The sequence below is a fragment of the Primulina tabacum genome, chromosome 5 (genome assembly GCF_025594145.1).
Source record: "Primulina tabacum isolate GXHZ01 chromosome 5, ASM2559414v2, whole genome shotgun sequence".
NCBI classification, from domain to species: Eukaryota; Viridiplantae; Streptophyta; class Magnoliopsida; order Lamiales; family Gesneriaceae; genus Primulina; species Primulina tabacum.
This window is the reverse complement of record NC_134554.1, coordinates 21,248,140-21,309,087: the sequence shown is the minus strand read 5'-3', so window position 1 is coordinate 21,309,087 and position 60,948 is coordinate 21,248,140. Positions and strand designations below refer to the sequence as shown.

General features: G+C 36.7%; 1 protein-coding gene and 1 non-coding gene across 2 annotated transcripts; both read left to right on the top strand.

Annotated features, from left to right (window-relative positions):
* Positions 1 to 20,789: 20,789 nt before the first annotated feature.
* On the top strand, positions 20,790 to 23,132 carry LOC142544926 (putative protein phosphatase 2C 35). Its single transcript, XM_075651941.1, is given in 3 exon segments — positions 20,790 to 21,908; positions 21,910 to 22,110; positions 22,885 to 23,132. Coding segments are annotated over 3 exon segments (1,044 nt in total). The 5' UTR covers positions 20,790 to 21,197; the 3' UTR covers positions 23,017 to 23,132.
* Positions 23,133 to 57,026: 33,894 nt separating this feature from the next.
* Positions 57,027 to 57,135, top strand: LOC142547899 (small nucleolar RNA R71). The gene has a single exon (XR_012820794.1). It is a non-coding gene; the product is annotated as a small nucleolar RNA R71 (small nucleolar RNA).
* The last annotated feature ends 3,813 nt before the right edge of the window (positions 57,136 to 60,948 follow it).

Genomic DNA, 60,948 nt, shown 5'->3' with positions numbered 1-60,948 from the left:
GTCTTAATAACAACAGGATAATAGGAGCCAATAAACGGCATGATAACAAGAATGATGCTCGAGCAACAACACACATGGGATGTACATCGTCATGCAACTAAACCGTCCTGCCAAGTATGCGAGGTGTGCCATGTTGTGCCTAATAAACACCCACGACTCGACCTCCGTACAACTGATATGATCACTGTACAACAGGAAGATACAATAATGAACAACGTATGATGTCAATATTTCAAGTGCATTTCACAAAAAATGGATCAAGAAATAGACAATCATAATTTCAGTCTCAAGGAGAAATAGGTTCGAAAGCCACTCGTTGATTCCGAAATAACGTGTTCCAGAAATACAATATAACATAACAATGATTAACAAGAATGATGGGCTTACAATATAAAATAATAATGATTAACAAGAATGATAGGGCTCAATGTATATGTCATAATATCATGCCCTAAATTAAATGTCATAAAAAATGTCAATTAATTGAACATATAATTAAACTAGGCATTTAATTCACATAATTCACATACACAACTTAAATACGAGTAAAAAATAATTTATAATTTAGCGTCTTATGTTACCAGACTGTAACATATCTAAACCGACTTGGAACCACAACAAGCTTAGCTTTGATCTCCTAGGCCTAACAAATAAGATAATATAACAAGTCGAGTAAATTTCCAGTTCATCAACAATAATTCAAAAAATCCAAACACGACGTATTATTATCCCAAATCATCAACTTTCTACTTACGATTATTTTTATAACTCAATAATCATATTTAAAGCCTAAGAAATTCCAAATAATCAACTTTTCTTCAAAAGTTTATATTTTACCTATGCTCGATTTTACGGTCATAATGCATCACATACTTATCCAAAATATACTTACAATACATGGTTGGAATCCTGACTTAATTTCTCACATTTTATCTAGAGACATCGAAATGAGATTCTATAATTAGTTAGGCCAATACCGACTGCAACAGAAACCATGAGCAGCAAGTTCTGATATAGATTTTGGGTTTGACACTTGATAGAATAAAATTCATATCTCATTAATTGCTTACTCAAAAAGGTTCCGTTAATTGGAAATGAAAGCTAACTCAATTATCTAAGTTCTTTAGTTGAAACCAAATTCAAAATCGCATCCGTTTACTCCCAGAATGCAATTGAATATAATGGATTCATTCTGTTCGCGAAGAGATTTCCAGCAACAGAGCAACTTTAGGAAATTATGCATAACTATCTCGATTATTGATGGATTTAAACAATTATGGTCTCGTTTCGAATATAACGCATAGTTCTACAACTTCCATGTGAACTACTTTAACGTCCCAAAAATTTGAAGGTCCACGTATACCACATGCATGCAAGTTATTAAATTTCTTTAAAACATTAAATTCATGTTTATTTCATTAATTTGTGTTTTAGTTCATGATTTATTTAAAATTTCATGCATTAGGATTTTTAGTTACATTTCGTACTCGAACGAGGAACAGTGACTGCGGATATTCAGGAAAAATATTTCTACTGGATAATTATTTTTAATTATTTAATATTAGGTGTTTTTAAGTATGCTTTTTGAAAATAGGCCTTGGTTGGGTATTTTTACCCACCGGGTTATATTTTTAACCGGTACACAAATTTTATCGAATCGAGGGATTTTTTGAGGGCTCGGGCAATAATTTTAAAAACGTACTAAAACGAAATATTTTTCGGGAGTACTTTTGGGCTTAATGGACTTGTTTTAACGTTAATTGGCTAAAAAAAACCCTTTTAAACCATTTAATTACAATATAGGGCCTATTTAAACTTAATCTTTCTATTTAATTACAACTCTAATTAACCCCAAACCCATTTTGAAAAGCAACAGCCGCCCCCACCCTCACACTAGAAGATTTCACGTGAAAAACCAGCAGCTCCATTGCTGCAAAAGTCGGTCCTCCTTAGTTCTTTCAGCAAGCCTCATTCCCCGCTCTTCTGGCGCCTCCCCGACGCCCATTCCTTCAAGTTTTCTGGCATAAAATCGCAAAGGCGCACACGTATCACCCTTCTCTCTTCACACACGCTGAAAGTATGCTGAATTTTATACAAATGCATGAAAGTATTTCAATCTAACTCGGTGTCACGTTATTATGAAAGAATTTGCCATGTAATGCATCCTTTTGTTAGCTACTCACGTTTCTTCATGTTGATGTGCAAGGGGTTGTTGGCTGCTGTTTCTAGGGGGCCGAGATATGTCATGGGTTAAGGGAAATAGTGCTGGAGTCGAAGGTTGCGGAGTTGTAGGAATATCCGATCGAGTTTTTTGTCATTGCGGTTGTTACGGCGCAGTGGGTAGAGTTCCGGCTGTAGGAGAGCCTAACCAAACCATGGTGCAGCCCTTGAGGGGATTGAGGCGTGGCCAAGAAGGTCTCAACAGCAGCTGGTCACATCCTACGGGTGGTCTAAGCGTTTGCGTCGAGTGAGGGCTAGTGGCCGAGGGGTGCTTCCTTGTGCGTCTTGGAGTGTACGAGTGTTGAGGCTTGCATGGGGCTGTAGGCTTATTTCAAGTGAGTCCATTAGGGTCCTAGGGAGGCCTAGGTGAGGTCGAGTCATGGCTGGTCCTTGATGGTTCGGTCTAGGAAGGTTAAAACGTGAATTCGGTGCACTAGGGTTACGATTGGTAACTTGCTGGATTTTTCCAGCAGCTGTTCAGGGATCTGTTCGAAAGTTTTAAGGTCTAATTTTGATGCTTTTAGGGCCTTTTATATGTGTATTAAGTATGGTAAAAAGTTGGGAAATATTTAGTTAAGTTTCGAGTCGATTCGGGTTAAAACCGGGACCCCGATCCAAATTTTAAAACGAATCGATTAAATTTTGAAACGGGCTCGAGTTTACATCTAAGAAATACTTATTATGGTGTTTTGGGGTGTTTTAAGAAGTTTGGTAAGCTTCAGGTCGAAATAAAGAGGCTCAGGGGTAAAATGGTCATTTTGGGTTTCCAGGGGCAAAATGGTCATTTTGAACCCGAGTCGAGATTTTTGTCCTGGCAGCGCCCTGAGAACAATTTATCATGCTTTTAAATGTTTATGCATCATGATCATGATTTTTAGGAATTTATGAAATGTACCTTGCATGCTTGATTTTAAGGAAAAATGTGCATATATGCATAATTTTGATAAGTGATGAAAATGATGATGTTTTGAATGATGAGAATTAGTTGTGGCTATATAAGTATATGTAAATGCTTAAGACATATATGTAAATGTTAATGATGAGGCCCAGGCACAGTGGATGAGTAATAATGTCACTGATGTCCGATAGACGCCAGGTATCGCGGTTCTATGTATGATGGATCCATCGTAAATTATGAATGATGTACGATAATCACTATTAATGAACTGAATTCCCTAAAGGAAATGATGTACAATGATGAATGATGATAATGATGAATAATTTTGACATATAAGGATTTCATATGACACGTCTGTATTTATCCATTTAAAGTGCATGAAAGGTATGTTGATTATAGTATATTTTCATTGTTGTGTGCTATGTATATGTACTTGTTATTTTTGGTACAGGTGTGTTGAGTCTTTAGACTCACTAGGCGTGTGTGATGCAGGTGAACACGATGCTATGGAGACTGGAGGTGCTAAAAACTGAGTAGGTGGAGCTGGGTGGTGCACTGGATAACCCGAGGACCTTGCATTTCTTCCGCATAATATGTTTACGAGACATGGGTTTAAGCAATATGGTTAAATGTTTTTGAATCTTGTTATGCATTGTCGATCCATCAGACTTTTGTTATCTATTCGAGTTTCCCTTTTAAATCAATAGACTAAGAGATTTATTTCTTTTTAAGACTTAAATAACTACAGTTATTTTATTCAGGGGATGGATGCCTTTTTTTTAAAAAAACACATGTTTAAGTTATTTAAATACTTTTTTATCGTGTGTATATTGCACCATAGTTTTAAAAAAATATATGTTTTAGTAGAATTTTAAAATGAGCGAGACGTTTCAGACAACTCCAAAATCTTAGTGCACACAGCTCATAACGTCGAAATAGAGTAGGTTTGCTTCTCATAAAAATCACATAATATAGATTTGACACATTTAGACAGCCTTCCGGACGCGATACAGGCACTATGAGTTTTTGATGATGCGCTTCGGTCTGACGAACGCGCCAGCGATCTTCATGGATCTCATGAATCGCGCGTTTCAGCCATACTTTGATCAGTTCATCATAGTTTTCATTGACGATATCTTGATCTATTCGAATAGCATAGAGGAGCACAGTCAGCACCGGAGGACAGTTCTATTGACTCTACAGGACAGGCGGCTGTATGCCAAGTTCAGTAAGTGTGAGTTCTTGCTGGACAGAGTGGCATTCTTGGGCAACATTGAATCTCAGGATGGTTTAGTGGTCGACCCCAGTAAGGTCGAGGCAGTCAGAGATTGGTCAGTGCCCAAGAGCGTGACAGAGATCCGTAGTTTATTGGGATTAGCAGGTTACTATCGAAAATTCATCCAGGGCTTCTCTTCTATTGCGGTGCCTATGACCGCCTTGACGGAGAAGAATGCCAAGTTTATATGGGGACTTGAGTGTCAGGAGAGTTTTGACAGACTGAAGCTAGCGTTGACCATTACACCAGTTCTAGCTATTCCATCAGGGCAGGGAGAGTTTGTGGTTTACACAGATGCATCGAAGCTTGGTTTGGGCGCAGTTCTAATGTAGCAAGACAGAGTGATAGCCTAAGCGTCCAGACAGCTGAAGGTCCATGAGATGAATTATCCAACTAATGACCTCGAGCTAGGAGCAGTGGTATTTGCTCTGAAGATCTGGAGACACTATCTGTATGGGGAGAAGTGCAGGATTTTTACTGACCATAAGAGCCTGAAATAATTCTTCACACAGAAAGAGCTAAATATGCGACAGAGGAGGTGGCTTGAGCTGGTTAAAGATTATGATTGTGACATTAGCTACCATCCGGGTAAGGGTAATGTGGTTGCAGACGCTTTGAGCAGGAAGCACGCAGTGATTACTCATTTGTCAGTCCAGAGACCGCTACAGGCTGAGATTCAGATATTTGAGCTTGCAGTAGGGGCGAGGCCTCAAATCTTGCTACTCTGACAGTACAGCCGACTCTGAGAGACAAAATTCGACCAGGGCATACTTCTGACTAGCAGTTACAGAAATGGAGACAGAGGGACGAGGCTAAGGGCTAGAGACTGTATACAGTTTTGGACGGCATAATCATATATAAGGACCGCCTATGGGTTCTTGACAGTGATTCCCTTAGAGCAGATATCCTGAGCGAGGCCCACAACACCCCGTACTCCATCCATCCAGGGAGTACGAAGATGTATAAGGATCTACAGACTCTGTGTTTGTGGCTGGGCATGAAGCGGGATATTCTGCGATTCATCTCCGAGGACCTTGCATATATGTGAATGTTGATGATGAGGCCCAGGCACAGTGGATGAGTAATAATGTCACTAATGTCCGATAGGCGCCAGGTACCGCGGTTCTATGTATGATGGATCCATCGTAAATTATGAATGATGTACGATAATCACAATTAATGAACTGAATTCCCTAAAGGAAATGATGTACAATGATGAACAATTTTGACATATAAAGATTTCATATGACACGTCTGTATTTATGCATTTAAAGTGCATGAAAGGTATGTTGATTATAGTATATTTATATTGTTGTGTGCTATGTATATGTACTTGTTATTTCTGGTACATGTGTGTTGAGTCTTTAGACTCACTAGGCGTGTGTGATGCAGGTGAATACGATGCTATGGAGACTGGAGGTGCTAAAAACTGAGTAGGTGGAGCTGGGTGGTGCACTGGATAACCCGAGGACCTTGCATTTCTTCCGCATAATATGTTTACGAGACAAGGGTTTAAGCAATATGGTTAAATGTTTTTGAATCTTGTTATGCATTGTCGATCCATGAGACTTTTGTTATCTATTCGAGTTTCCCTTTTAAATCAATAGACTAAGAGATTTATTTCTTTTTAAGACTTAAATAACTACAGTTATTTTATTCAGGGGATGGATGCCTTTTTTTTAAAAAAAAACACATGTTTAAGTTATTTAAATACTTTTTATCGTGTGTATATTGCACCATAGTTTTAAAAAAATATATGTTTTAATAGAATTTTAAAATGAGCGAGAAGTTTCAGACAACTCCAAAATCTTAGTGCACACAGCTCATAACGTCGAAATAGAGTAGGTTTGCTTCTCATAAAAATCACATAATACAGCTTTGACACATTTAGACAGCCTTCCGGACGCGATACAGGAACTATGAGTTTTTGATGATGCGCTTCGGTCTGACGAACGCGCCAACGATCTTCATGGATCTCATGAATCGCGTGTTTCAGCCATACTTGGATCAGTTCATCATAGTTTTCATTGACGATATCTTGATCTATTCGAATAGCATAGAGGAGCACAGTCAGCACCGGAGGACAGTACTATTGACTCTACAGGACAGGCGGCTGTATGCCAAGTTCAGTAAGTGTGAGTTCTTGCTGGACAGAGTGGCATTCTTGGCCCACATTGAATCTTAGGATGGTTTAGTGGTCGACCCCAGTAAGGTCGAGGCAGTCAGAGATTGGTCAGTGCCCAAGAGCGTGACAGAGATCCGTAGTTTCTTGGGATTAGCAGGTTACAACCGAAAATTCATCCAGGGCTTCTCTTCTATTGCGGTGCCTATGACCGCCTTGACGGAGAAGAATGCCAAGTTTATATGGGGACTTGAGTGTCAGGAGAGCTTTGACAGATTGAAGCTAGCGTTGACCATTACACCAGTTCTAGCTATGCCATCACGGCAGGGAGAGTTTGTGGTTTACACAGATGCATCGAAGCTTGGTTTGGGTGCGGTTCTAATGTAGCAAGATAGAGTGATAGCCTAAGCGTCCAGACAGCTGAAGGTCCATGAGATGAATTATCCAACTAATGACCTCGAGCTAGGAGCAGTGGTATTTGCTCTGAAGATCTGGAGACACTATCTGTATGGGGAGTAGTGCAGGATTTTTACTGACCATAAGAGCCTGAAATACTTCTTCACACAGAAAGAGCTAAATATGCGACAGAGGAGGTGGCTTGAGCTGGTAAAAGATTATGATTGTGACATTAGCTACCATCCGGGTAAGGGTAATGTGGTTGCAGACGCTTTGAGCAGGAAGCACGCAGTGATTACTCATTTGTCAGTCCAGAGACCGCTACAGGCTGAGATTCAGATATTTGAGCTTGCAGTTTATGCTAGGGGTGAGGCCTCAAATCTTGCTACTCTGACAGTACAGCCGACTCTAAGAGACAAAATTCGAGCAGGGCATATTTCTGACTAGCAGTTACAGAAATGGAGACAGAGGGATAAGGGCTAGAGACTGTATACAGTTTTGGACGGCATAATCATATATCGGGACCGCCTATGGGTTCTTGACAGTGATTCCCTTAGAGCTGACATCCCTGAGCGAGGCCCACAATACCCCGTACTCCATCCATCCAGGGAGTAAGAAGATGTATAAGGATCTACAGACTCTGTATTTGTGGCTAGGCATGAAGCGGGATATTCTGCGATTCATCTCCTTGTGTGTGACTTGTCAGCAGGTCAAGGCAGAGTATCAGAGACCTGCAAGGAAGCTGAGACCGCTCCATATTCCCGAGTGAAAATGGGAGAACATCACCATGAATTTTGTGACCGGGCTTCCGAGGACTATTGGAGGATTCAATGTCATTAGGGTGATTGTCAACCGGCTCACTAAATCAGCTCATTTCTTATCGATCATGAAGACTTTCACCATGACTCAGTACGTAGAGCTGTACATCAGAGATATCGTCAGACTGGACGGGATTCCAGTGTCCATCGTATCAGCCAAGGATCCGAGGTTAAAATCTGCATTCTGGAAGAATCTCCATCAGGTGTTGGGTACGAAGTTATTGTTCAGCACTGCTTTCCATCCTCAGATAGACGGACAGTCAGAGAGTGTGATTCAGATTCTGGATGACCTACTCCGAGCTTGCATGATCAACTTCCAGGGCAGGTGGGAGCCAAAGTTACCTCTTGTGGAGTTCGCATACAACAACAGCTATCAGGCATCGATCGGTATGGCTCCATATGAGGCACTGTATGGGAGGAAGTGTAGGTCTCTAGTTTATTGGGATGAGGTGGGAGAGCGAGCAGAGTTGGGTCCGGACATTGTAAGGCAGACAACAGAGTTAGTGGGCAGGATTCGAGACAGGATGAAGACCGATAAGAGCCGTCAGAAGAGTTATGCAGATCAGAGGCAGCGAGACCTTGAGTTTACAGTAGGGGATCATGTCTTCGTGAAGGTCGCACCGATGAAGGGTGTGATGAGGCTCGGGAAGAAGGGCAAGCTTATCCCTAGATTCATCGGGCCATTCGATATCCTAGAGAGAGTTGGGACACTTGCATACAGAGTTGCATTATCGTCGAATCTGGTGGGAGTTCATAACGTGTTCAACGTCTCTATGCTGCGGAAGTACATGTCAAATACTTCACATGTGATGAACTATGAGCAACTTCAGATGACGCCGCACCTGTCATTCGAGGAGAAACCCACTCAGATACTGGACAGGCAGGAGAAGAGGCTTCGGAACAAGGTGATCCAGATGGTCAAGGTCAAGTTGCTGGATCATTCCGAGGAAGAGGCTACTTGGGAGACCGCGACCGAGATGAGGAGTCGCTACCCGGAATTATTCGGTACGTTCTAAATTTTGAGGACACAATTTTATTTAAGGGGGAGTGTAAGGTCCAAAATTAAGACGACGTAATTCAACTGCATGCAAATCTAGTCAATATGAAAAATGAGTAGTTAATTGAATTTAATTGCTTAATTGATTATGTGACATGCATGAATATATGTTAAATAGGATTTTATTGTCATTATGCATAAAACTGTATTTTAAGGATTATTCGAGTTGTGATCGAGGAACGGAGACCGAGGTATGAAAAACGTAAAAAAATTTATTAAATAATTGTTTTTAATTATTTAAAATATGAGTGAAGCTTTTTCATATTTTTGAAAATAAGGAGTTATGAGGTGATTTTATACGTCGGAACGTAATTTTTATTGGTGTTGGTTTTTCAATAAAAATACAAACTTGTGGGTAACACGGCTAATAAATTCACAAACTTACTTAAACAAAACCAATAAGCAGACGTTTCAGTTGGTATTAGAGCAAATGTCCTACAAAGGGTTGTGCCACCATCAGCGCCAAAAAAATTAGTCATCAAGCCTCATTTTGTAAGTTTACATGTTTTATATGATTTAATATGATGTTACCTGCATGACGACATGAATAATATGTTTACGTTACATTTTTACTAGCTTTTTGAGTATATATGCTTTGCATGCTTAAATTGCTAAATGAATTTGGATATGTCACATGATTAGAAAACTTAGATTTAAATGTATGTTGGTTACGTTAGAATTTGGAAAACATTCAGATAAAATGCCTCCTAGATGTGCCTCTGTTATTGAGAATCAAGCTGAGAACAGTGTGAACCGCCAAGAGAATCAGAATGGTAATGCACCCCAACCTCCTAATGGGGATGCTGCTACTCGTGAATTGGAGGGGATGGCTCGATTTTTCAAGCAGCAATTACAGCAACAACTGTTACAGCAGTAGCAGTTGCAGCAGCAGTTACAGCAAGCACCTAGGCCATAGCATGACGTCTATGATCAGTTCCGGAGGCTAGGGCCGAAGGAATTTTCTGGCACCACCGATCCCTTTGCTGCTGAGAGTTGGATTCGTTTGCTCGAGGTACACTTTCGTTATCTGAATATGGGGGATGCTGACCGTGTGAGGTGTACCACTTATCTGTTTAGGGATGATGCTTCTTTATGGTGGGAAAGAGCCGAGCATGGTGTTAATCTTGATACACTTACTTGGGTGCGATTCAAAGAGATATTCTACGAGAAATATTTTACTACTGATGTTAGAGGGCGATTGAAGAGGGAATTTATGACTCTCCATCAGGGAGACGCTTCTATTGATGAGTTTGTGAAAAAATTTGATAGGGGTTGTCACTTCGTAGCCCTTATTGTGAGGGATGCTGCAGAGAAGCTTCGACACTTCATGGATGGTCTACGACCTACCATTTGAAATAATGTTATGATGTTGCGTCCTTTGGACTATGCTACTGCTACTACCAATGCATTCCAGTCTGAGCAATCCTTGAAGGATATTGAGTTTGAGTTACAGTGGAAGAGACAGCAGCATTAGAATAATAATCAGCCAAACAAAAAATCATATACGGGTCCTCCTAGACCTCAAGGGCCTCAAAAGCCCCAAGGCCAAGTCAAGAAGCAAGGACAGCAAAAGCCGCCGCCACATGCAGCACCAAAACCTGCAGATGGACAGCCATGCAAGAAGTGCAATCGACTACACTATGGACCATGTGTGTGGGGTACTACTAAGTGCTTCATATGCAAATAAGAAGGGTACAAAGCTGTTGATTGCCCGAAGAAGAATGCACCTACTATGGGACGAGCTTATGTTATGAATGCTGAAGAAGCTGAGGAGGAGGCAGACGCTACACTCATCACGGGTAACCTAGTTATTTAACATTTTTATTGCTCTTATTGCATGAGATGTTAAATTGGTTATTAGAATTGAATTGGGATCAAGATTAAACCTAGTGGAAATTAGGTTGCATGTTCTACCTTAGTTGGATTTAAGATATGATTTTAGAAACCATAGAAATGGTATTTATTTTGTGCCTTAATTTATGTGAAGGAAACATTTCCAAATAAAAGTTTTTGGACCAAAATTAAAGAAAAATCATAATCAAGGGTGGTTAAGGGTTTCGAAATTTTTAGGGGCTTAAGTACAATTTTCGAAAATTTTGAGGACCAAAATGTAAATACCAAAATTTCAAAGAGATGCTTAATTTCAACGTGCAATCTTCACATAAAAATTTAGGAGAATAATGATAGAAATTCCTTAAGCTTCAACACGAAAAGAATTAAAAGATATTTTCGCCGCAGGAAGGATTATCATTCAAGGGGTAGCTACCTATGCACTGCTAGATTCAGGAGCTACACATTCCTTCATATCTGAAACCTTCATCAAGCGACTAAATATTACTCATGAGGATATGGGTTTGGGTTTCAAAGTTTCTATTCCTTCCGGTGATCAAATGCTTACGTCAAAAATCGTCAAAAATCTGGAGCTTTGTTTATTCAAAGATGTGGTTCGGGCAGATCTTATTGTGCTTTTTATGCCTGAATTTGATATTATACTTGGTATAGATTGGTTATCAGCGAATGGAGCTTCGATTGATTTTCGTCAGCGATCATTGTCTATTCGACCACCTAGTGGTAAATCTTTTATCTTTGAGGCGGTGAGAAACAAACAAATGCCGCACATTATCTCTTGTCTATGTGCGAGGAAGCTTATTAAACGTGGATGTCAAGCTTTTCTAGCATGTGTCACTATCGCACATGCTCCTACCAGTCAAAAATTAGAAGATGTTTTATAGTCAAAGATTTTTCTATCGTCTTTTCCGAGGACGTTTCTGGCATTCTACCTGATCGTGAAGTGGAATTCTCTATTGACATAATGCCGGGCACATTACCTATATCTAAAGCACCTGCTGAAATGAAAGAATTAAAAGATCAAATCCAGGAATTGCTAGACAAGGGTTTTATTCGCCCTAGTTATTCTCCTTGGGGCGCACCGGTATTATTTGTGAAGAAAAAAGATGGTAATATGCGTCTCAGCATTGATTATCGAGAGCTTAATAGGGTCACTATCAAGAATAAATATCAACTGCCAAGAATTGAAGACTTATTTGATCAGTTGCAAGGAGAATCGATATTTTCTAATATTGATCTTCGTTCTAGGTACCATCAGTTGAATGTGAAAGAGTCAGATATCCACAAGACAGTGTTTCGTACTAGATATGGGCAGTATGAGTTTATGGCCATGCCATTTGGGTTGACCAATGCGCCAACGATCTTCATGGATCTCATGAATCGCCTATTTCAGCCATATCTCGATAAATTCATTATAGTCTTGATTGATGATATTTTTATCTATTCAAAGACCAAAGAGGAACATAGTCGTCATTTGAGGACATCACTACAAGTTCTGCAAGATAGGAAGCTTTATGCAAAATTCAGCAAGTGTGAGTTTTGGCTTGATAGAGTGGCATTCTTAGGCCACATCATTTCTAGTGATGACGTTGAAGTTGATCCAGTAAAGATGAGGCAGTGAAAGAGTGGCCAGTACCGAAGAGTGTTAACGAGATTCGCAGTTTCTTGGGACTAGCTGGCTATTATCGCAAATTTATTCAAGGATTCTCATCCATTGCAGTACCTTTGACATATTGACTAAGAAAATGCAAAGTTTATTTGGGGATCCGAGTGTCAAGCCTTGATGAGTGATAACTGCTGCTTTTCTACTTAATGCGTCTGCCACAACATTAGCTTTTCTCGGATGATAGCTAATCTCACAGTCGTAGTCCTTTACTAATTCAAGCCATCTTTGATGTCTCGAGGCCAGGGGAATTCCTATGTAACGGAAGAGAAGTTCACCCTGACAACAGCCTGTAATATGAAAAATATCTTGTCGCACATCCAAGTTCACATTCTTTAAATATATACTAGATTTCAACAAATTCATTCTCAATCCTGCTATATCCCCAAAGTCATTCAAACATTTCATAGCCATATACACACACTTTGTACATCCCATCGAGATAATAACAACTAGTCATCCGCATATACCAGGTGTGTGATGTGCAAGTTTCGGCACTTAGGGTTAAAGCCAAACAAAGTAGATCTAGACCTTCGTTCAAGAGATTGAGACAACACCTCAAGACAGAGAGTAAATAAGAATGGAGAAAGGGGGTCATCTTGTCTTAGTCCTCTCTTACCATCAAATTTTTCATGGTGTTGGCCATTGAGATCAATCGAGTAAGATTTCATGGAGACACATTCCATGATCCAAGCCGTGAACTTAGCCGGAAATCTCATCAATGTAAGAACCTCAAAGAAGAAGTCCCAATCCACCGTGTCATAGGCCTTTTGGATATCTACCTTCAACGTGCATCATGGGGAACCATGCATACGAGAATATTTCAAGAGAAATTCCTGGGCTAAATGGATGTTATCAACAATAGATCGTCGCTTAATGAAAGTTGTTTGTGCGCCGTCCACTAGCCCTCCAACAACCTTCCTCGACCACTCGATCAAAACTTTAGAGATTATTTTGTATAAGACTGTACAACATGAGATTGGTCTGAAATCACTAACCGAGGATGCATCCACTATTTTGGGCACCAGCACAATAATGGAATGGTTCCATTGCTTGAGTAGTCGCCAACTATCAAAGAATTCATGTAATCCTGCAAAAAAATCACAACCAATCATATTCCAAGTAGATTTAAAGAAAATGGATCCAAAACCATCCGAACTTGGAGGTTTATTGTTAACAATGTCAAACAATGCTCCATGGACTTCATCAATAGTAACAGAGGCTGTGAGGTGGTGCCATTAACTTTCATGAATGCAATTGCCTTCTTTGATAATGTCACTGTTTACCCGGACCCTGTCTACTTTGCATCCCAACAAACACCGATATTATTCAATGAATTGTGCAGTACAGACTTTGAAGGACTGACAGTTATATGCCAAGTTCAGCAAGTGTGAGTTCTGGCTAGATAGAGTGACATTCTTGGGATACAATATTTCCAGGGATAGAGTCGAGATGGATCCCAGCAAGGTTGAGGCGGTCAGAAATTGATCAGTTCCTAAGAGTGTGACTGAATCCGCATTTTCTTGGGATTAGTTGGGTACTACAGGAATTTTATTCAGGGTTTTTCTTCTATTTCGGTACCCATGACCATGTTGACGAATAAGAATTCCAAATTCATTTGGAGATAAGAGTGCTAGGAAAGTTTTGAAAGATATTAATAAGAATTGATTTCAGCGCCAGTTCTAGCTATGCCATCAGGGAATGGGGAGTATGTGCTATACATGGATGCTTCAAAGCTTGGTTTGGGCGCAGTTCTGATGCGTCATTACATAGTGATAGTCTATGCGTCTAAATAGCTGAAGGTTCATGAGAAGAATTATCCGACTCGTGACCTCGAGCTAGCAGTAGTATTATTCGCCCTGAAGATTTGAAGACACTATCTGTATGGGTAGAAGTGTAAGATTTTCACATATCAAAAGAGTTTATAGCACTTCATCACACAAAAGAGCTGAATATGAGAAAGCAGAGATAGTTAGAGCTATTGAAGGACTATGACTGTGACATTAGCTACCATCCGGGTAAGGCTAATGTGATAGCTGATGCACTGAGTTGGAAGACTGCAACGATTGCACAGTTGTCTATACAAAGACCATTACATGAAGAGATTCAGATATTTGAGCCTGCAGTTTATGCTAAGGGCGATGCTCCTAACCTTTCTACCCTGACAATGCAGTCAACGCTGAGAGATAGGATTCGAGCAGAGCAGCATCTGACAAGCAGTTACAGAAGTGGAGGCCGAGGGATGACTCCAAGGGGCTGAAATATTACTCTGTTAAGGATGGCTTAGTCCAATATCTCGACCAACTGTGGGTTCCTAGCGCTGATTCGGTGAGAAAAGATATTATGAGGGAATTCCACAGCACCCTGTACTCTATTCACCTAGGGAGTACAAAGATTTATAAGGATCTGCAATCTTTGTATTGATGGCTAGGCATGAAGCGAGATACTTTGTGTTTCAAGTCTGAGTGTTTGACGTGTCAGCAGGTTAAAACAGAGCATCAGAAACCTGCAAGAAAGCTGAGACCGCTCCCTATTCCCTAGTAGAAATGGGAGACATCACTATGGATTTTGTGATAGGGCTACCGAGGACCGTTGGAGGGTATAATGTCATTTGGGTAATAATTGATCGGCTTACCAAATCAGCACATTTTCTACCGATCTTGAAGACTCTCACCATGATTCAGTACGTAGAGCTGTACATCAGGGAGATAGTCAGATTGCATGGGATTCCAGTGTCCATTGTGTCAGACAGGGACCTGAGATTTGCATTCACTTTCTGGAAGAGTCTGCATCAGGCATTGGGTAGAAAGTTAATATTCATTACTGCCTTCCATCCTCAGATAGACGGTCAGTCTGAGAGAGTGATTCAGATGTTTACTCAGAGCTTCCGTGATCGACTTCCAGGGCAGCTGGGAGCTGAAGTTACCTCTCGTGGATTTCACATACAACAAAATTTATCAAGCATCTATCGGTAAGGCTCCATACGAGGCTCTTTATGAGAGAAAGTGTAGGTCACCGATCTATTGGGATGAGGTAAGGGAAAGAGCAGAGTTGAGTCCAGACATTTTCAGACAGACTGCAGAGCTAGTGGTCAAGATCTGGGATAGGATGAAGACTGCACAAAGCCGACAGAAGAGTTATGCAGATAAGCGAAGAGTTTGCAATGGGTGACCACGTGTTTGTTAAAGTATCAACTATGAAGGTTGTGATGAGATTTGGTAAGAAATACAAACTAAGTCCTAGATCCATAGGACCATTCAAGATCCTCGAGAGAGTTGGGACAGTAGCATACAGAGTTGCGTTACCACCAAATCTGGCAGGCGTTCATAATGTGTTCCACGTCTCTATCCTGCAAAAGTACATGTCGAATACTTCGCTTGTGCTGAACTACGAGCCTCTGCTATTAACGCCGAACTTGTCTTTCGAGGAAAGACCTACCCAAATTTTGGACAGACGGGAAAGGAGGGTCTGGAACAAGGTGATCCGGATGGTCAAAGTCAAGTGGCTGAATCACTATGAAGAAGAGGCTATTTGGGAGTAGGGGTGATATACCATACCATACCGTACCGAAAATTTTGGTGTAACGATTTTCAGTATACCGAAAATTTTGGTACATATAACTAGCATATCGATTATACCGAAATTGTACGGTACACCGAGATTTCGATACGGTATCGGTATATACTGTTTTATACCGAAAAATACCTTAAATTTTAAATTTTTTATAAATTTATTGTTTTAAAATATTATATATTTTAAATTTTTTATATTTTTTTGGTATTTCGGTATTTCGGAATATACCGAAATTTTCAAATTGAATACTGTTACCGTACCGAAAATTTTTGTATTGTTACCGTACCGTACCGAAATTTTTGGTATACCAAAAATTCGATTTTCGGCATACCCAAAATTCGGTAAATTCGGCATTTTTCGGTACGGTAATCTCGGTATACCGAAAATTCGGTATTTTTTCCACCCCTACTTGGGAGACAAAGACTGAGTTGAGGAGTAGCTACCCAAAACTATTCAGTACGTGTTAATTTCGAGGACGAAATTCAATTTAAAGGGGAGAGGAATTGTAAGGTCTTGAAATTCGAACGACATAACTGACTAAATGCAAATCTAGGGTTTTATAAAATATGTTTTTAATTATTTTTAAATGCATGATTATGACATGATTATATGCTTTTATATCATGAATTACTTGATTGCATTTATTTTGGGATTTTAACAGTATTTCAAGCTCGAATGAGGAACGGAGACCGGGGACAGTTTGAGGCAAATGTTTTTATTAAATAATTATTTAATATATGATGAAATTAATAAGAATTTTTTAAAATGAGCATTTTCATATATTTTTACGCGATAAATCATATTTTTAACTGATAAACGATTTTTAGCAAAATGGAGGACTTTTTGAGGGTTCGGGCAATATATTTGAAAACGTACCAAAACAAAATATTTTACGGGCGTTTCATTGGGCCTAATTGGCTTGTTTTAGTGGGATTTTGAGCCTAGACCTCTACACCTTAATATTTTAAAATAAGCCCCAATTATACACTCACTTTTATTATTTTAAAAAACACCCCAAACCCTAGCCCCTCCTCTCACTCATTTGGCCGCCCCTCCACCCACACCTAGCAGCAACTTTGCTCCACTTTTTGGAAAAAATATTCGGTAGAAGCTTGCCCCGTCCCTCCAGTGTTCGTCTCTCGATCCGTTGGTCATCTTTTTGCATAAGTTTCTTCATCAAGGCACGCCCTACACTCTTTTATCTCATCAATCACATCATGATATGTATATTGAATTTTTATGCATGATAATTAATGGATCTACTACCAAGAATCGAATTTACCTGATTTTTACACGAACAACCTAGCGTTCTTTGTATTATTCCTCACATTTTTTATATGGTCGAAAGGGCTGCTAGGTTTTGAAACTTAAGGGACAATTTAAAGCAAGTTTGAAGAAGATTTAAGTGGTGAGATCAGATCTGAATCGAGGATGTGCAAGGGCTGATTGTGTTTCCTTGTTTTAGGGCATAGGATGGCTCGATCGGGTGTTGTGTGAGGTGCAGCGGTGCAAGTGCTGTTCAGGGCTATTGATCAGGCACTAGTGGGTCTGAGACGTGGCCTATAAAGGCTTAAGCATAGCTGGTTGCGGGCTAGGAGTAAATCGAAAGCGGTTAACTCGGTTGGGGGTCATTTTGTGGTGTTCAGGTGAAACTGGCTCGACGGCATGCATGGGGCTAGGGACCACGGGTAGGTCTGTCCAGAAGGGTCCAAAGGTGGGCTAGGAAGGTTTGGTTCAAGCCTGGTCCGAGCTGGTTGAGCGTGGTGTAGAGTTCGGCTTTGACATTGTTTGGGGTTTCTGGTCGCAGGGGGTAGCGCTTGAGCTTCGACTCTTGCAGCACCGCAGCACTGGTGCTTGGCGCCTAGGCGCTCACCAAGCGCCACAGCGCTTCACATCCAACGCCTAGGCGCTAGTCCTGTACTTGAGGGTTGGAGATTTTAGTAGACATGGTCCGTCTTGGGTATTAATATGTCGATATGTCCAAGGTTATTCATGGTTTAATTGGGTCATACAGGGTCGGTTAGGAGTCGTTGAACTATAATTTAATTCTGGTTAAGTTCGGATTAAAACCGGGGATCCGGTCTAAGTTTTAAGCCAATTATAGAAATTAAAGTTTGAGCTCGAGTTTACGTCTAGTAATGATTAAAAATATTTTTTTTTTTGCGTTTGGTAAGTTTGAATGGGATATGGTCATTTTGCACCAAGTTAGGTATTCAGTCCTGGCAGCGCCATACAACCTATATTGCAAATTTAAAAATGTATATGTTAATTACGAATATGAATTTTTATGAAAATGCTATATAATACGTTGAATGCTTGGTTTTAAGAAAATGTATGTATATGCATGAACTTTACAAGTGATGAATACGATGACAAGTTTTGAAGGAAGGGAGTTGGTTGTAACTAACACGAACACGAACACGAACATGAACATGTAAGGCCAAGGCTCGGTGGATGGGTAAAGATGTCGCTGATATTCTTGCCACCGGGTATCGCAGTTATACTTAGATGGATCCATCGACTTAGAGCTGATACGAAAGTCACAACTAATTATTTGAATTCAATAAAAGAAAATGAACACGTATATTATGATATGATATGACACGATTTGATATGACTCGACATGTGTACATTCATGTTTATGTTATTAAGGATCATGAAACTTATTTTAATTACATTACTTTTCATTGGGCATGATATGTATATGTATTTGTTATAATTGTACATGTGTGTTGAGTCTTTAGACTCACTAGGTGTGTTTGGTGCAGATGAGCATGATTTTGAGGAGACTTGAGGTGTTGAGGACTGATCCGACTGATTCGGTGGAGCACGATCACCCAAGGACCTCACATTATTTCGCACTAGTATTTAATGATTAAACAGATTTTCATGCATTATTACGACTTATATGTTTATGAGTGTTATATTGGATTTTAAATACTTATGCTATTTTTGAAATCTCTAGGTTCAAGTTTATTTGACAGTTTACTATTTTTAGAGTTAACTGCCGTTGATTTGTTCAGTTAGTCGAAATTATGTAATTGTTATGATTCGATTTAATTATGCATATGTGTATTTAAATTTAAGCCAAAGCATTTTTTAAAAAAATTCTATTAGTATTTAAGTAGTTGATGTTTCATTTATAGTGGAGAATGAAAGGAAGTAGGTCACATCTCATTGACAAATGTTGTTCCGACTCATTGACATCTACTTTTCATTAAATCCTCCAAAATTATTTCAATTTACTTAGGGCACCCACATTGATGCATTAATGGGTGATTATTAACACTCATCAATATTCATGCACCAATGTGGGTGCATGAATTATTAATCTTGGTTGCCATGTCAGCCAAGAAATTCATCAGAATGAACGACATTATTTCGCAAATAGCGACGGATTTTCGTAAACCGTCGTAAATTAAAAAACGTCGCTACTTGCGACGGTTTCTCAAAACCTGTCGCTACTTGGGACGATTTTTCACAAACCGTCGCTATGTGCGACGCTTTCTCACAAACCGTTGCTAATTACGGCATGAATATTGAAATTAAGTTATTTAAAATAATAATACTATTTATTTTTAATAATATTTGTTGTAAAATTTTAACAAAATTAGAAAGATATTGAATTAATTAAAATTAAAAAAAAATGAATAAGTGGACAGTGGGACCCATAAATAATGAAAGTTGATATTAAATGAATGTGAGTGTGTGTTAATAATGAGAAAGTGTTAATGTAATGAATATGTGGCTCGTGGACCCCATAATTTTTGAGGAGATAGAAAGTTAATAACATAGATTAATGTGGACCGATGCGGATGCCCTTAGTGACACAAATATTTATTAAATTTAATTATTAACAAAAAATTAATTAGTTAATATTTTAATTTCTAATTTTATTTAATATATTTATATTTAATATATTTATATATATTGTTTTGATTTATTTATTTGATTACTTAGATTATATTATTTTAGAAGTTTATTTAATGTGTGTGTAGTATTACATATATTTAAATTTTTTTTGTAGGATAATAAAATTCATAAAATTGTTATTATATAGAAACATTTTTATTTATTTCATTACGAATTTTTTAGACATTAAGTAGATTAATATGTAGGGAAAATTATTTATACGTCCATTTTTTAAATTTGCTGGACTAAATATTTTTATTTATGTAATATTTTTGTTAGTATTACTGTTATCGTTATTATTTTAAATTTTGACTACTAAAGACCTCAAAATTTTCAAGGTACCTTAATGGATCAATTATTTATATATAGAAGTAAATCTTGGCGCATAATGCATGAATATATTAAAATTAAATTTTCATTTATTAAATTATAATGGGGTTGGACCAAATTTTTCCAGATTAAAAGATTCTGTTGAGTTTTTACTTCGTTATGTGTAATATTATATTAAAAAAATAATATGATGGGAAAAGAGTATTTTTAAAAAGAAAATTTTATAATTTGAAAAATCGAAACAGTCAAATATTATATAGAATGTGTGAATATTATATGATTGTAAATTTATTAGGCAACAACTTATTTGAGACGGTATTAAAGATTGTATTTTATGAGACGGATTTCTTATTTGGATTATCCATGAAAAATATTACTTTTTATGCTAAGATTATTAATTTTTATTGTGAATATCGATAGAATTAACACGTCTCACAGATAAAAATTTGTGAAATCGCCCACTCAATTTATTATTCTAGAATGTATCTTAAATTTAATTGTTTTTTTAAAAGAAAGAAATAATATAATTAATGCTGTTCACATTTGAAGAAGAAGGTTCGAATTCGCCGTGGGACCCTACAAACATCCCCCACTCACCAGTCAACCCCCCTCCTATTCGTTCTTGAAAAAAAATTGCTTTTTTTTTTAAAAAAAAAATTTCTATTTCTCTCTCTTTTCCACGCTCGAGTCTTCTCTTTTTCTTTACGATCGTTTCTTGTTAACTGGTTTATCCCAATCTTGATCCAACCTTCTCTTCGAGAAAGAATAATTTTAAACCCCCGTTTTTTCTTTCTACGTTTAATCTTTACGCGGCGTCCTCGATTTAACAATTCGGATTCCAATTCAAGAAACCACATTTTTGGTCTTCTTCGTTGTTCTGTGGAAAAACCCTTTCGAAAAATCATTTGAAATCCACGAAATGTGGGATTTCGAGAAGCCCTTTTGGCCGTACGACGAAAGAATTAGATTCTCGACGTGGGTTTAGTATACTTTAATCCTAAGTTTGTTTTCAGAAATTTTTTGTGCATTTGGTGTGCAACTGTCCGCTTTTCTTTGACAAGTTTTTGAAAGTTGGGTTCGAAAAATGGGTTGTATTCATGGGAAGTGTTGTAGCGGATATCCACCATCTTCAGATGCTAACGAGAAGGAAAAATTGAAGGCGTATACGTGGCAAAATACACATATTCTTGCTAACAGATCTTCAGATGTTGTTAATGTTCCTTCTCACAATTTCAGGTTAGAATATTATGTGCTTACTCAGCGAGGTTACTATCCTGAAACCCCTGATAAGGAAAATCAGTATAGTTATTGTGTTCGAACAAACATTCATGGCAGCCCAAATGTGCATTTCTTTGCTGTGTTTGATGGGCATGGGCTGTTCGGTACTCGTTGCTCAAATTTCGTGAAGCATAGGCTTGTTGAAATTCTTTCCGATGATGTTGGTTTGTTGGATGATCCCGTCAAGTCTTATAGCACTGCATTTTTGGCAACAAACAACGAACTTCACAATAGTGATATAGATGATACCATGAGTGGTACCACGGCTATTGCAGCTCTCGTCATTGGAGATAAGCTTTATGTGGCAAATGTGGGTGACTCGAGGGCCGTTTTAGCTGTAAAAGAAGGGGATAGAGTACTTGCACAAGACTTGTCATTAGATCAGACACCGTTTAGGAAGGATGAATGTGACAGAGTGAAGCTTTGTGGGGCTAGAGTTTTGAGTGTTGATCAAGTTGAAGGGCTTAAGGACCCCGGAATTCAATCTTGGGGAGATGAAGAAACCGAGGGGGGTGAATCCACCAAGGTTATGGGTTCAAGATGGGATGTATCCCGGGACTGCATTTACACGGAGTCTTGGGGATAGTACTGCTGAGAAAATTGGTGTTGTTGCTGATCCAGAGGTGTCAATGATGCAGTTAGCATCAAACCATCCTTTCTTTGTTGTGGCGAGTGATGGAGTTTTCGAGTTCTTGTCCAGCCAAACTGTGGTGGACATGGTATGTTTTACGTGCATTAATGCTCGGATTTCATTTCTTAATCGATACATCCGAATATCCTTTCATACACTTTCTTTCAATGACATTGTGGCTGCCTTGCTATAAACTCTGATCCATGAACTGTAAATCGAATTATAAACCTCTACTTTATACCAGTATGAACCTTATGTGAAATCGTTATTTTGCTGTGTCACAGAGTTTAACCGGATGGTATTAAATTGTAGAGTACAATGTTTGGAATTGTGGAATCAATAATTCACTCATTGCAGATATTTTTATGTAGTAAAACATTATGTTTTTTTATTTCTTCATTCCCTGTTTATTCAACATCTAAATCCTGCTGTTTTCTTGTAACTTCACACTAGTCTCAATACACTCACTTAACTTACCAATTTGAATTCCTCGTTAAAACTCAACCCGCAACACAAATCTCTCCGCTCGACCATCTGAAAATCCAAATAATGTAAAATGTTAAGCACTTAGCTGTTGTTTCCTTTCATTGATTTGAGAATGTGCACCCCTTCACTCTTGGGTTGTGGCTCTGCCCCTGACCAGCAGGCTTATTATGATCATAGGGACTCAGATGAATTATCTTAGCGGCTAAGATGTGTTCTTTGTTCATTTTTAGCCAGTTCACATAGTACAAATAGCTTGCTCTCTCTTATATGTACCATTTGGCATGCTTCCGAAAATTCCAGCAACCATGAACAATAATCGTGTAGCAAAGTCCGGACGTTGCTTATTAGATTTTCTTGTTAACATACTTGGTTACAGGTGAATAAATATGCGGATCCAAGAGATGCGTGTTCTGCCATTGCCAGAGAATCGTACAAGCTGTGGTTAGAGCATGAAAGTCGAACGGACGACATAACAATCATCATTGTACACCTCAAAAGACATGACTAATGTATAAAAACTTGAATTCTTACTTCTGTAGTTCATTGCTCATCGTTTTGAATGCCAAATTGGCTTTTTGTTTAATATCTTGGATGGTTGCAGTTATCTTTTTGGTCACTGTATATTTGTTGCATTTTATGGGAGCATGTGTGTGTGTGTGTGTGTGTGTGTGTGTGTTTATGTATGTATGCATGTAAAGATGGATTTATGTATGTTTTGTATGTGTATGCATTCCCCATAACTAGGAATCTTGCACGCGGTTCCCATGTTTGCATAATCTTATTTTAATATGTATTTTTAATAATAAAATTCTTATTCATACATTTAACTAGATAATGAGCACACTAAATAATTTATCGTGAAAAAGAAATGTAATTCAAAAAAAGTTATTGGAGAGAAACAATAGGAAAAGGAGTAGTAGGATGGATGTGTAAATTTCTAATAAACTCATATTATTAAACCCACATGACAAATATGATATAGGAATAAATAGAAAATATTTTTGGTGTGAATTTTTGTCGTTCTCTGAAATGTTTTACTTTATTAATAGTATAATATATATTTTTTTATTAATAGTATAATATATATACATATACATGTACATATATATTTGGTATCTATCTCATCAAATATGTTTTTGGTCATCTTAGGTAAATGGACAAAATATCTTCCGTTAGCATAAATATCCAAGTTACCTTTATTTATTTTAAAAAAAAATCTAAATTACCTCCATAAAACAAAAAATTTATAATAATGCAAATGACCCGTCGTTAAATTACTGATCAAAAAACCCAATTTTGGACAAGTTATATTTCACGTCTGTTGAGCTAAATCGGTTGTTATCTAGGAAAACTGATGGTAGGAAGGCTCATCAGTTTGGCTGATTAGTAAGGATCAGTTGGGGCATGAGCTGTTGAGGTATTTTGGTCAGCCTAATGAGATCGGTTATTCAAATGAAACGATTTACTATGTGTTGCGAAGCTAAGAAAATGATCTACAAATCATTTTCACAAGCAAAAGTCTGAATCGAAGTTTAAGATGCTGATAAATGACGATGCATCTACAAGTTCCCTAAAAGCTGATTTCAGCTGTCCTCATCTGTAGTTTGGTTCAGTCCAGATGACGAATCCAAATGAATGATCAGTTTAACTGACGAGGCCAACTGACAGCGGATCTCAAAATAGTTAGGCTTAAGAAATTAAACGTCCGCTATTTTTAACTGTAAAATCCTACTCACATTTTTTTTCATATTGTAAAATTAGAAACTCATCATTTAAAATACTCAACATTTCCATAAATCAAAATAGTTTAATATTTTAAATTTCAAGTGCATAAAAAAATTCCTATATCATTAATTAATAAAATTCAACTCCAACCTTTAAAATGAACATCATAACTCCAAAATAAAGCATAAAACTATCTAATTAACTCATTAACAAAATTTTTAAACTTTTAACTATCAAGCTAATACGAAAAATAAAGTCCCTCAAGAGTGTACTGCCAAACTCGATCCACTCAAGCGTCAGCGCCTCCCTCAATATCATCATCACCTGCAGCATTCAACTCTAGTGAGTCTAATGACTCAGCATATTCTAAACATGAGTAGCAAATAATACATATACAATCACATGCATTAAAAATCTTACTTTTGCTCAAAATAAATTTATAAGCATAATTTAATCATAAATCGTCAAATCGTAAAGTTTTCAATGATTTATCATTTTGGATGGAGTTTTATCTTTGAAAGTGACTAACCTTTATCCTCTGGTCAGCTGATCACTCTTAGCTCGCCATTGCGCATGGGGACGGGTAATAGGCACTGACGTAAAATGGAAATACGATCGTTGGGCTCCATCTTGGCTTTTCGCTCGTAAACGGGCTCCCTCTAGAGCCTTCTCCCTCACGATACCCAAAAATAATATATCATATCCTTTTTGTCAAAGTCAATTCACATCCCTCAAATATATATATTTTTTAATCATAAAATATCGTGTCCTTTCCACATTTGTAAAATAACATTTTTAACAGTAAAAATTGCACAGCTTTACCATAAATCATAAACTCTCACATTTTTATCATAAACGATACAAAATATCATTTAACATGTGTTTTGATCCTTCGAGACTGCCAACCATTTTCGCACTACCAAGGTGTAAAATGATCGTTTTGCCCCTGCACCCTAAAATTCTCGATTTTGATTTCTCACTTTTATTGACTCGAGACTATCCCAAATAATTATTTAAGCATAAATTAAATTTTTAATAATTTTATTTAACTTAAACTCGAGAATTTCGATTTAATTCCTTAATTACTAATTCGTGAAGCATTTTAATTCCGAATTAATCCAAACTTTAATATTTTATTCACAAACCTTTTATACCTAAAATACCCTCGTGAACCATGAATCGACCCCGTGTACCATGGTTCGAACCATTTCCCAATAAATTCAAAAACCCGAACCCTAGCTACTTTCCCCTTGAGCCACGGCCCTAATTTCATCGAACCATGGTCGAGCCACCTTAAACCACACCTTGCCCTGACCCTCCTAGACTTCCCCTGGACCATGCACAAGCCCCCCAGCCCATGCAAAATTGCAGGCGCACAGCCGCAGCCCATCTCTTCCAATTTCTTTGAGCCACCATGGACCAAGCGGCACCAGCCTCTATCCCGACTCTCGACCATCCTCCCTAGACCCTACTAGACAATCCTAGACCATCCTAACCAAGCCACGAGCCGCCCCCTCCGCGAACGCACCTAGCGTGCATGAGAAGAGTCCATACGGTTGTTGACTCTTCCCTACGGCAGCCCTTGAGTCCTAGCCATGCTAGGACTCTTCCTAGCCATTAGTCACATATAGCACGACCCCTTGCCCAAGCCCATGTCGAGCCGCACGCCCCTTCTCTTAGCAGAACCCTTACATGAAATTTTTTTCCTTGAAAAGCCTAGCCTCTAACCATCAGCCATACCCGAATCCCTTCTAGATCTTGTCCAGACCTTGTCCCATGCCTAAAGGACACTTGTTCCATCCCTTAAACGTCCTATGTTGGCAGCGTACTCGTTGAAAATCATAAAACGTTCATATACGCATAAGAATCTTTAAAACTTTGAAAATAATCGTTAATCGATAAGCAATTTGAACTCCAAAATTTTTCATGCAAAAATAAAAAAAACATGCATAATATGGATTGAATGATGCGTCAAAGGAATTTAGAAACGTGCCTTTACGTTTTAGAACGCTCGAACATACGATAGTTGGCGTGGGGTGCGAAGGAAGACGAACGGGCGACGAAGAATCCTTGTTTCTTCCTCTCCAAACATTCGAAAATTATATGTGTGTGGTGTGTGAAGTGGACGGCTGCTATGTGCTTCAAAAAGACCTAGGATTTTTTTATATATAGATTTTAATTTGCATGTTAGTGGGCTTAGGTTTTGGGCCTTTGAGTTTAGGAGAAATTGGGCCTACTAATCATAGGTAATTTAGGCCCAGTAACACCTATTTAATTTAAAAATAAAAGTTTATAAAAATTAGTTTTCAAAAATAATAATTTTAGTCTAGTAAAAGTCTCTCGTTTGCCCAAAATCGGCTTCCCGGATAAAATCAAACTCGTCTCATAAAATAATTTGAACTCTACCATTTTTAGAAATTTTAATTATATTTATAAGCCTTGAAAATATATATTGAAAAATATTTATTTTATTTTTGTCGTCTTCAATCTCCTTTCACTAGTCTATTATCGAATATTCAGGTAATATCTTCGATTCTAATGAAATCATGTCATTCAATCATTTAATCACGCAATAAGACCTTTAATCATATAATATGCGCCATGTAAGTATTTAAAATCAATTAAATAAAACAATTAAGCAATTTAGTTCATTTGCATGCATGTGGTTTACGTAGGTTGGCTTTTGGACGTTACAAATCCTCCTCTCCTTAAATAAAATTTCATCCTCTAAATGAAGACATACCGAATAATTCGGGATAGCGACTCTTCATCTTTGACTCAGTCTCCCAAGTGGCTTCTTCCTCCAAGTGATTCTGCCACTTGACTTTGACCATTTTTATAGCTTTGTTCCGCAAATTTCTCTCTTGTCTACCCAAGATTTGAGTAGGCCTCTCCTTATATGATAGGTTTGGCGTAAGTTGAAGTTGTTCAAAGTTCAGTACATGTGAAGGGTTTGACATGTGCTTGAGGAGCATCGATATGTGGAAGACATTGTGGACTCCTGCGAGATCAGTTGGCAACACCACTCGATATGCTAATGCTCCCACTCTTTCGAGTATCTCAAATGGTCCAATGAATCTTGGACTAAGTTTGTCTTTCTTGCCAAATCTCATAACACCCTTCATAGGTGCTATCTTTGTAAACATGTGATCACCTACTGCAAACTCGAGAACTCGCCTTCTTTTGTCCGCGTAGCTCTTTTGTCGACTTTGAGCAGTTTTCAGTCTGTCTCGGATCTTGGTGACCATTTATACGGTGCGCTGAAATATCTCGAGCCCCATCGTAACCCTTTCTCCTACCTCGTCCCAATGGATAGGAGACATACATTTTCTTCCGTAGAATGCCTCGTATGGAGTCACTCCTATAGATGTCTGATAATTGTTATTGTAAGTGAACATCATTAGAGGTAACTCCATTGGAAATCGATTATGCATGCTCGGAGTAGATCATCTAAAATCTGTATGACTCTCTCAGACTGATTGTCGGTTTGAGGATGAAATGCAGTACTGAGTAGTAGTTTTGTAACGTTCCAAAAATTTAAAGGTCCACGTGAACCGCATGCATGCAAGTTATCGAATTTCTCATGTATTTTACTAAATTGTTTTAATGCATTAAATTCATGTTTATTGCATAAATATGTGTTTTAATTCAGGAGTTGAAACGACCTCGATTTTTTTTTTACTAATCATAAATTCTAAAATACTAAATTAAATAAAATACCTTAACATAATTAACAATCATAATAATTTAACATGTGAAATCTCAAGTGGATAAAATAAATCCTAAATCATCAACTAACCAAAACTCTTAAATCGACCTTCGCAAAGATCAACTAACCATAAAATAAAGCATAATAAATATTTCTAATAAAATCATTAACATAAATCTTTAAATCATAAAACTATCTAGCTAGTGTGGAAACATAAAGGCCCTCGGGTGTGTACTGCTGCTCTCGATCCACTCAATCGTCACCGCCTCCCATAAATAATCAAATCCTGCATCATACAAACCTAGTGAGTTTAAAGACTCAGCTCGTTCTAAACATGGATAAAAATAATACATATACAATCACATGCATTTAAAAATCATACTTTTATTCAAAATAGCTTTTGAACATAAGTAAACCATTTAAAATCATTTAAGCATAATTAAATCATAAATCGTAAAATCATTTAAAAATAACTTTAAGCATAAATAAATCCTTTAAAAAATCATTTAAAATAAGCTTTGAGAATAAATAAATCATTTTAAAAATAGCTTTAATCATAATCATGAATCGTATATCATAAAATCATTTTAATAATGAGCTTTGAATCATATATCATTTTGGGTGAAGCTTGATCCTTGAAAGTGACTAGATTTTATCCTTCGGTCGACTGATCAGTTTTCAGCTCCAAATGGCCCATGGGGGCGTGCACTAGGCTCCACCATGGAAATACGATCGTCATGGCTCCCTTGGGGGCCTTCTCCCATAGACGGGCACTCTTTGGGGCCTTTTCCCATAAATGGGCTCCCTCTGAGTCTTTTCCCATAAATGGACTTCCTCTGGAGCCTTTTTCCCTCACGACATTCCCATAAAATTGTAAGCTCACCGTCCTCAACATAAACGGATCCCCCACAAATCATATAGCATATGTCACAGTCAATTCACATTCCTCAAATCATCATTTTACAAGCTGCTTTGGAGTGTTTTAAGAGGTTTAGAAGACCTAAGTAACTTATTTATAATTAATTAACATGTTAATTGGGCTTTGGTTTTGGGCTTGCATTCTTAAAGGTAATTGGACCTAATTAAAATAATTAAATTGGGGCCAATAATACTTAATTAATTAAATAATAAAAGTTTATAAAATTAGTTTCCATAAAATAATATTTTTGATCTTTTAAAACTATTTGTTTGCTCAAAACCGGCTTCCCGAGAAAAATCGAGCTCGACTCGTAAAATAATTCGAACTCCAATATTTTTAGGAAATTAAACCATTTTTTTAATCATAATAGGAAACTTGCCACTATTTAAATAAAAATACATATTCTTGTCTTGATCGCCCCCGGTCTCTTTTTCCTTGCCTATTATCGAATATTCGGGTAAAATCCTTAATTTCATGTAAACATGACATATTATCATTTAATCATGTAATCAAACATTTAATCATATAATAAATATCATGCTAGCATTTAAAATCAATTAATTAAAACAATTAAGCAATTAAAATAATTTGCATGCATGCGGTTTACGTAAGTTGGTTTTCGAACGTTACATGAGTTATTAAAGTTTCATGCATAAGGGCTTTTAATAGTTTTCGCGCTCGAACGAGGAACGGAGAACGGGGATAATTAAAAATTTTTTAGTAAAGAATTAGTTTTACTTATTTAATATATGGTGTATTTAAGTGTGATTTTCAAAAATGGGCCTTGGTGGAGTATTTGTACTCGTCGGGTCTTATTTTAAATAGGTACGCGAATTTTAGCGAGTCGGAAGACTTTTTGAGGGCTCGGGCAATATTTTCAAAAACGTACCTAAACAAAATATTTTTCGAGAGAGTTTTTGGGCTTGTCGGGATCGTTTTATTGTTTATTGGGCCTAAAACCATTTTAATCCCTTTGTTTTTAATTAAGAGCCCATTAACATTTATTATTATAACTTAAACTCCTTAATTAAAACCCTAAATCTATTTTCTTCATGGTGGCCGCTCCCTCCCTCTAACCAACAGGAGCAGCAGCACCAGCTTTTCCATTGTTCTTCAGCAGCCACTTCGAATTCTTCAAAGGTTTTCAAGAAAAATTATTCTCCGTTTCTCTGATTCATGTTCTGCGTCTCGTTTGTGCAGTTTTTCATACGTTTAGACGCAAAGGCATGCCTAATACCTTTTTTTCTCATCATTCACATCATATTAAATATTTTGATTGAGCTTTTATGAAAAATATGTTATTGAATGGTTTATTCACGTTTTAATGGGTTTGGCATGAGAAATCTTGATTTTCTTGAGGTAATTCATGTGTTCTTTAAAGTTTAAAGGGTTGTTTGCGGTTTTAGGGTGCATATGGTTTAGGTGATCGAATTCTTCATGGTTTGGGTTGTTTGATTTTAACGAATTCTTCATGGTTTGGGTTGTTTGCGGTTTTAGAGTGCGTATGGTTTAGGTGATCGATGGCCTGTACTTGTGGCTTATGGGCTGTGTCCAGAGGGTTTAGGAGGCTCATGTCAAGACACTAGATGGGTTAAGACATGCTGGTATGGTGCAGCAAGGAGTGGCCGACGAGTTGATCGCGTTTGGGTAGATACAGGGCTCGATTTAGAGGGGCAAGGACATGGGATGTGCATGGGCTTGTTGGCCAGGTTCGGACGGTCCAGGAGGGTCTTGTTAGGGTCCTAATAGGTCTGGTTTGAGTCGGGGCTGGTTTGGGCTAGGGCCGAGCCAAAGGCTTAGAAGTGGACAAGGTTTAGGGCCAAAGTGTGCAGAAAATTCAGAGGGTTTCCAGGTGGGTCTAGGTGTTCTAAGTGGTCTGGTATTGATGTTTAAATGGGATGGTTATATGTTGGTAAGTCATGGTTTAAGTTGGGAAAATATTTGGTTGAGTTTCGAGTTGATTCGGGTTAAAACGGGGATCCCGTCCAAATTTTAGAACGAATTGTATAAGTTTCAGAACTGGCTCGATTTTACGTCTAAGAAATGCTTACTTTTATGTTTTGAGGTGTTTTAAGGAGTTTGGTTGGCTTTGGGTTGAAATTTTGAGGTCAAGGGGTAAAATGGTCATTTAAAGTTTCCAGGGACAAAATGGTCATTTTGCACCCGGGTCGAGTGTTTAGTCATGGCAGTCCCCTGATCACAAATTTAAAATGTTTTTAAATGTTTACGTATAACGTAAATGACCTTTTTGGTAAATATGAAAAATACATTGCATGTTTGATTTTAAGAAAAATTTATGTATATGCATGGTTTTATTAAGTGATGAATATGATGACATGTCTTGAAGGATGAGAGTTGATTGTGACTAATACGATGACACGATGACATGTAAGGCCAAGGCTCAGTGGACGGGTAATGTTGTCGCTGATATCTCCGCCGCCGGGTACCACGGTTAGACGTAGATGGATCAATCGACTGACACTTTGATACGAAAGTCACAACTAATGAACGAAATTCAATTAAAAGATATGAACACGTATATGATGATTTTTTGAGACATGCTTTGACACATATGTTTTATTATGTTTACGTTTACGCTTTAAAGATCATGAAATGTATTTTATTACGGTACTTTTCACTGTTGCCTGCTATGTATATGTACTTGCTATAACGTTACAGGTGTGTTGAGTCTTTAGACTCACTAGGTGTGAATGATGCATGTGAGCATGTTGTTGTGGATACTGGAGGCGCTGAAGACTGAGTAGACGGAGCTTGATGGTGCACTGGATAACCTGAGGACCTTGCGTTTTTCCGCATAATATGTTTATGAGACATGGGTTTAAGCAACATGGTTAAATGTTTTCAACCTTGGTTTACATTGTCAATTCATCGGACTATTGCTATCTGTTTGAGTTTGTCTTTTAAATCAATAGACCAGGGGATTGATTTCTTTTAAAAGATTTAACTATTGCAACTATTTTTATTCATATGTTGGATGACCTTTTAAAAGCATGTTTAACTTATTTAAATGTTTTTGAGCGTGTGTATTTTTCGTCTTAGCTTTTTAAAAAAATGTTTCAGTAGAATTTTAAAATGAGTGGACGTTTCAAGTTTAGTTCCCAATGCTGCATGTAGACTCTTCCACAATGAAGTGAAACGTGTGTCTCTGTCCGACACTATAGACACTGAAATCCCATGCAATCTAACTATATCTGGAATATATAGCTCCGCATATTGTGTATGGAAAAAGTAGTCTTCCACTGGTAGGAAATGTGCTGACTTAGTAAGACGGTCCATTATTACCCAAATGGCATTGAGTCCTTTCACTGTCTTTGGCAATCCTACCACAAAATCCATAGTACTGTTCTCCCACTTCAACTCGGGGATGTGAAGTTGTCGAAGTATTCTCGTTGGTCTTGGATGCTCTGCTTTCACTTGTTGACATGTCAAGCATTTAGATACAAAACGCAAAATGTCTCGTTTCATTCCCGGCCACCTATATAAAAGTTGAAAATCCTTGTACATCTTGGTACTTCCGGGATGAACAGAATAAGGGGTACTGTGAGCTTCAGTCATAATGTCAACTCTAAGTAAATCACCACTAGGAACCCACAGTCGACCTTAGTACTTAACAATGCCATCCTCGACTTAATATAATATGCTGCCCTTCGATTCATCTCGCTCTCTCCATTTCTGCAGTTGCTCACCAGTAGACTATCCAGCTTGAATTCTATCTCGTAAAGTGGAATACACTGTCAATGTGGCAAGGTTAGGGGCCTCTCCCCTAGCATAAACTTCAAGATCGAAGCGCTGAATTTCCACTTGTAGGGATTTCTGTACTGATAAATGGGTCAAGACTATCCTCTTTCTACTCAAAGCATCCGCAACTACATTAGCCTTGTCGGGATGGTAGCTAATGTCACAGTCATAGTCCTTAACATGCTCTAGCCACAGTCTTTGTCTCATATTCAAGTCCTTTTGTGTGAAGAAACTTTTGTGATCCGTAAAGATCTTGTATTTCTTACCATACAAGTAGTGCCTCCAAATTTGCAACACAAATACGACTCCGGCAAGCTCAAGATTATGCGTCGAATAATTTTTTTCATGTACTTTCAACTGTCTAGACGCATACGCTATGACTCGATCATTTTTTTGAGGACTATGCCCAATCCAAGTTTTGAAGCATCAGTGAATACCACATATTCCCCTTGCTCTGTCGAAATAGCTAAAACTGGTGTTGCAGTGAGTGCTTTCTTCAACTGATCGAAGCTGTTTTGAGACTCCGGTCCCAATATTAATTTCGCATTCTTCTTTGTCAAAGATGTCAAGGGTACTGCAATAGATGCAAAACTTTTGATGAACTTACGATAGTAGCCGGCTAAACCCAAGAAACTGCGTATTTCCGTCACACTTTTAGGCACTGGCCACTGCTTGACTGACTCGACCTTAGATGGGTCGAACTCTACTCCCTCTTTTTACACGATGTGGCCTAGGAATGCCACATTCTCTAGCCAAAACTCGCACTTGCTGAACTTTGCATATAATTTTCGATCTCGTAAAACTTGCAAGGTCCTCCTCAAATGCTGATCATGCTCCTCATGGTTCTTGGAATAAATCAAGATGATACGATCCCGCCCACGAGATCTTTGATTTATCCCGATCTTTGAAACAATTAATTGATAGGTGTGATAATCGCCTCTAGATCACGCGGTCTAGAGGCGATTATCACACCTATCAATTACTTGTTTCAAAGATCGGGACAAATCAAAGATCTCGTGGGCGGGATCGTATCAAGTGGTATCAGAGCTTTTGGTTTTTGATTCAAGTAAGCGTATCCGTTCAATTCTTCGTAGGATTTTCAATACCGATTTTCGTGTAGCGATTTCTACGGATTTGTTGAATCTACAAAAAAAAAATCGCGATTTACTGTTCATCGCCGGAATTACTGTTCACGCGGAGTTACTGTTCACGCGAATCGCAATTACTGTTGATGTCGCAATTACTGTTTACGGTACTATTCATTCACCGGGATACTGTTCACCCGAAGGAAAAAAAATTGAATCGGGTGTTTGTTGGAATTTTAGCGCTTATATTTCAGCGTTAAGTTTGTCCTTGTTATTTAGTCGCATTCTAGTCAATTTCCAGAGTTGCTTGTTCTTGTGTGGTCTAAGTGAGTCGAATTTCAAGCGTCACAGGATTGATCTCATAAATTTGATACGTGGAAGCCACGAGACTTAAGCGCCCCCTTGAGAATTCTCACTTGAGTGAACATATTTGAGTGGAGTGAATTTTCATTGGAGTGATTTGTGAGGTTTTGTGGTGAGGGAAAAAGACGAGTGCGAGTGAATTTTCATTGGAGTGACCAGTGAGGATTTGTGGTGAGGAAGTTTATTTATTTTATTGTTTCTACTAACCTTTTCTTGCAGGTATAATGATTGACGATCTTCAATTTCAAACAATGTTAAGGGGGTTTGATAGAATATGGGAGAAGGATCTTAAGCCTTTACATGAAAGGTTGGATAGGCTTGAGGGTAGTACTAATGAGAAGAGACGAGGTAGTAGATTTGGTGGGGATAGAGCATTGCATTTGGATCGTGATGATAGGAGGTGCAAATCGAGTGGTAGGCAGGGAATTGACTCGTGGAAGGAGTTATTGACATCCGCACGAAGGTCGAGTGGAGAGAAGAAGGTCATAACTAGACCGAAGTTGGTTTTGAAGCATGAATATCAAGGTACATTTAAAAACTCAAATTCTCGTACTTGTGATATTATATGTTGTTGGTGTTTAGAAGTTGGGCATGATATTACCCAATGTCCACGTGAGGAGGTGACGGTAGTAAAATTGCCAGTTGAGCTTAAATCTCAAATGGAGGTTGATGTTGCGGTTGGGCTTGAATCTCAAGTGGAGGTTGTGGTTGATAAAGTTGTTGACGACATTATTCCACTAGTTGGTGAGTTGAATGTTGTTGAACCTAAAGTGGAGGTTGAGAGAATTGAGGAGGTTGGCACTCCACTGATTTCTGACTTGAGCATAGAATGTTGTGCTTTGGAGGGTGAATCCTTAGATGGTGAATTTTCTTCTAATGTGTGCGCTATGGAGGAGAAAGAAGAAAGTAGTAATAATTTGTTGCACGCATGTTATGATTCATCATGTACCTTTCTTGATCCATCTATTTCAATTGTAATTACTGACGATCAACTGCAATCTAATTGTGAGAGTGAAAAAGAAATTAAAATGGCCGAAAGAATGAGTGATCAAAAGAGTGAGATGGCCATAGAAAGAAAAGAAAAGAAAATGCAAAAGAGGCCAAAAGAAGAGAAAAAGAAAATAAATTAAAGACCCAAAAGAGTGAGTATGAGAGTGATTTAATTTTGTATAAGTCTCTCCAAATACCTTTGTACAAAGATGAGATTTATATATCTAGTGATGATATAGCCGGTTCAATCCCGAGCAGTATTAATTCTTCTTTGCAGGACTTGGACGCCATCGAGATGAGGAGGCAAGTGAATGTCGAGGATGGATGGGGTCAATGGGTTGATCCACATATCAATCGAGGAGAGGTAAAAATAGTTGTTAATGCAACAACTATGAGGTATGGGCTATTTCCCCCTATTAATTATGCGAGTTTTAGTTTTCATGGGTTTGATGGGAAATTTGCACTTGTGAGGTATAAGAGATGTGATTTGGATTTAACTCTTATTTCCAGACTTTATGGGTTTGATATTAGTGAGGAACCACATGCTTTAAGTTTAGGTATTATTGATTGTGATTCTTCACAAGTTGTCAAAGTAATAGGGTTATGTATTGAGAATGATGACATATTGCAAGGATCAAATTTAAATGTTAGTGATTATGATTTTTCAAAAGTTGTCAAATTGATGAGTCTTTGTTATGACAATGAATTGCATGCATTATATTCCAATCTTTGTGATGTGTTAAATGTTTACATGGGTAGTACATCTAGTGTGTTTTATTTGCATGATTTATATTGTCATGTTGGTGACTTTGGAAAGAGCATGAATGAATATAAGAATTTTTATGTTCATGATGAATATAATTTTAAGGAGATTAAATTGTTCATGTTATGTTCATTTTATGAATTACTCGCCATTGAGGATTATTGTTGTGATTTCATCATTGATATAATTCATAATTATATGTGTTGGTTACATATGAAGAGGTATGTCGAATGGTGTTGTGACGAGGGTCTTGCATGTATGAAGATAGCCAATAGGCTAGGGTTTTATGATATACATGACTTAATTCTTAATCCAAGTAAGCAATATACTTACATTTGTATGATACTTGCTTTGGTGTTGACTAGGTCTAAGAAGGGGAGGAACTTGATTTTTGTGATACTTAACGGTATTTTATCATTCTATGTCATTTGTTACCTGGTATATGTTGATGTTGATGAGTTGATGGTGAATGCTGCCATGGAGTTAGGGATCAAAACGTTGATGTCGCGTGTGGGCGATGGCACCTACAAACTGGAGCTTAGAGGTAAGCATGTTGATAATTTAATTCTTATTATTACTAACTTGCTTCGTTTCTGCGTAGGTAGACAAGATTTGAGGACAAATCTTTTTGAAGAAGGGGAGTATGATATGAATCTGGCCGGGCAAGATGTTCAAAGGATTGATGAGCAAGGAAGTAGGTCTCGTGATGCATGGGAGTGCGTGGGAAAAGCCAAAGGAACATTATTCAAGCATTGTTCAAAAGAACCGAGGCTGCACGGACCCGAGCACGGACCAGTACACGGGGTCCGTGTCCTATACACTTGAGGAAGAGAAATCCCGAGCCTACACGGACCCTGATCCGGACCCATACACGGGGTCCGTGTCCTTTGTTTGCTGGAGAATATTTTTGGCCGAGTGTACACGGACCCGTACCCGGAGGCCTACACGGGGTGCGTGTCCTATACGTGTTGGCAAAAATTTGTTCCTAAATTAGAGTTTTAATTATTTTGGTAACTAGATTTCATATCTTTTGATTTGGTATCAATATATAGACGAAAATCTATCATTGTAAACAACTTTTCAGTCATTAATTGAGTTTTATATAAAACTTTCTTTGAGAATTCTCTCAAAAACAAGCTTAAGTTTCGTTATAACTTTTTCGTTGTATCAAATCAAACTTATCAAAAGATTTATCTTTTGTGGCGTTTGTCAATTGAATATCACGAGGGTTGCCAAGGACGGGTTCTTTGGAGGTTCTCTTGAACGAGATTGTTTCTATCGTTGATGAATTGTTGCTAGACCGCGTGATCTAGAGGCGATTATCACACCTATCAATTACTTGTTTCATAGATCGGGACAAATCAAAGATCTCGTGGGCGGGGATCGTATCACAAGATCTCATCGATAAAAAAAATAATGAACTGATCGAGGTACGAATACACAATTCATGAGATCCATGAAGATCGCTAGAGCATTTGTCAATCCAAAAGGCATCACTAAAAACTCATAATACCCATATCACATTCTGAAAGCCGTCTTATGCACATTCGCCTCTATCACCCTCAATTGGTGATATCCAGACCATAAATCTATCCTTGAAAATACCGAAGCTCCTTGCAATTGATCAAATAAGTCTTCGATTCGGGGCAACAGATATTTATTCTTCAATTTCTCTCTATTTAGCTCCATATAATAAATGCACAAACTCATAGTCCCTTCATTTTTTTTCACAAATAGAACTGGCGCCCCCATGGAGCGAAACTAGGGCGAATAAACCCTTTGTCTAACAGCTCTTGAATTTGGTCCTTTAATTCCTTCATTTCAACGGGTGCTAATCGATATGGTGCTTTAGAGATCGGCACTGTACCTGTCATCAACTCAATAGCGAATTCCACTTCTCTTTCATGTGGGATACCAGAAAGATCGTCAGGGAACACGTCCGGAAAGTCCTTGACAACCTCCACGTCCTCAATAGATCGACTGTCAGTGACGAGTGCAAATACATGACTGGCAAGAAAACCTTGGCAACCATTTTTAATGAGCTTCTTCGCACGCAGCCATGAAATAATATGCGACATTTGATTGTTTTGCGCCACCTTGAAGATAAATTATTTTCCATTCGGTGGTCTAATAGATACTGACCTCCGCCGAAAATCAATAGTATCCCCATTCAGTGTGAGCCAATCCATTCCCAAAATAATGTCGAACTCGGGCATTGGTAGTAATATAAGGTCTGCTCGTATAATGTTCTTTTGTAATTTAAGTTTTACATCCTTAACCATGCTACTAGAGACCATTTGTTCGCTAGAAGGCACTGTAACTTGGAATCCGGCCTCTACGTCCACCGGTAAGATCCCCAATTGTTTCATGAAGGATCCGGATATCAAAAAATGCGTAGCTCCAGAATATAGCAAAGCGTAAGTAGATATTTCGGCTAGCAATATTCGTCCTCGTAATATTTGGATTATTCTCGGTTAAGGCCATAAAAATTCAAAGTTTTCCTACCATCTAGGGCCTTCTAGTTCTCATAGTAGCATTTCAGCCCCTTGACTTTTCGAAAATTGCTAATTAGCCCCTTAAGTTTCGAACATTTCCAAATGACCCCTATTTTTCATAAATTTCAATTTAGCCCCTAATAATTTCAATCTTTTGAAATTTGATCCAAGTAACTAGTGTTTGCAAGAATTCAATTTCTTAAACCCTAGAGTTTGTAACGTGCAATTGTAATTCATCAAGGTTCATGCACCTTAATTCGATTATAGCATTCATGCTTATTATTTCAAGAATTAAGGCAATTTTAAATGCTTGAATAGTCGCAGTACCTGTAATAAGCATAGTTTCTGGCTCCGCTTGCTCAGCGTGCATCACATAGGCCCTTCCGGTCGTGGGTTGCTTGAACTTTGGGCAATCACCAGCCTTATGTCCCATTCCTTCGTACTTGAAGCACTTGTAGGTTCCCCACATGCACTTGCCATAGTGATGGCGATCACACTCCTTGCAAAGTTGTTTCTCAGCAGCCTTCGGGATGTTTTCTCTAGATGGTTGTCCTTGTGGCTTCGGCGGTCCCGACTGCCTAGGTTGTCCCGTAAATGGTTCTTATTATGCTGACTAGCTTGCTGGGCACAATTCCTCTCACGCTGCATCTCCCAATCAATATCCTTAAGTGATTGCTCGGCTCGAAAAGCTTTAGCAATGGAAGTAGTATAGTCAATAGGATCAATGAGCATCACATCATGACGGATCATCGGCCTCAAACCATCCAAGAAGTGCCGTAACTTCTCCGCAGCATCATTAGCAATCAAGTGCACAAAATGACAGCTCCTATCAAACCTCTGCACAAACTCAGCAACAGACAAGTCCCCTTTGCGGAGACTCATAAAATCTCTCTTCAACCTCGAATGAATGTCGGTAGTATGATATTTATCATAGAATACCCTTTTGAAATCCTCCAAAGTCAGTGTCGCTAGATCCACCCCTCGCTCAGCTCCCTCCCACCATAAGGAAGCATCGCCTTTCAGTAGATAGATGGTACAACGAACTCGGTCGGCGTCCGCGATATCCATATATCGAAAGATCATGTGACGCCCCAGATTCGACGACTGTCCTCACTGTATCAAGACGTGTGTTTCCAGCGTGCTTATGTCCTCACTCACACGCACCGTGGGAAACTTCCCAGAAGGTCACCCATCCCAGAATTGCCCCAAGTCAAGCACGCTTAACTTTGGAGTTCTTATGTGATGAGCTACCGAAAAAAAGATGCAACTTCGTGATATGAGTAGTACAAATCAAATCTTTTAAGTCCTCTTCAACTGTACAGTCCATTACATTAAACAGTCTCGGAATCCCTCTCATTCCCGTGTGGGACGGTTCATTCATGTTCCCTCCACCTAGAAGCCTGCCAGGAGCTGCTCATTGTCCGTGCAACTGATGCACCGGCGATCACCCCCCGCCCTCTTCGGCCCCGGGCCTCACATGCCCACCAGCTTCCGCTTGGTTCGTCCCCGAACCACACCGTACTAAGAGAGGTCGGCTCTGATACCAACTGTGACGCCCCAGATTCGACGACTGTCCTCGCTGTATCAAGACGTGTCTTTCCAGCGTGCTTATGTCCTCACTCACACGCACCCTGGGAAACTTCCCAGAAGGTCACCCATCCCAGAATTGCCCCAAGTCAAGTACGCTTAACTTTGGAGTTCTTATGTGATGAGCTACCGAAAAGAAGATGCAGCTTCGTGATATGAGTAGTACAAATCAAATCTTTTAAGCCCTCTTCAACTGTACAGTCCATTACATTGAACAGTCTCGGAATCCCTCTCGTTCCCGTGTGGGTCGGTTCATTCATGTTCTCTCTACCTAGAAGCCTGCCAGGAGCCGCTCATTGTCCGTGCAACTGATGGCACCGACGATCACCCCCCGCCCTCTTCGGCCCCGGGCCTCACAGATCACCTCTAAAATCTAATCCATCTCTCAGTCACGAAAGGATCAGTAGTGCCAGAAAAATCCTGCGGGATCCATCCTCTTAAATCGCTCATAGACAGCTTTCGATGGGGCCTTCGCCCCATTTCCCACGTGCTGCTCTAGTAAATGAGCCATACTGGCTAGCACACAGGCACTAGCATCCTGATTAGGTGGAGGCCGCAAAATCTCCTCCTTCTGCCTATCCTCATTATTACTACGTAGAATCCGTCTAGGACAACTCTGTACAAAATGTCCATACAACGTAACCAACATGCATTTAACATTTGAAATGAAACATGCATCTAACATATGTATTATGCATCATGAAAGCATTTAAAGATTTAGCATATAAAATTAAAGTAGTAGAAACTCACATACTTGATGTGTGACGTCTTGAGCTTCTCGGAGTGGCAGTAACACAACCATTTAGGGATCTTTCTCTCTGATACCAACTGAAACGTCCACTACTTTTAACTTTAAAATCCTATTAACATTCTTTTTCCATATTGTAAAATTCGAAACTCATCATTTAAAATACTCAATATTTTCATAAATCAAAATATTTTAATATTTAAAATCTCAAGTGCATAAAAAAATCCCTAAATCGTCAATTAAAAAAATTCAACTCCAAACTTTAACATGATCATCATAACTCCAAAATAAAGAATAAAAATCTCTAATTAACTCATTAACAAAATCTTTAAACTTTTAACTATCAAGCTAATGCGGAAAATAAAGTCCCTCGGGAGTGTACTGCCGAACTCGATCCACTCAAGCGTCAGAGCCTCCCTCAATATCATCAGCACCTGCAGCATTCAACCATAGTGAGTCTAATGGCTCACCACGTTCATAACATGAGTAGCAAATAATGCATATACAATCACATGTATTAAAAAAATCTTACTTTTATTCAAAATAAAATTTTAAGCATAATTTAGTAATAAATCGTCAAATTGTAAAGCTTTCAATCATTTATCATTTTAGGGGAAGTTTGATCCTTGAAAGTGACTAGCCTTTATCCTCTGATCGACTGATCAGTCTTAGCTCACCATTGCGCATGCGCGACGGGCACTAGACACTGATGTAAAATGAAAATACGATTGTTGGGCTCCTTGTGGGGCCTTTTCCCGTAAACGGGTCCTCTAAGGCCTTCTCCCTCACGATATTCCCAAAAATCATATATCATATCTTTTTTGTCACGGTCAATTCACATCCCTCAAAATATTTTCTTTTATTCTTTAATCATAAAATATCGTGTTCTTTCCACATTTGTAAATAGCATTTTTAACAGTAAAAATTGCACAGTTTTACCATAAATCATATTTTTATCATAAAAGTTATAAAATATCATTTAACATGCGTTATGATCCTTCGAGACATTGTCAACCATTTTCGCACTACCAGGTGTAAAATGACCATTTTGCCCCTACACCATAAAATTATCCATTTTTGACTTTTTCTAACTTTTATTGATTCGAGACTATCCCAAATAATTATTTAAGCTTAAATTAAATTTTTAATATTTTTATTTAACTTAAAATCAAGGATTTCGATTTAATTCCTTAATTTCTAATTCGTGAAGCGTTTTAATTCTGAATTAATTCCCAACTTTAATATTTTCTTCTCAAACTTTAAACACAAAATTTTTATACCTAAACTACCCTCGTAAACCATGACTCAACCCCTGTGGACCATGGTACGAACCATTTCCCATTAAACTCAAAAACCCGAACCCTAACTACTTTCCCCTTGAGCCACGACCCTAAGTTCATCGAACCATGACCGAGCCACCTTGAGACACACCTAGCCCTGACCCTCCTAGACTTCCCCTGGACGCGAAAGCCCAGGCGCACAGCCCCTCATAGTCGCTGCCCCACTCCTCCAATTTCTTCGAGCCACCATGGACCAAGCGGCGCCAGCCTCTGTCCCGACTCTCGATCATCCTCCCTAGACCCTATTGGACCAGCCTAGACCATCCGAACCAAGCCACGAGCCGCCCCCTCCGCGATCGCACCTAGCGTGCATGGGAATAGTGTAACGTCTATTACTTAAAATACTATTAGAATTATTTTTTTGTAAACTCATTTTCGAAAATTACCATCTTATGCATGCCTGCGATACCACTTGAATTTACACATTTTAAAATAATAGCAATCAACTGACGGATGAAAATACTGCAGTTTTTTTAAAAAGAAAATCATCAACCCTAGCCTTGTGTTTTAAAATAATACAAAATATGAAATGTGTAAAAATCCTGACAACCATCAACATAATAAAATGAATGAGTATGAAAATATCCATCCAGTCTAATTCAAATGTGATGGGCGGAAAATACGATCCTCGGGTTCGCGTGCGCACATCCAACTCCGACTACTTAGCCTTCGGCATCTCTAATCTTATGATCAATATGTTCACCTGCATCATTCACACCTAGTGAGTCTAAAAAGTAAACACACCTATAACGTTATAGCAAGTACATATACATAACATGCAATATTGAAAAGTACCGTAATAAAAATACATTTCATGATCTTAAAAAGTCGTATGCATAATCATGACCTACCGAAGCATAAACATGTTCATAACATATCTCATCGTATCAACATATACGTGTTTGCTTTCATAATTTGAATTCCGTTCATTAGTTGTGAATTTTGTATCATCGTATTGGGCGATAAATCTATCTACGTATAACCGCGATACCCGACGGCAGGGACATCAGTAACAGTATTACCCATCCACTGAGCATTGGCTTTACATGTCATCGTATTATCGTGTCATCGTATTAGTCACAATTAACTCTCTTCCTTCAAAACATGTCATCATATTCATCAATTATAAAAATTATACATATACATAAATTTTTCTTTAAATCAAGCATGCAACGTATTTTTGATATTTACATAAAAAGTCATATTCGTGATAACTTAAACATTTAAAACATGTCAAATCCTGTTTAGGGCGCTGCCATAACTAATAACTCTACCCGGGTTTAAAATGACCATTTTGCCCCTTGAAACCCTAATTGACCATTTTACCCCTGTACCTCTAAATTTTGATCCGAAGCCAACCAACTCCTAAGAACACCTCAAAACATATTTATAAACATTTCCTCGACGTAAAATCGAGCCCGTTTCATAACTTACATGATTCGTTTTAAAACTTTTATGGGGGCCCGGTTTTAACCCGAATCAACCCGACACTCAACCAAACTTTTCCAAACTTAAACCATGACTTAACAAAACCTAACTACACCTCAAACACCCGAATTCAGACAACACGAAGACCTCAGTAACCACTAGCGAGCTCCTCGAATTTCTTCATATGCAACACTCCAAACCCTACTCGGCTATTATGTACTACCCCTCGGCTCAAGCCCCAAACCATCAAGACCGGACCCTAGCTAGTCCCCCCTCGGACCATGACTGGCCAACCCCAACCACTCCGACAACACCAAGCACGCACAAGGCTCGGCTTGCCAAGGAAATCCTAGCCATCTCAAACCAAAACCACACGACCATCATCCAAACCAACCACGACCCGACTCCAGCCCCTCGACACCATGACTTCCAACATATACAGCCTTTAAACATGCAGCTATGTCAGCCCATTACATCAAAGTCAAGAAAAACCGTGAGTTTCAATAAAGGAGTAGACGTTTTTCATGAACACTTTTGAAACAATGCAAAAAAAACATTAAGGCTACTGATATTCACAAAAATACACACAAGTAAACATAAAATGATGTGAAGGATGAGAAAAAATGTTTTAGGGTGTGGCTTTGCGTTTAAACGCTCGAAAACTTTGATATCTACGCGTAGGACGAGCACCGGAGAGACGGGGGAGGAACTTTCTCGAAAGCTTTGGAGGATTTCGAGTTGGCTGCTGAAGAAACCTACGAAATGATCTGCTGAAGTGAGGGAAGAAGGCAGACGAATGTTGAATTAGGGTTAGGGTTTGATGGGTTAGTGTTTAAGTAGAAAGGTTATGCACTAATGGGCCTATAATGAAAATTAAAGGGATAAAAAGAATTTTGATCCCATTAAACGCATAATTAAAATAAAAATCCTTGATTGCATGCAGTCAGATTACGTAGTTCGAATTTCCTAGATATTACAATCCCCCCCCCCCCCCCCCCCAATCTAAACAGAATTTCGTCCTCGAAATTTATAACATACCAAATAACTCCGGGTAGCGACTCATCATCTCGGTCTCCGTCACCCAAGTAGCCTCCTCCTCTGAATGATTCAACCACTTGACTTTGACCATGTGGATAACCTTGTTCCGGAGCCTCCTCTCCTGCCTATCCAATATGTAACGTACCGTACTTTTTACTACATGAAATTTGCGAAAAAATAAAAATTTTCTTAAATATGAAATAAACTTTCAAATTACGATCATCCATAATCCGTTCTCAAAAATAACTGCAACCAAACGTTCGAAATTAAAAATTTTGCTAAAGCATTTGTCTAGACATCATGACAGTAACTTAAAATCAGAGTATTTAAAACTTTCATAAATTCTTAAAAACATGGCAGTCCTAGGGATTAGCCTCCCGCACAGTCCAAGCCAGCTCACTGGTCCTCACCCCTCGTCTCCTCCAATGCATCCTCACCTGCATCGATCAAGTCTAGTGAGTCTAAAGACTCAACACGTATACACTGGGAGTAACGAGTAATACGTAATAAAATCACATGCACCTTTAAAATATAGCATACATACTTGAAACTTGAACTTGCATACTTAAGAACTTGAACTTACATACATACATAGACGTGCCATAACATGAAACTTTTCTTAAACGTGTTTGCATACTTGTACATACATGAACATACATAACTTCATCATTTTGCATAGAGACATGTTTCAAAGTAAGTGACTCATAACATAAATCGCCTGATCAGACTAAACCACAATACTGGGCTGACAGGGAAAAATCCACTGCCACATACATGAGATCCCCGTTCATGATTTAACGGGTGGATTGGTCCTCGTTCATGCTTTAACGCTTTCCAATCCTGATCTAAACCCGTTCATGCTTTAACGGGGTGGATTGGTCCCTGGTCATGCTTTACCGCTTTCCAATCCCATACATAAATTTGGTCACAAGACATTTAGCATACCTCAAAAACTTGAAATATTTTCTTTTGCACGTCGAACATACTTACTTGGCATTGAGGGATTCTTTGGATCTCGCTTGGGGCCACTGTTGCACATACTAACATGAATTCAACGCTTAAATTGCATAACTTAGACGTAGGTATTCGTACTCACCACTGAATCAAGTAAATATCTTATGACATTCTAGATTACTCGGGGCTTGACCTCGTTTAATTTTCGTACTAACCCATGACATAAAGTCCCACTTCGATCCCTAAAATATTTCCCAAAGACTGGAGTACACGGACCCCGTTCACCCCTCCGGGTCCGGGTCCGTGTAGGTACTGTAAAAGCATACTCGAAAAGAAGTGAGGACACGGACCCCGTGCCTAGGTCCGTGTAGACTCTGCTAAAAGACACTTCGGAAGAAACAAGGGCACAGACCCCGTGTCAGGGTCCGTCGAAGGGTTCGTGTAGGCTCGGTGAAATTAAACCAACAAGAAATCGTTTATTCAAGGCTTATTTCTCCTAACTCTATCATTCCGACCATAAATCGACACTCCGAGACCCATCCTAGAGTGCTAGAACACTCATTAAAACTCAAACAAACGCTCCAAAAAAACGATGTCCAACTTACAGCGTAATACAACTCATGAACACGAAATTTGCCACCAAAATCAATTCCTACGATTTCTATCTAAACCAAGTGCCTAATGACACGTAACGAAATACCAACATACATCCCAATATCATTCTCGATATACCTAAACACAGCAATGAACACCCATCGATGCCCAACAAAGCCTGCAACAAGAAAATCTCAAGAACACATCAATAACATAATTTTTCAGAAAACGCAGTTTGAGCAGTCCCACGAAAATGATCATAACTCACACAATTTTTAACCAAATATTTCGAATTTTATATCAAATCGAAGTTATCACTCAAGAACTCACACTTCTTTAGTAACTTTAATTGTTGCTTAATTTGATCCCACTTGTGAGAAAAAATTTTATCTTATGCTTGCCACCAATATTGTAGATATTAACATCAACTTTCTACAGGTCCAAGAATCATCTTAATCCCATTTGCAACGCCAAGTTTATTCTTGTTTTATCGAACCTGTAAAAAATAGTAAAAACTTATAATTACACAACTTATATTTTATACAATTTATTATAAAACATATAATATTTAAACATTTAATAAAACAAAAACTATATATTTATATTATAAAACATTTAATTAATATACAATTTTTTATCTTTATCACACTCCCCAACCAGCTTATTGTTAGTCCCTAGCAATTTAAGCGTTAATAGCAACACAAAACATATTGATTAATTTAAATAGAAATGTAATCAGAACTATCCAAGTGTTTAAATTAAATTTGAAAACTGTCAAAATAATATCAAGATCATTATAATTATAATTTATGAAATAATATGAACTGATCAATTCAAAGCTTATTTTCTGGTAGTTAAATGTACATGGCCTTTAGAAATTCCTACTAAGAGTCTCAACTCCATATCCTCACAGGTTAATAAGTGTTTCAATTTATGGGAATGATTTCTCTCATGGAGTTAGAATACAGATAAATGCTCAGGAAAATGGTTTACATAATGCAGACAGACAAACGAGCCAAACTAATCAAAAGATAGGAAATCCATAGATTCAAAAGCCAGTTGTTCTTATTATATATTTTTCTCCTGATTTTTTTTTACATCATGAAATCAGACTAAGTTTATGCTTCTTGACCACATATATATTTAATTTGTACAATGTATTTCTCTCTTTCTTTATTTTTTTTCTTTTTTTATTTGTATTTTTATGAGAGATAAATGGGTCGCAGCATATAATTTAGAAATTACAAAAATCTTCAACATCTTTCTTTTTTTTTCTTTTTTTTCAGGAAATATCAATTTTTTTTTTCAAAATAAGAACACAAGATCTAAACAATAGATTGCCTCTCTGATGATCAATAAAGGCTCGCAAGCTGTTTCTTCAATCCTCTTCACTCACTCACAAAATATGTGTGAGTTTCAAAAAATTTAGGCACTCTTATCAGGTATATCTTGGGCCATATACTTTAATAACTGATTTTATCACAATGATTAATTATTCAAAAAGATTTCATAAATCATATTTTTATAGTGATCAAAATATTAAAATTGACTTTTTTTATCAAATAAAAATTTAAACATCCTTAGATAGATTATTACAATTTCTAATCTAAACCTTTCAAACATGTAATGTATGATATTTTTGCAAAAATTACTAAGATACAAACAATAAACATGTTTTTATTTTAAAATAATTTTACATGTTTTTATTTTAAAATAATTTTTTTTAATTATTTTTTTTAATTTTTAAGTTTGTTCTCCCCCCAATCAGAATATGACATTGTCCGTAATGTCAAAATAACTATTAATAAAGAGTACATAATGAAAGAGATATCACCTGGAATTTTATTGAAGATAACAAACTGAAACAAACGCAAACCAATCCACGATTTTTGAATCAAAAATCCAACTTTCTTTTCTTACTGCTTGATTGCGACCAATTGATATTTGTTATCATCGGATCAGACTTATGAACAAAAGCTTCCAAATCATCAATTAATTGGTCGGCAGTCGAAGCACAGATGAGCATCCGTCGTGAATTTTCTGAAATGAAATTCTGTTCCACGGCTTTATCAAGAAATGTCAACAAAATGTCATAATAATTATTGATATTCAACAAGCCCACATGTTTATTATGGATATTAAGTTGTGCCCAAAAAACAGTGTGAAAAATTTCTTCTAATGTACCAAAACCACCTGATAATGCGATAAAAGCATCAGAATTTTCAATCATTTTGGTGATTCTTTCATACATAGAAGAAACTTTTTATTCCTCCCCAATCGTAACACCTGTAATATTTTCTTCAGCTAAAGCTATAGGAATAATACCTAAAACCTGACTACCTCCAAGATGAGCAGATGTTGAAACAACACCCATTAACCTAATATTTCCTCCCCCATATACCAAGTGAATTTTTCTCTCAGCCAATATCTTTCCAAGATTATTCGCTGCTTCTACAAATACTTCATTTTTTCCAGAACTCGACCCACAAAATACACAAATATTTTTCAATGTTTGTGTAGATGATCCAACCATTTTTTACTTTCTTTTTGGTCTGCGAAAATAGAGAAAAAGATGAAAGATTTTATAGGGGTAATATATTATCATGACAAAACTATGGGTCATAGCTGTAAGCAGAATAATCTGAATAAACAGTAAAAAAAATAATGACACACATGCATATAAAGACTAGTGTGATTGTGGCTCACAATTTTCCTCTGGTTTTACGTCCAGAAACGGCTTCAACGCCTTCTATGAGTCGAGGATATGCTTCCCATCCAATTTTCTTATAAATTGGCAAACATGGTCTTTTTTAGTCGGATTCCCAAGACTATGACGCTCATCTTGAAATTGTTTCCATAAACGGAGAAGTTCAATTTGCACATGTCCACTAGAATGCGTCTCAAGAGTCAATAAGATGTTATCTAAAGACTCCTTACTCAGCCCATTATTAATGAAACCAATTTTATCTTCTTTGTTATCGGAAACACATCCCAAAGATCTGCATCGTTTGTCACAAGTCCATCTTGCACACTTATGACAAACCCCTAACCTTTTGGCCCTTCGTTTTTTCGCATAAGTGCTTTTTCCTAATCCAGACAAATACCGAATGAGCAATGATTGTGGAACTTCTCCTCCTAATCGGACCTTAGCTTCTATTAAAAGACGAATATCTTCTGGAATTCCTTTTTGCATTAACAATCTCAATCTTTCACACCTACCTGCATAAATTTTTCCTAGAACATTTTTAGAAACAGAAGGAAAATATTTACAAATTTTTGAGAGATTTTCATCCATTTTGAAAAGAAAAGAAATGATTTTATTTTTTTTTTATCAGCAATTGTGGGAAACTGATTTAACCGACTATGAGAGTCACGAAGTACCGTTATCCGCCATTTAATCGGGAAAATAAAAAGATTAAGGAAACCTGAAATAAAAACAAACAAAATTAAATGCAACATAAAAATTTAAGGATCAGAAAGGGAAATAAACTCTTCCTGAAAGATTTCATTTTCCAAAAATGGTTTAAGCCTTTGTCCATTCACTTTAAAAACATCACCATTTTAAGGATTTTCAATATCCACAGCTCCATAAGGATACACATGCTTTACAACATATGGGCTTGTCCATCTTGATCGTAATTTTCCTGGGAATATGTGAAGTCGAGAATTATAAAGCAAAACTTTTTTACCAATCTCAAAAGATTGTATAAGAATTGTTTTATCATGAAATGATTTGATTTTTGCTTTATAAATCCTTGAATTCTCATACGCATCATTTCTGAGTTCATCAAGTTCATTAAGTTGCAATTTGCGCAATTTGTTGCAATCATCCATGCTTGAATTAAAAGTTTTGATCGCCCAATAAGCTTTATGTTCCAATTCCACAGGCAAATGACAATGTTTTCCATAAATCAACCTATAGGGAGACATATTCAATGATGTTTTAAAAGTTGTTCGATATGCCCAAAGTGCATCATTAAGTCGCAGAGACCAATCTTTTCTATTTGAGTTAACAGTTTTTTCCAAAATTTTCTTTATCTCCCTATTCGCTCATTCAACTTGTCCATTTGTTTGAGGACGATAAGGAGTAGTCACTTTGTGAGTAATACCATATTTTTTCATTAATAAAGCAAATGGTTTATTAACAAAGTGAGTTCCCCCATCACTTATCATGGCCCGAGGAATTCCAAATCTACTAAAAATATTTTCTTTCAAAAATTTGATGACGATTTTATGATCATTTGTTCGACATGGAATTGCCTCTATCCATTTTGAAACATAATCAACTGCAACTAAAATATACAAATATCCAAACGATGGTGGAAAAGGTCCCATAAAATCAATTCCCCAACAGTCAAATGTTTCAATTTCAATGATAGGATTCAAAGGCATCATGTTTCTTTTTGAAATCGCACCCAATTTTTGACAATTTTCACAAATCTTGCAGATTTCGTGAGTGTCTTTAAACAAAGTGGGCCAATAAAATCCACACTGCAAGATTTTTGCAGCCGTTTTCTTTGAAGAAAAATGTCCTCCGCATGCTTCTGAATGACAAAATTTAATGACACTACTTACCTCATTGTCGGGTGTGCAACGTCAGAAAATTTGATCTGAACAATACTTGAACAGATACGGATCATCCTAATAAAAGTTTTTTACCTCATTCAAAAATTTTATTTTATCTTGGGAACTCCATTATGGTGGCATTTTTCATGTCACAAGAAAATTTACTATGTTAGCAAACCAAGGTGTAGTAGTAACTTAAAATAGATGTTCATCAGGAAAATTATCGTTAATTGGTATCATTTCACAAGATGATCCTGTTACTAGTCTCGATAAATGATCGGCTACGATATTCTCGGTTCCTTTTTTATCTTTGATCACAATGTCAAATTCTTGGAGCAACAAAATCCATCGTATCAGTCGTGGCTTTGCATCCTGTTTGATCAACAAATATCTAATAGCAGAATGATCAGTAAACACAATAGTCGTTGATCCAATCAAATAAGAACAAAATTTAACTAATGCAAATATTACAGCAAGTAGTTCTTTTTCAGTTGTGGAGTAATTCATTTGAGCATTGTTTAAAGTTCTACTTGCATAATATATCACGTAAGGCTTACCGTTTCTTCTTTGACCCAGTACTGCACCGACTGCATAATCACTCGCATCGCACATGATTTCAAATGGTAAAGACCAATCAGGAGGTTGCATGATAGGAGCTGATGTTAAATGTCGAACGATTTTATCAAAAGCATTTTTACATTCTTGAGTCCACTCAAATGCAGTGTCTTTTGTTAAGAGGTTACAAATGGGTTTAGAGATTGAACTAAAGTCCTTTATAAACCTCCTATAAAATCCAGCATGTCCCAAAAATGAGCAAATTTCTTTAATGGTTTTTGGAGGGGGTAAATTGGCAATGACATCAACTTTGGCTTTATCAACTTCAATTCCGTGTGATGACACGACATGTCCCAAAACAATCCGAGAAGTAATCATGTAATGATATTTTTCCCAATTTAAAATAAGACCTTTTTCCTCGCATCTTTTTAAAACTTTTTCCAAATTTTCAAGACAATTATCAAATGTATTCCCAAAAACAGTTAAATCATCCATGAAAATCTCCAAACAATTTTCAACCATGTCGCTAAAAATGCTTAGCATACATCTTTGAAATGTTGTTGGGGCATTGCATAATCCAAATGGAATCCTTCTAAATGCAAATGTTCCAAAAGGACATGTGAATGTAGTTTTATCTTGATCTTCGAGTGCAATGGGAATTTGATAATAACCTGAATATCCATCAAGAAAACAGTAGTATGGATGACCTGCTACTCTTTCTAAAATTTGATCCAAAAATGGTAATGGAAAATGATCTTTTCTAGTGGCGTCATTTAATTTTCTATAATCAATACACATCCGCCAACTAGATGGGACTCGACTTGTTAACAATTCACCTTTTTCATTTTTTATCACTGTGATGCCAGATTTTTTTGGAACTACTTGTGTTGGACTTACTCACTTACTATCAGAAATAGGGTAGATAATCCCAACATCAAGTAGTTTGAGAACTTCAGTTTTCACAACATCTTTCATGTGTGGATTTAATCTCCTTTGTGGTTATTGAGATGTTTTTGCATTTTCTTCTAAGTGAATTTTGTGAGTGAAAATTAGTGAAAATTTGTGGGAAACTGATTTAACCGACTATGAGAGTCATGAAGTACCGTTATCCGCCATTTAATCGGGAAAATAAAAAGATTAAGGAAACCTGAAATAAAAACAAACAAAATTAAATGCAACATAAAAATTTAAGGATCAGAAAGGGAAATAAACTCTTCCTGAAAGATTTCATTTTCCAAAAATGGTTTAAGCCTTTGTCCATTCACTTTAAAAACATCACCATTTTAAGGATTTTCAATATCCACAGCTCCATAAGGATACACATGCTTTACAACATATGGGCTTGTCCATCTTGATCGTAATTTTCCTGGGAATATGTGAAGTCGAGAATTATAAAGCAAAACTTTTTTACCAATCTCAAAAGATTTTATAAGAATTGTTTTATCATGAAATGATTTGATTTTTGCTTTATAAATCCTTGAATTCTCATACGCATCATTTCTGAGTTCATCAAGTTCATTAAGTTGCAATTTGCGCAATTTGTTGCAATCATCCATGCTTGAATTAAAAGTTTTGATCGCCCAATAAGCTTTATGTTCCAATTCCACAGGCAAATGACAATGTTTTCCGTAAACCAACCTATAGGGAGACATATTCAATGATGTTTTAAAAGCTGTTCAATATGCCCAAAGTGCATCATTAAGTCGCAGAGACCAATCTTTTCTATTTGAGTTAACAGTTTTTTCCAAAATTTTCTTTATCTCCCTATTAGCTAATTCAACTTGTCCATTTGTTTGAGGATGATAAGGAGTAGTTACTTTGTGAGTAATACAATATTTTTTCATTAATGAAGCAAATGGTTTATTAACAAAGTGAGTTCCCCCATCACTTATCATGGCTCGAGGAATTCCAAATCTACTAAAAATATTTTCTTTCAATAATTTGATGACGATTTTATGATCATTTGTTCGACATGGAATTGCCTCTATCCATTTGGAAACATAATCAACTGCAACTAAAATATACAAGTATCCAAACGACGGTGAAAAAGGTCCCATAAAATCAATTCCCCAGCAGTCAAAGATTTCAATTTCAATGATAGGAATCAAATGCATCATGTTTCTTTTTGAAATCGCACCCAATTTTTGACAATTTTCACATATCTTGCAGATTTCGTGGGTGTCTTTAAACAAAGTGGGCCAATAAAATCCACACTGCAAGATTTTTGCAGCCGTTTTCCTTGAAGAAAAATGTCCTCTGCATGCTTCTGAATGACAAAATTTAATGACACTACTTACCTCATTGTCGGGTATGCAACGTCGAAAAATTTGATCTGGACAATACTTGAACAGATACGGATCATCCCAATAAAAGTTTTTTACCTCATTCAAAAATTTTCTTTTATCTTGGGAACTCCATTGCGGTGGCATTTTTCATGTCACAAGAAAATTTACTATGTTAGCAAACCAAGGTGTAGTAGTAACTGAAAATAGATGTTCATCAGGAAAATTATCGTTAATTGGTGTCATTTCACAAGATGATCCTGTTACTAGTCTCGATAAATGATCGGCTACGACATTCTCGGTTCCTTTTTTATCTTTGATCACAATGTCAAATTCTTGGAGCAACAAAATCTATCGTATCAGTCGTGGTTTTGCATCATGTTTGGTCAACAAATATCTAATAGCAGAATGATCAGTAAACACAATAGTCGTTGATCCAATCAAATAAGAACAAAATTTAACTAATGCAAATATTACAGCAAGTAGTTCTTTTTCAGTTGTGGAGTAATTCATTTGAGCATTGTTTAAAGTTCTACTTGCATAATATATCACGTAAGGCTTACCGTTTCTTCTTTGACCCAGTACTGCACCGACTGCATAATCACTCGCATCGCACATGATTTCAAATGGTAAAGACCAATCAGGAGGTTGCATGATAGGAGCTGATGTTAAATGTCGAATGATTTTATCAAAAGCATTTTGACAGTCTTGAGTCCACTCAAATGCAGTGTCTTTTGTTAAGAGGTTACAAATGGGTTTAGAGATTGAACTAAAGTCCTTTATAAACCTCCTATAAAATCCATCATGTCCCAAAAATGAGCAAATTTCTTTAATGGTTTTTGGAGGGGGCAAATTGGCAATGACATCAACTTTGGCTTTATCAACTTCAATTCCGTGTGATGACACGACATGTCCCAAAACAATCCGAGAAGTAATCATGTAATGATATTTTTCCCAATTTAAAATAAGACCTTTTTCCTCGCATCTTTTTAAAACTTTTTCCAAATTTTCAAGACAATTATCAAATGTATTCCCAAAAACAGTTAAATCATCCATGAAAATCTCCAAACAATTTTCAACCATGTCGCTAAAAATGCTTAGCATACATCTTTGAAATGTTGTTGGGGCATTGCATAATCCAAATGGAATCCTTCTAAATGCAAATGTTCCAAAAGGACATGTGAATGTAGTTTTATCTTGATCTTCGAGTGCAATGGGAATTTGATAATAACCTGAATATCCATCAAGAAAACAGTAGTATGGATGACCTGCTACTCTTTCTAAAATTTGATCCAAAAATGGTAATGGAAAATGATCTTTTCTAGTGGCGTCATTTAATTTTCTATAATCAATACACATCCGCCAACTAGATGGGACTCGACTTGTTAAAAATTCACCTTTTTCATTTTTTATCACTGTGATGCCAGATTTTTTTGGAACTACTTGTGTTGGACTTACTCACTTACTATCAGAAATAGGGTAGATAATCCCAACATCAAGTAGTTTGAGAACTTCAATTTTCACAACATCTTTCATGTGTGGATTTAATCTCCTTTGGGGTTGTTGAGATGTTTTTGCATTTTCTTCTAAGTGAATTTTGTGAGTGCAAATTAGTGGATTAATGCCCTTGAGATCTTTTATTGTCCAACCAATTGCATTTTTATGTCTTTTAAGCATATCAACTAATTTACCTTCTTGATCACTTGCTAGTTTGGAAGAAATTATCACCGGATATGTTTCATCTTCTCCAAGAAATGCATACTTCAATTCTTCTGGCAAGGGTTTTAACTCTAATATGGGTGGTTCGTCTTTGTTCTCATATTTTGCCTCAAATTCTTTCTCTGATCCTGGTAACGAGTGATACCTGATAAAATCATCAAGATCAATTTCAATATTTTCTTTAACAGTTTCAATTGAACAAATATCTAATTGATCACGATTACTCCCTTCTTGAATATTTTCTTCCACAAGAGTTTCAATAAGATTTTCATTTTCACTTTCATCTCCTTTGTCATGTGGTTGCTTATAAAGATTAAAAACATTGAGCTCCAAGGTCATGTTACCAAATGACAACTTCATTATTCCATTTCTGCAATTTATAAGAGCATTAGAAGTTGCTAAAAATGGACGACCCAGAATTACAGGAATTGCATTACAAGCTTCGATAGGTTGTGTATCTAAAACTATGAAATCGACAGGATATAAAAAGTTATCAACTTGGACCAACACGTCTTCTACCATACCTCTTGGCACTTTAACAGATCTATCGGCAAGTAAAAGTGTTACCGAAGTAGATTTTAACTCGCCTAGATTGAGTTCTTGATAAACTGAATATGGAAGTAAATTCACACTAGCTCCAAGATCAAGCAAGGCTTTTTTAATCTTTCGTTCTCCAATAATACATGAAATAGTAGGACAACCCAGGGTCTTTGTATTTCAAAGTATTATTTTTGAATGATTGCACTTGTTCGGCTAAAAATGCTTTCTTTTTCACATTCAATTTTCTTTTCACAGTGCACAAGTCTTTCAAAAATTTGGCATATGATGGTACCTGTTTTATTGCATCTAATAAAGGAATATTAACTTTTACTTGTTTAAAAATATCATATATATCAGAATTCAAATTTGATTTTTTTGTATTTTTCAATGCATGAGGGAATGGTGGTGACACTGTCTGTTGAACCTCATCTTCACAAGTTATGGTGTCCACATCCTTACCCTTTGGAGTTGATTTATCATCATCTTCACAAGGTTCAGGAATGGATTTTTCCACAACCTTACCACTTCGAAGGGTAACAGATTTTACCTGATCCATCGATTGAGTTCCAGAAGTTCCAGTTTGTGAAAGATGATCCTTGGGATTAGGCTGTGGTTGTGAAGGAAAGTTACCTTTTTTCATGAACATTAAGTACAGATGCAAATTTAGCAGGAGTATCTTTCAAATCTGTCATGATTTGAGCAGTTTGAGTATTGATAGACTCTTGCTTTGCAATGAAAGAATTCACTAAATCTTCCAAATTTCTTTTAGGTGGAGGAACATAAGGTGCATAATTTTGAAAATTTTGTTGAGTTTGAAAATGTGGTTGCGGAAATTGTGCAGCATTATCATTCCTCCAACTAAAATTTGGATGATTTCGCCAACTTAGATTGTAATTTTGATAAAATTGTTCAAAATTTGGCCTTTTGAAATTGTTCAAAACATTGACTTGTTCATGGAGACATTCTTTAAAAGAGGGCAAAGTGGGACAATCTTTTGTAGAATGATCACTTGTATCACAGATGTGACACGCAATTTCTTGAATAGCTTTTAATTGACCATTTTTTTTCAATTCAAGTGCCTCAACTTTTCTTGCCAAAGAGGTAAATCTAGCTTGGAGATCATGTTCATCTTTGAGGGTGTACATACCTCCACGAGATGTGGGAGATTGAATCTTGTTTGATGGTTCGATTGTACCTATAGTGTCCCAATTTTGAGCATTTTCAGCTACTGAATCAAGATACTCAATTGCCTCATTTGGATCTGTATCTTCAAATGTTCCATTATACATAAATTCAACCATTTGTCTATCTTTAGGTGTTAAGCCTTCATAAAATTGAGAAACAATTCTCCAAATTTCAAAACCATGATGTGGACAAAGATTAAGCAATTCTTTGTAACTATCCCAACACTGATAAAAAGTTTCTCCTTGTTTTTGAGTGAAAGTGATGATTTGCCTTTTGAAAGAATTTGTTCTATGAGATGGAAAAACTTTTTCAAAAATTGTTGTTGCAATTCATCCCAAGTTCGAATGGATCCCGATCTAAGATTTTGTAGCCAAGTTTTAGCTTTATCTTTTAAAGAAAAAGGAAAAAGCTTAAGTCGAATGGTGTTCATGCTACAATTTAGATCATTATATGTGTTGCACACTTCTTCAAACTCTCGTAAATGCATGTATGGATTTTCAGAATCTAAGCCATGAAAATTGGGTAAAAGTTGGATAATACCAGGCTTAAAATTGAAATGAGATGCATCAGGGGGAAAAACTAGACATGAAGGTGCACTAGTACGTGTAGGATTCATGTAATCTCTAAGTGTTCTTCGTCTATCATGATCATGTTGAGATTGAATTTCATCTTCATTTTCTTGGATGGGTTCTTCCGCCATGTTTTGTAAAAATAAAAGGTTATTTCGAATGAGTCGACCACTAAGTGTACGTGACCAAATGCTCATGCAAATGCAAATGCAAAAGAATAAAAACACACAAAACCAATAAAAATTCAAATAAAGAAAAATAAACTATAAACAAAATTAAATAGACTTGAAATTAAATTATACTTCCCCGGCAACGGCGCCAAAAACTTGTTGCGACTTTGATTGTTGCACTCCCAAGAGCAGGTTGTCAACAAGTAGTATAATTTGGTGAGTCCGAATATCGCATCCACATGGAAGCTAAGGTAATTACAAGTCCACTACAATATCTTTCTGTTTTTGTTTTTGTTTTTTTTCTTTAATGTTTGAATCTTTAATTGGTAATTTTTAATTGTTCAAATTTTAATTTAAGTAGTTGAGATTAAAGGATCCACTCTTGGTATTTTAATAAAGCTAACATTAATGAACATGATTGAAATCCACTTAATAAAATGGTTCCAATATATATTAAATAATCATACTTTTATTATGTTATATATTATTATCTTATAAGTATATAATATATACCAAAACTTGTAAATGTTGTCAAGTATTTATTGTGCTATATATATTTGTAAACACTAAATCAAGGTTCCCACTTTAAATGGTTGGTAAAACCAAACAAACATTTAAATGGTACCAAGAAATTAATATTATGATATTAATAAATAATAAATCAAGGCATCCACTTTAAATGGTTGGTAAAACCAAACAAACATTTAAATGGTACCAAGAAATTAATATTATGATATAATCATATAATAAATCAAGGCATCCACTTTAAATGGTTGGTAATACCAAACTAACATTTAAATGGTTCCAAGAATTTAGTGTAACATATAGCAACAATAAATCAAAATTCCCACTTATAAGTAGGGTATAATAATACTTAAAGAAATAAATATAACATAAACAATAAATAATGATTAAATAATATAAAACATAGATTCTTACCTTTTAATAACCTTATTATCATGCCAAGAGTTTCACATTTTCATCTCAACTTTGGGAAGTTAGCTACTCATTATTCAAAGTGTAAAACTTTGAATATGAATTTAACATGCTAATTATATTTAAATGAAGAAATAAAGGAAAAACAAAGAGAGAAATATTATGAACTCAAAGGTTTGTTCATAAAATAAGGGATATCTCAATACATTACAATGCACCCCTATTTATAGCCAAATTTAGGGAGACAACCACAAATAAAATATTATTTTTTACACATAAGTCTTCATTGGTGTTCCAATAAATTAATATTTTAATACACATCACTTTTGAAAATCTTCCCATCTGAATTTTCTTCTCCACATAAAATAAAACATGTAGATATCTGAGTTGTTTGAATTGTGGCATTTTTTTTAACCATTTGAACAAGTAATTTGAGAGATATGGTCAAAATACTAGAGCATGGTAAAACTGCCACTTCTTTAGTAACTTTAATTGTTGCTTAATTTGATCCCACTTGTGAGAAAAAATTTTATCTCATGCTTGCCACCAATATTGTAGATATTAACATCAACTTTCTACAGGTCCAAGAATCATCTTAATCCCATTTGCAACGCCAAGTTTATTCTTGTTTTGTCGAACCTGTAAAAAATAGTAAAAATTTATAATTACACAACAACTTATATTTTATACAATTTATTATAAAACATATAATATTTAAACATTTAATAAAACAAAAACTATATATTTATATTATAAAACATTTAATTAATATACAATTTTTTATCTTTATCACACTCCCCAACCAGCTTATTGTTAGTCCCTAGCAATTTAAGCGTTAATAGCAACACAAAACATATTGATTAATTTAAATAGAAATGTAATCAGAACTATCCAAGTGTTTAAATTAAATTTGAAAACTGTCAAAATAATATCAAGATCATTATAATTATAATTTATGAAATAATATGAACTGATCAATTCAAAGCTTATTTTCTGGTAGTTAAATGTACATGGCCTTTAAAAATTCCTACTAAGAGTCTCAACTCCATATCCTCACAGGTTAATAAGTGTTTCAATTTATGGGAATGATTTCTCTCATGGAGTTAGAATACAGATAAATGCTCAGGAAAATGGTTTACATAATGCAGACAGACAAACGAGCCAAACTAATCATTCAAAAAGATTTCATAAATCATATTTTTATAGTGATCAAAATATTAAAATTGACTTTTTTTTTCAAATAAAAATTTAAACATCTTTAGATAGATTATTACAATTTCTAATCTAAACCTTTCAAACATGTAATGTATGATATTTTTGCAAAAATTACTAAGATACAAACAATAAACATGTTTTTATTTTAAAATAATTTTACATGTTTTTATTTTAAAATAATTTTTTTTAATTAATTTTTTTTTAATTTTTAAATTTGTTCTCTCCCCAATTAGAATATGACATTGTCCCTAATGTCAAAATAACTATTAATAAAGAGTACATAATGAAAAAGATATCACCTGTAATTTTATTGAAGATAACAAACTGAAACAAACGCAAACCAATCCACGATTTTTGAATTAATGATCCAACTTTCTTTTCTTACTGCTTGATTGCGACCAATTGATATTTGTTATCATCGGATCAGACTTATGAACAAAAGCTTCCAAATCATCAATTAATTGGTCGGCACTCGAAGCACAGATGAGCATCCGTCGTGAATTTTCTGAAATGAAATTCTGTTCCACGGCTTTATCAAGAAATGTCAACAAAATGTCATAATAATTATTGATATTCAACAAGCCCACAGGTTTATTATGGATATTAAGTTGTGCCCAAGAAACAGTGTGAAAAATTTCTTCTAATGCACCAAAACCACCTGGTAATGCGATAAAAGAATCAGAATTTTCAATCATTTTGGTGATTCTTTCATACATAGAAGAAACTTTTTATTCCTCCCCAATCGTAACACCTGTAATATTTTTACCTAAAATCTGACTACCTCCAAGATGAGCAGATGTTGAAACAGATCCCATTAACCCAATATTACCTCCCATATATACCAAGTGAATTTTTCTCTCAGCCAATATCTTTCCAAGATTATTCGCTGCTTCTACAAATACTTCATTTTTTCCAGAACTCGACCCACAAAATACACAAATATTTTTCAATGTTTGTGCAGAGGATCCAATCATGTTTTTACTTTCTTTTTGGTCTGCGAAAATAGAGAAAAAGATGATAGATTTTATAGGGGTAATATATTATCATGACAAAACTATGGGTCATAGCTGTAAACAGAATAATCAGAATAAACAGTAAAAATAATAATGACACACATGCATATAAAGAGTAGTGTGATTGTGGCTCACAATTTTCCTCTGGTTTTACGTCCAGAAACGGCTTCAACGCCTTCTATGAGTCGAGTTT